At 26.6% G+C, this 65,163-nt stretch overlaps 1 protein-coding gene across 1 annotated transcript; it reads left to right on the forward strand.

The window, feature by feature from the left end:
• Positions 1-14,025: 14,025 nt before the first annotated feature.
• Positions 14,026-60,678, forward strand: LOC135922948 (periodic tryptophan protein 2 homolog). The gene is made up of 19 exons (XM_065457496.1): positions 14,026-14,108; positions 14,148-14,260; positions 14,303-14,397; positions 14,438-14,537; positions 14,579-14,725; positions 14,768-14,906; positions 15,616-15,799; positions 16,096-16,141; positions 19,513-19,674; positions 29,867-30,089; positions 30,399-30,547; positions 34,944-35,091; positions 50,662-50,812; positions 56,472-56,655; positions 58,578-58,807; positions 58,939-59,118; positions 59,545-59,775; positions 60,051-60,282; positions 60,515-60,678. The coding sequence occupies exons 1-19, from the start codon at positions 14,091-14,093 to the stop codon at positions 60,603-60,605; spliced, it is 2,823 nt and encodes a 940-aa protein (XP_065313568.1). The 5' UTR covers positions 14,026-14,090; the 3' UTR covers positions 60,606-60,678.
• The last annotated feature ends 4,485 nt before the right edge of the window (positions 60,679-65,163 follow it).

The raw sequence follows: 65,163 nt of genomic DNA on the forward strand, positions 1-65,163 counted from the left end.
GTGCCCAAAATTTCGGGATATGAAAATGTTATCCCGGGAACATTATAAAGATTTGTGTCAACATATCAACACGTTGATTAATGCAAAGAAAATCAACAGAGATGTGATTGAGCAAAAGTCTTTAAACAACTCAGCATCTAATTCGTGCTCAACCGATAGAGTAGTAAATAAAAGTTTATTAAATTAATAATAAAATTATTTATTAAAAAATAATAAAGTAAATATATATCTTAATATTATTAATGAATATTTTTTTCTAAAGAAACTACAAAGGTGGTAGATACGTTTTTGGACTTCTCTCTATGGGAGGCTGACAATGCATATTCTGGTGATAGCGCCGAAGTTGACGAGCTAAAAAAATATCTAGATCCGAAATTATGTATTGATGACGATAATATTTTAAAATGGTGGAAAACAAACCATTATGAGTTTCCAAATTTAAGTATTTTATAGCTCTTAAATTCCTGGCTATCCCTGCTTCGTCGGCTAGCAGTGAAAGGGCGTTTTCAGCTGCTGGTAGGGCCTTTGAGGAGAGAAGGACTCGTTTAAAGCCAGATAAACTGGACGCCTTTTTATTTATATATCATAATTATTCACTTTGTGATAATTTTGATAATGATATTGATGAGGTCAATATAATATAATATGTTCATTATATTTTTTATATATTTATTAACTTTTATATCATATCTATACTCGCATAAATGATGCTTATTGTATTATATAATCGTTATAATTTTTAAATTCGCTTGTATATTAATCGTTTTATAATATTTTATACAAATTTAATGAAATGCAACTTAATATATATCTTGAATAGATTATGGCCGTCAAATAAACTTTTATTTAAGGTGGCTGAACTGAATAAATACACATAAATTTTTTTTTGGTTATTATAATATTAAAACTTAAATTGCAAAATTTTATTCGGATCGGGCTCGGGTCGGGTCGGGTTGGACTAAAAAATGTGTGCTCGGACTTGGGTCGGGCTCAGACAAAAAATTTTTAAACTCGGGCTCGGGTTGCGAAAAAATTACTTTGCAGTTCTCTAATGCTTACTACCAAAGGAAATACCGAGCGAATCGTGATTTTATAATTTTTATTTGATACATACTACCAAATACCAAAATTTATTAAAATGTATTATTTAACATACTATCAGAATTTTCTACGTATGGATAAATAATAAATTTTACCTTCATTTGACAATGGATGACAGAATAATAGTCAAATGAGAGGAATAGATTATCCGTATTCATCCTTCCAAGATTTCTATAAATTTTTAGAGAAAAGGCCAAATATATTAAGAAAAATATGGAATAAAAATAATATGATTTGTGAGTTATGACATTTATCAATTCTTTTAAGAAATTTTCCACATCCAGACGTAATGGCATTTGCTCTCTCACTTAGTATAAAATCTACATTCTTCTCAAAGAGTCATTTAAATGCTTTTAAAACCTTCCTAAATACTCTTTTTAAAAAAACCTTCCATATTAGATCGAATCAATCATGGAGGCAAACCTGATTATCTCACAAACACTGTGGTGGTATCCACCCCATTGCAATGGATTATTTAGGAATTATTAGCAAAAATAATTGCCATGGGTCAAAACCCAGGGTCTTAACTTATTAAGTATACTTATCAATTAGGATTTGGTGTTAAGGGAGAGGGCATAGGTTCACATGTCATTTGTATTCCAAAGTCCTCCTACTAACATGGTTATTATCAAATTAGACTTTAATAATACTTTCAATATCAAATTTTGTAAACATTTCATAAATTGTTTTTATCCCAAATTTCCTGTTTATTCAAAATTCCTAGAGACATACTGTAACATTAAAACTTCTTTATTCCGCCCACATGTCATAGATTCTGACATAAGGATCCAGCAGGGTGGGGGGACGTCCTCATTTATTTTACCTGGTATTCATTATCACATCCATTATCTTAAATCTAAATTTGATTTGGATATAATTATTTGACATCTTGATAATGGAACAATCTGTGATGCTCTTCCTAAAATAATTGGTTTTAAATTTATTGAAGCCAATTTTAAAAGACTCATTCTTAATAAATCCAAATCCGAAATCTGTTTCCATGATAACAATATACAAAACCCTCATCTGGCAAAATTAAATTTTTCATTGAGTACATTAATAATAAAAATTAAAAAAAAATAAGGAAATTAATATAATTTAAAAAAAGTATACAAAGTTAGATTACGAAAAAAAATGCATTGCTGGGATTCGAACCCAAAGCCATCAGTTTCGTAAGCGACGCTCTTGCCGATTAGGCCACAGACGCTTTTCAAAGTTGATGATTTTTTAAATATATATTATAAATTGTGACACTCTGACATTGACATTGTGACTACGGCTTTTATATATATTATTATTATTAGATGTTATTTTGTTATTACATAATTTATAAGTTTAAGTAAAAAACATTAAAATAATACATAAAGAGCCAAATCAACCAATATAATAATTTTTATACATTGGACAGGCAAGTTAAACAAAATCTTTAAATAAATGAGCAGGCAGGTGCACCAAAACTTGCCCATTGCAGACCTCTAATCAGGATGACATCGGTACAGCAGATCATAATGGATTTTACCTCTGCCAAAGAATCCATTTATAAATGATATGCGTCTTCCAATTTTATTTTCCCGTGCATTTACCATTAGAGGTCTGCAAATGACAACATTTTCAGATCCAATGGGAATTTAGTTAACATCTCAAAGGATGGAACCACCAAGTTGGAAAAAAAATAGTCATTGCTGAGATTCGAACCTAAGTCCATCAGATTTGTAATCGATGCTCTTACCGATTAGCCATAGAAACTTTTCAAAATTCCATCCCATGAAATGGTTTTTCAGAAAAAAATCATAGCAGTAAAAAATATCAGTGTCACAATTTATAATATATATTATAGATATTTCAGTTAGTTCTAGTATATATATATATATGATGATGTATAAAATGGTAATGGTTTTATGAGATGAATAAATGTTTGATAAGATATGATTCTATGGTGATTTTTATTGGACGAATATTTTTTGAAAGAATATCAAAAATTTAAAAATATAAGAATACCTATTTAATAGTTTGAATTTTAAAGTAGCTACTAATTTTGAATTGTATCTATTTTATTAATTTTGCCAGATTAAGAAAGAAAAAAATATTTTTCCAGATTGAGAAAAAAAAAATCTTTGCTGGGATTCGAACCTAAGTCTATTAGTCTATTAGATTTGTAAGCGACGCTCTTGTCGATTGCGCCATAAGTCACTTATCAAAATTAACGATTTAAATATATATATTATAAATTGTGACTGTCACAGTGTGACAAGGCTTTTATATATATTACTAGCTGATAACCCGTCAAGAATGACGGGGAATCAGAATTTTTTTCTTTTCAATGATGAATGAATAATAAATTTTACCTTTATTGATGGATGAATCAGAAATTTTTCTATTTTATGATTATTCAATAATTAAGTTTTTACATGTAAAAAACGTTTCTTATTAACACCCCAAATACTAACATTATCCACCAGAGCTCCTGTTAGTCGTCAGTATTGCTGTTCACTTCCCACCGCGTGAAAGTAGGAGATGAATTTTAGGGGAGCAAAGAAATGGAAAAAAGAAGGAAGAAATAGAGAAAAAGAGAAAAAGATATGAATTATAAGATAATATAATAATTGTATATACCTCAAGGCTTGACGATTAGGGTTCCAACAAATAAGCATTTGTAACCATATTAAAAAATATAATATAGTAAATTTATTATAACAACAATTTTGCCAAAAAAGGAGATTTAAGATATTTTAAAAATTGAGAGGAATCTAATATTTTTAAGAATTAGTCTCGGGCATATCACCGTATGGCCTTTTATTTAAAAATGTTGTTTTCATGTTTTTGATGGTTTTGCTCGATGTGGTATCATTTTTGATGTTGATGTGATTTCTTTGCTCGTAGTTTGCCGTAAATAACCTGAAATAAAGCGTGTAAATTGAAAGTATAAAATAGAATTTACTGATGATGGTATCGTGTCTTTGATAGTTTTGCTCGATGTGGTATCGTTTTTGATGATGATGTGATTTCCTTGCTCGTAGTTTGCCGTAAATAACCTGAAATAAAGCGTGTAAATTGAAAGTATAAAATAGAATTTACTGATGATGATGGTATCGTGTCTTTGATGGTTTTGCTCGATGTGGTATTTTAATGATCCTTGCTCGTAGTTTGCCGTAAATAACCTGAAATAAAGCATGTAAATTGAAAGTATAAAGATGATGATGGTATCGTGTATTTGATGGTTTTGCTCGATGTGATATTTTGATGATGATGTGATTTCCTTGCTCGTAGTTTGCAGTAAATAACCTGAAATAAAGCGTGTAAATTGAAAGTATAAAATAAAATTTACTGATGATGATGGTCGTGTCTTTGATGGTTTTGCTCGAATATATTTAACGGATTTTATTGATGTACATATTTCAACATTTATGTGTGCATTAAACTTTAATAATAGATATTTGTTATAAGTGATTACGTATCGATTATCGACTGGCTTACCTCCGACATAAATAAAATTCTTATCTCTACCTTGATAAAATGGATATCCATTTGCATTGTGTTGCGATTCTTTTTGAAAATCTTTCGGAATTTTTTTTGTATATGAACCATTTTCCATGCATGGTGAGTGAGGATTTAATGTAACACAGGTTCCATGTATCATAAAGCAATTACAATATCATATAATCAGGGTTCTACATTTTTATCTGGGATTTCAGCTCGAACAAAATTATCTATACACTCAGCTGTTTCAATTTTAATATTTTCGCGCAATATAATGAGCATATGAGCATGAGGTAATCCTCTCTTTTAAAATTCTATGGTATAAACGTATGCTGAACATTTCCCAAATAAATTTTTTTTAATAATATCGTGTAATAATTTCGATAATTTTAAATGAAAAACTCTGGCTAATAAATCAGGCCTATCCGAAGGATTCTGGCCTTTATAAAGATTTTCTTTGATTTCTCTCCAATTGAGATTGCATGTAAATGTTATAAATAAATCTGGCTTACTAAACTTAGAAACAATTGCCATAGCGTCATGATATCGTTCACGCATGTTTCTTTCGGACCTCTGAAAAGATGAAAGCAAAATAACGGTTCTTCCTATAGGTAAATTATTATTATCATATGTTTTGAAATATGATCCACAAGCCATGAATAATCTTCTACACGTAATTTTGATTGGTTTAATTTTATATAATTCAAATTTTTAGCTTCTACTTGGAGATAAGAATCAGCAACATATTGGTGAAATAATCGCCCAGCATAAAAAATAGGATTAAAAATGTCAGCACGAATAGCTAATCTTGATATTTTAAATTGTAACATAGTTATATTTGATTTTGTTCCCTTGTTAAATGGCCCATTAAATTTCATATCAGTATGCCATCCATGATCAACATAAGGAAATAGTAAAGGATACACCATAGGATGTAAATTTGGGCTAAGAATATTTAAGATAACTAAATTTGAATTATCATTTCGTGAATAAACTTTAACATAACGTTGAAAAGGTGGTTCTCCATCATCGTTGTTAAAAATCATCGCTATTTCATCAATAGTAGGAATATTAAATCTTCTTCTATCATTGGCACGATCACGGCGAAAAATCATATTTACCTTTGATATAGGACGGCTTTCTAACTGAGCCTTCGTTTCTTCGGCCTTCTCAACCTCACCCAATGTTTTAAAGCTAATAGTATAAGGATTTATTTGACGAATTAAAATATTAAGTTTTTTTAACAAATGAATATCACAGGCTGAATTTTCTTTTAAAAGTAAACGATTTTCAATAGCCTGAGATGTTTCAAGAACATATAATTGTGCATATTTTGAGGAAACGCCATTAGGAGGATATAAATGTGAAGTTTGATGGTAAATTTGACCATGAACCCTAAAACAATATGGGCCTTTATTCAATAAATTATCATTTTTAGCCTTCATCGAAGCAAAAGCCAAGGAACTGTTGTATAAACAAATATTATGAGAGAAATTTTTATAATAAGGATTATCCAAATTTAAAAGCAAATCTTTTAAAAAATCTGGATATTGTAGAGAAGGCAATAAAACACGACCTTTGTGGCAGCAATTTTTAAAATTGTCCATCTATTAGTTTTTCATAAATAAAATTTAATGATTTACAATATGAGCATATAACATTTAATGACCCACAGTAGTGTTCGGTGGAACAATTTAATTGTTTATTTGCAGTATCCTTAAAATGGTTAGATGTTAAAGCAATAAGACTTTGCTCTTGCCTTTTCTTGCTTCGACAAAGTTTCTGTTTCCGTCTGGCTTTCTCCTGGGGTGGAAATGTTATTAAAATTTAAAAATATATACCTATTAAATAGTAAGAATATCTATAATATATCAGTTAGTTATAGTATATATATATATATATGATGATGTATAAGATGGTAATAATTTTACTGTTAAGGATGTTGAAGCAATAATATTGCTCTTGATTTTCAGTAGTACTACAATTTGATTGTTGATTTTCTTCAGTATCTTTTTGTTGAATGGTATCTTGTGTAGGAATCTAAAATATAATAAAATAGTAATTAAATTAAAAAAATTTAACTTCCATTGCCTATGAAATATTATAAAAATCCTTAAAAAAACTTATTTAATATATATTATATGTAAAATTGTATAGATGATGTATAAGTTGGTAATATTTTTAGGACCTTCATGTCATGGCAACAATTTTTAAATTTTCCATGAAATGGTTTTTCAGAAAAAAATTATTATGCATTTTAAAATATAATCAAAATAAGATAATAGGTCTTGGTTTTTATATCAGGACAGACTTGTAACCAGTTTATATAATAAAAAATAAAGAGATTATAAAATTTACTGTTAAGAATGTTGAAATATTACATTGATCTTGATTTTCAGTACTACTACACTTTGATATTGATGCAATAAGACTTTGCTCTTGTCTTTTCTTTCGACAAAGTTCCTGTTTCCGTCCGGCTTTCTCCTTATGCTGATATGTTATTAAAATTTAAAAATATATACCTATTAAATAGTTTGAATTTTAACTTATATACACTAAAAAGTTATGCATAACTCAAATTTGTAAATTATCACTTTTAACCCAAATAGAAGAAAAATCCAAGGAACTATTGTATGTTATAATAAAGATTGTCTATTCCATTGCTTTATTAGATATCCTCAAAAAAACTTAGTTAAATATGTATTAACTATATAAAATGTAGAGAAGGCAATAAAACAGGACCTTCATGGTAACAATTTTTAAATTTTCCATTAAATGGTTTTTCAGAAATGTAAAATAGCATTAAAAAATATATTGAAAATAATAAATTTATTTAGTTCTTGGTTTTTTTATCAGTAAAGACTTGTAACCAGTTTAAATAATAAAGAGATAATAAAATTTACTGTTAAGGATGTTGAAGCAATATTACATTGATCTTGATTTTCAGTACTACTACACTTTGATATTGATGCATGCTCTTGTCTTTTCTTGCTTCGACAAAGTTCCTGTCTCCGTCTGGCTTTCTCCTTATGCTGATATGTTATTAAAATTTAAAAATATATACATATTAAATAGTTTGAATTTTAACTTATATACACTAAAAAGTTATGCATAACTTATATTTGTAAATTATAATTTTTAGCCCCCGTAGAAAAAAAATCCTAGGAGTTGTATTTTATAATAATGATTGTCTAAATTATTTTATTCAAATATAGACAATCATTATTATAACATACAATAAGTTATGCATAATTCTTTAGTGTATATAAGTTAATATTCAAACTATTGAATAGTTATATATTTTTAATTCTAGATTTTTTAAAAGATTAACTTTCAAATTTAGACAATCTTAGATTTAACACTAAAAGTTTTGCACTTATTTTTGTAAATTATCATTTTAGCCCCCATAGAAGAAAATCCAAGGATTTATATGTAAAAATAAAAATTTACTGTTAAGGATGTTGAAGCAATAATATATTGCTCTTGACTTTCAGTACTACAATTTGATTGTTGATTTTCAGTATCTTTATGTTGAATGGTATATTGTGCAGGAATCTACAAATATAATATAATGTATCAGTTATCTCTAAATTTGAAACAAAAAATTACTGTTAAGGATCTTGAAACAATAATACATTGCTCTTGATTTTCAGTACTACAATTTGATTGTTGGTTTTCAGTATCTTTTTATTGAATGGTATCTTGTGCAGGAATCTAAAAATATAATAAAATAGTAATTAAATCAAAAAATTTACCATTGCCTTAGAGATAACCTAAAAATCCTTTCAAAAATATGATTTTATTTCGTGTCCCTACTAAAAAAAAAGGAAAATCAAAGGAGCGGTTAAAAACTATGTTTAAATTATGTATAAGATTGTGTAAGAATATCTATAATATATCAGTTCTAAAGAATGTAAAAAATATTTATCTTATATTTGATTAATTTTGCCAGATTAAGAAAAAAAAATAATTTTGCCAGATCAAGAAAATAAAACCTTTGCCGGAATTCGAATGTAAGCGACGTTCTTGCCGATTGGGCCACAGGCACTTTTCAAAATTAACGATTTTTTAAATATATATATTATAGATAAAAGTGTGACTGTGACAGCGTAACGGTAACAATGTGACAAGGCTTTTATATATAAATTATAGATGGATAGATATTATAAGGGAATCACGTGGTCGAGTCCGGCCTTCTATATATCATCCCCCAAGTACGGAACCACCAAGTTAGAATAAGAAAAAAATATGATCATTGCTGTGATTCGAATTCATCGGATTGGTAAGCAAGGCTCTTGCTGACTAGGCCAGAGAAGCTTTCCAAAATCACGATTCTTTAAATATATATTATGAATATATTTGGTAATGTAATCCAAATGAAAATTAAACAAAATACAAATTTGATAGGTAATACCTTAAGGTAGTAAGCATCATTAACCAAAATTAAACATCTTATTCATCCCACAATGGATGTAATAAATTAGATATCTTTTCTTCTCTTTTTTACGTGTTTTTAGGAAATCTATTTTTTTTTCTTCTTTGAAAACAGTTTTGAGTTAAATTTTTAATACGAGTATATTTTTGATATCTATATTATAATTTTCCGATGTCCTCATTACGTCATCGTGACGTCATGTCATCGCTACTTCATGTCATCGCTACGTCATGTCATCGCTACGTCATGTCATCGGTACGTATTTTTTTTTATTTTTTTTATTTGTTGATTTTATTTATTTATTTTATACAAATAGATGAATGGAATTTAGAGAATTGATGGTGTACACATACCTATCATGGATTGAGAGATTTGAAAAATCGTCTTTGAATTGATATAAACAATATTCCCTCAACTTTCTAAATATGAATGAAATAAATGATGTGATTTAAAAAGATTCAAGCTAATATTTCACTTAATCCTTTCTTTATTTTTTAGATTACCTTATCAATTTTCATCTCATATTATCAATTACACATTAATGAAATCTCTACAAGATACTCAACTTGTATATTTATTTTGAACATACTCACAATTTTTGTCAGTACTTACATTACAATTTTTTATACTCATATTTTTTTTTCATAACCAATAATTAAGAAGATAATCAAGTATATTTAAATATTCTTATCCTAACCTTTTTATAATCTCCAATCCTTATAAATAACTGTTTCTTTATTTTTTTCCCCTCCCTTAATAAATTTATTTATCACTAAATTTTATTATCTCATTCTTTTCTTTCTATCTCTATTATCTATTAACCACTATTTCTCAAAACCTTATCAATTCCTTTAATTTAATTTTTATCATTTTTATATTATAATAATTTATACCTTCTTTTTCCCCCCTTTTTTAATCTTATTTTTTAATTACCTTACAATTAATTAACCTTAATCTTAATAACATTAAATTAATCATGTTATTTTTTAACTTTTAGAATATCATAATAGGCTTGATAAGTCCCCCAAAAATTTATTTTGATGATAGCCCTCCAACTACTAGAAATATGCATCTAATATTGACCCATCTACCGGTTTTACATTATTTTAATGTTTGTTTAATTTCAACAATAGTTTATTTATATTTTTGCCTGATTTCTTTATTTGTCTAAGCTAACCCTAATCCCTCACATTGCTACAAAACATGATGAATCTATTATTAAAGATAAGCAAAAAAAATAATGACGATTAAACAAACGCCTTACCCGTTCTAGAGTTACTGGTAGACAAATAAAGAACTACGCTTGAAATAAACTCATCTGGAGGTTTATTTTATTTTTTTTTTATCTTATGTTTTATATTTATGTTTATTTTATTTTCACCCAGTTCTCCAAATGATATTTCTATCACCACTACCATAATCCCTATGCCACCTTCGCCTATTTTTTAACAAATATAAACATTTAATTCTGTACTATCATTCACTTCACTAGGAGTTAATATAAATATTACTTTATCCGATTCTCTGAGAAACTTTCATGAATATTTAGAGGGATTCAAACTTGAATGTACAGTACAGCCAATTTCATCAACTTTATTAATGGAAAAATATGCAGTAGTTCTGTCGTGGCCTTTATAACAATACTTAGGACCGTCTTATGGTTGAGTTAACATTGTCGTTCATGATTCTATTTTAGAAGGGGATACCAATGCTGACATTGACAGAAATATCGTTTTGCGTGTTCAAACTTGGATGTACAGTACAGCCAATTTCATCAACTTTATTAATGGAAAAATATGCAGTAGTTCTGTCGTGGCCTTTATAACAATATTTACGACCCTTTTATGGTTGAGTTAACATTGTCGTTCATGATTCTATTTTAGAGGGGGATACAAATGCTGACATTGACAGAAATATCGTTTGCGTTCTTCTTTTACCAGTATCCCAATGCATAGGCATATCATCTTTATCAGGACGCAATATGTTTTGTACACTGCTTTGTTAATCCATCATTACTTTCATCTACAACCCTAAATGATATAAAATTATACATTAATTATTTCCTCTCCAAACGACCGCCCAGATTTATTTTGTCACTTTTTCCATCAAAAATTAAAATGTCAACAAGAATTTGCTCTTAATTTTATCAAATACATAATAAATAATCCTCATTATTTTTAAAAAAATTATCCTAAATTTATATGTCAATAAAAAAAATATATAAATAATTTGCATATAAGTTTCATTAGTGTTTAATGGCATTTTTGTAATTTAAATAGACAGCATTTTTTTTACTTAACATAAAAAAATATATATCCCTTATCAAATTCTTTGACAAATAATTTCAGAAATGCAAGACATACATTAAATTTATCTGAAAAACAACAATAACCCTATATAATAAACAACATATTTTTTAGATATAATTTTAATTGATCATATTACAAAAAAGTATAATAGTCGGTTATTTTTATTTTATTTGTCATGATTCTCTAATAAGTAGTTGCCCAGGCCTTCCCAGTTTCCCTTAATACGGAATTTACATGTTTTTTTCCCATATTAGATTAATTGGTAAATCAGATATTTCCCGTTCATGTGATGATATTAAAAATTTAACTATCTCCCAGTCGGGAAAAAAATTTTCAAAATTATAATGGGTAGGACTGGGCTTGGAAACTTAAAATTAATATTAGCTTGCACCTGACTTGGGAATATCTTTTACAAATTATAAAGGGTTGAGTGGGCTTGATAAACATTTTTATAATTATAAGATCTTGGATGCTTCCTAATATTGTGAGCTTAAACCTGGCATGACATATATAGTAAAAAATGAATAAAAATCTCATTCCCCGTCATTTTTGACGGGCTTTCTATTAGTTAGATATAATATACCAACTAGAGGTGGTGCGACAATAAAATATAAAAACTTAATTGCTTTCACCATATCACTCTCATTCTTTTTTTATAGTTACAATATATTTCATTTCCAATATGGCATCCTTGATATGCAAATAACTCAAGGCTTCAATACATTTGCATAATTTCTTCTAATATTTTTAGTGTTTTTGTTTTATCAATGTATCTAATAATAGTAAATTCTGATATGAGTTAACATCGTGTGTGTCATGGCTATCACTGCAAATTAACCAGCATCTATTATTTGTGTGGCTATGTAATATAATATTATTACTATAGCTGTTATGAGCATATTTTAGATAAGCAATAATGGTCAACTGTGTAGTCGTTTATATATCATTAAAAATGGAAGATAATCTTTTAAAAATATAATATCTCATAATAATTTTCTCGATTACTCATCTAGCTTCCATCATGTCATCTAATAGGAAGCTCTAACCACCATATAGTTTTATGATTTAGATTGGTCGTTTATATTCTCTTCTTCAAGAATTGTTAATTTGGTTAGGCCTATAAATTTTTCCTTATTGATCCATTCTATAAAACATTGTGTAAAATACAAAAATGTCATTGGTAAAATGGTAACAGAGAGTTATATTAATTTAATCATCTTTTGTCAATGTAAGTTGCTAAGAATTATATTACCTTATGTGGTTTTAAAACCATTATCAATTGAGACATGTGTATGAATTAATTAACCTTTTTTATCACTTGTCATTTTTTAGACTCAAAATTTTTTTATATCAGCGAAAAAATTTATACTTTATTAAATAGATTTTATATTAAAATTTTATATTTAGAAATATCTTGTATTGTTTTAATTATTTATATGCTAGTTTATTTTGTATGCATAATATGATAAATGACAAAATATGAAATTCAGAATAATTGTTCCAAGTTAGTAAACTTAAAAATGTATTATATATTAATATAAAACCCCAATGACATAGGGAGTATGGGGGGAGGATACCCCATAAATTTTTTTTTAGTTGAGCCCCCTGAGAATGTAAAGGCTAGCGAGGCCCTTGATCATTATCTTTTTGTATATATCTCATGATTGCATTTTGACTGTGTATTATGAATATAAAAGTATTCAATGTAATATTTTATGAAATTGGTAACCAATTTCATACATTTTAAATATTGACAATAAGTTGATTTTATTATAAAATATTTCCCCTTAATAAAATCCTGTATAAACCTATGCTAATAATAATGAATTTGAGTTTAAAATTATACAAAGCGATATTTTACCTTTCCCAGAATAAAAAAAAATGTCTTGCACGTATTATTTAATATAACATATTTATCTTTATCTAAATTCTAACCTCCATTTGAAAGAGGGAAGGTTTAAAGATTTCTTAAATTGAGGACACATCGATTTACTTTTATTTTATTATTGATAATTTCTTTTTGCTTCTAAAAGTTATATGTTTTATTTAATAATGTTATAATTTTTGTGTAAGAAAATTTTAAAAAATGAGCGATTTTTGTGGGAGATTTAAATCGTAGATTTGTGCAAGAGAGATTTGTTATGGCTTTGGAAAAAATTGCCAGTATCCTGCTGATGATGAGTGAGATCCGACAACCCTGTCTATGATACAATTGTGATTAAAATGCGTAATAAAGTTAGCCTTCCATCAGGCATTTATGACTATAGAAAAATTAAATACTCGCTAAAGAGAGCATATCTTTATTTAAATTACGATCCAATATAATCATATATAATAAATAATACACTGAATCACTATTTTATCTATAATTTCTAAACATCGCTGATGAGTGAGATCTGCCCTGTCTATGATACAATTGAGATTAAAATGCCTAATAAAGTTAGGCTTTCATCAGGCATTTATGACTATAGAAAAATTAAATACTGTTAAAGAGAGCATATCTTTATTTAAATTTCGATCCAATATAATCGCATATAATAAATAATACACTGAATCACTATTTTATCTATAATTTTTAATTAAATGGGAATATGACTAAGATTCATTAAAAAATAATTAAATATTTTGTCATGCCATTGATTGTAAGATACATTTATAAAATAATTTGTTGCACCATTGATAAATGTTAAATGATGGCGTCATGTTAAATGTGACAAATGTCAATATTTTTCATACATAATTTGAATAAATAAAACCTTATTTGAATAATGAAACACAATTTCCAAGTTTATCCCATTTAAAATAATCTATGATATTTTTTTAAGTTTCAAAATTTATTAGGAACAGCATATCGTAAAGGTAATATATTGTTTACCTCAGAGGGGGATAATTTAATTAGCCCAGTTGGCAATCGTATAACATTTTTATTACTCAAAAAGTAATTAATTATAAATAGATATGATAAATTTAATTATTATAGAAGTAAATCAGAAACGCTCTCCTTAGAGAGCTCTTTAAATATTACAACAATAGCATTATCACCTGATAATTCCATAATTATTGCTATTAATGAGGGTACATTGGTATACACTAATTATATCATAAATTTTTATAGAGGGAGATGCATATTTTTACAGTCTCATAAGTTATTCACTTATTCAAACATATTCATTTCTCTCATCCATTAAACAGATTAAATTTTCTCCTGATGGCAAGTAATTGCAATTTTTAATAAAACATGTTATACTTTTTTAAGACACTTTGCAATTACAAAAGAAAATATTGTTCAAGTCTATCACCTTCCTAATTGTACTGAAAAACAATTTAATCCATTGTCCTTATTAAAGACATACAATAAATCATATGAAGAAATATCATGCATTGATTGGGCAGATAACAATGGGTTTAAATTTATTGATTAAATATTTATCATTATTCTATATAGTTTTCTTGTTTGTGGAGCCATGGATTCTGTTATTAGATTTTTTACAACTAAATACTACCTTAACTTTGGTGGCAGTTTATCACTTACTGGTCATACAACTCCTATAGTTGCAATATTTTTCTTTGCAAACTCACTTAATGTAACATTATTTTTAATTTATATATTGTGCATTTTTTAAGAAACAATTAATATTTTTATATGTAATCATACATTTTGCCTTTATAAATATTTAAATAAATAACACTTTATTTGCTACCAAAACATTTCCATTTATATCAAAAATTGCCCAATCTCTTTTTCGATAGATCAACAGAAACCCAATGCAAAAATATAATATATTATCAGAGACCTGGATTATAGTCCAACTCTAGGAAATTGCCATTACAACAGTTGATTTATATAAATTTCTATTAGTCTATTTATAACCATATGACCTGGCATATTTGATAAGTTGTTAATAAAAATGATGTAAAAATAATTTTTTTTTACCCATATTTCAAAAATTTATATTTAACCCTATCTCTTTAACTATCTTACTCCTTGCTTTAGATGTTTATTTAATATTAATATATTTTATCCAATTTAAAGATATCTTCAGTTGTATATTCCTTAAGTTGAGCTATTATCCAAAGACCTGCAAGCTTGGCCCAGAATATCTCAAAAAATATGTTTTTAAAATTTGGGCTTCGCTTAAATATTTAAAAAAAAAATTGGGCAAGGCTAATTTAAAAAAAAATCATTTTGATAAAATCAATCAATGAAACATCTTTGATTTCCACAATTACCAAATTTATTGCATACTCAGATGAAAGGATTCTTAAAATGTGTAATTTTTTAATTAACAAAAGGTAATGAGTATCAGTACAAATGCTGTGATATATGTATGGGAATGTGATACTGACATCAACAATTTGAAATTAAACAAAGAAAAAAAGAGCTTCTGGGATGAAAACAAAAGTGAGAAAGATGAATTAGAGGAGACCAACGAGAAGAGTGGTTATAATGATGCTATGGAAGTCATTGAAAATATGAGTAAATAATATATATTTTTTTCTTCTCCATAGGAATTGATACAAATTAATTACAATTTTAGAATTTGCTATTTTAAACTTAATAAGGCATTTCCGTTTTAATTAACATCTTATTTAAATATATTCAAATTTGTATTATATCCAAAACTTAAATTATTCAATATATTTTCTTTTATATAAATTTTAGAAACCCTAAGGCATTTTCGTTTTAATTAACATCTTATTTATATATATTCAAATTTGTAGTATATCCAAAACTTAAATTATTCAATATATTTTCTTTTATATAAATTTTAGAAACCCTAGAGACTGTTCCTTTGCTCTACTACAAAAAAAGCAAAAAGTTACCTCCATTAAATATACTTTTTTAAGATTTATTATTATTTTTATAAAATGATGACCTTAATGACCAAATCTATAGCTGTGAACCTGCATAAGTTGGATTTTGTTGAACCTGAATCCATATTTTTATTTAACTTGATCTGGCTATATTTAAGATAATAATAAATGTTTATGAAAATAATTTATTTATTATATAATATATATAACTACTTTAGAATAAATTTAATATTATTTTTATATTTATTAAATGTCCTTATTAATTAATTAGATTAGGTTGCTTCATTGCAATTGATGTATAACTGATGTTTTAGGACTATTAATTTCTCTTTGCCTTACATTTAACTGATTTTGCTATTTATTAAGATGCTGCATTCTTTCCTCATCTTAATATGTAGGCATGGTGTCTCGAGTCTTATTTGATTGAATGCTGGGCATATATTCTGTCTCAATTTTTCATTTTATCTAAAAAAATATTTATATATTTTTTTATCATTTCTTATCTTCTCCAAATTATTTTTTTATACCACATCTTCAAAATAAATCAAACTTCACATGATACTTAATTATATTAATTTTAATAAAATTAAAATTTAGAATGGCTTGTAAAGGTAAAAACTTCTAGAGAATTTTTTACATTTAAAAAACTTCCTTCTCAAGGTTTTTTTAAAAATTTTACCAGAAATTGAACTTTTTTACATTTAAAAATATTTTTTAAACTAGAATGTTAGAGGTTACAGAATGATATATAATTTATGATTCTAGCAAAAATTAAATTTGTCTTTAAAGCATGTATCGATCTTGTTGAGCTAGTGCTCTGAATTACAATTTATAACATAGATAACTATTATAAGTATCGTTCCTTTCCTTTTAATGAGAATCGTTTGAAAAACTCGCTTTTATTTGTCATGGAATAACCCATATAGCATCGCTTATTGGCATTTCTAAGATTGGAAAGGGGGGGGGTTAATTAAAAGGTTAGATTTCCAGTGGGTTTACCTTATTTAGCAATTGAAGTGCTTTGATAGTCCTACAGAAATTTTTATCATGTTGTATTCGATATCAGTTTAATATACAAACTAGAGGTTGATGTCACATGGCCTAAAAGTGCAAGCCTATCAAGACAAAAATATTTTAATGTTAGGTCATACAACTTTTGCAAAATGATGCTCATTATTGATAAATAAATGTCTCTTTCTTTCAAAAATTATTATGGGCACAGCCTGGCAAGACATTTTGTACTAAGCATAATTGTTTTATGGACCAACAAAAAAAAATTATGAGCTATGCCGCTTTTTTTATTATTAATTTCTATAGCCCGGTTAACCCATGAAGAATATAGTTGTTTTCCCCACCTCGATTCCATGACAAATTTGAAGAGTAATTTTTTTTTTATAATACGAAGTGTATTTTAGGGAATTTATGGAAAATTCAAAAAATAATTTTTTTTACAAGATATAAATAGAGACCTGCAATGCCTAATTACAAACATGGCCATCTTTGGTATTGTTAGAAATACATGATGGCTAACTACAGATTATAAAAACTTGCATTGTTCTTATATGTACAAAATTTCCACATTATATAATATTATTTTAGAATATAAATTTGAATATAAAATAAAATAAGTTAGTAAAAATCGCGATATATTTTTATAAAGATCATAAGTAGAAAACGCGATATATTTTATAAAGGGTCGTTAGAATATTATAATTATTATAAGATGTTTTTATTAATATTATAATTTTTTTAAATTAATTTTGTAATTAATATTTTAATTATAATGTTTTCTCGAACTTGGTAGATTCACAAAGATGTTTAGGACGACGATGAATCACTATATAAAATTTACGAAGACACGCAATGAAGTTTATTGGTAAAGTATTAATAAATAGTCATGATCAAAATGATGATCATTAGCAAAAGATTAGTTATGGCAGAATACCGCTACATCTTATTAATAAAATATCTGACCATCTATGAGACTAGAAACATACGATGAAAACATTGGCGAAAACGTCCATAAAAGAAAATTTAGAGTCCATTTTTATTATAATGATTTAGATGATATTATAATGGTACGTCAATTGGTGCAAGGCTTGGAATGCATGAACGCCGACGGTAAAATATTCACTATCAACGCTCGTCAATACAAAAGGATATAGTTATCGTTACATTATATTTTTTTTATATAACACACATTCCATATAAATTACAATCATTAAATAAAATAAATAAATGAAGATGAAACAATTGGTAAACAATGATAATATCATAAACATTGAATTTACGTTATATTCAGGTAATGGAGACTTATTTTTTAAGAAGATTTGAGGATATTTTTAAAAATACACAAATTACAAATATCGATAAGGCTGGATCGTTCACCATGAGACTACCGGATGAAATATATAAAGCTCAAATCGATATGCTCACCCACAAAATTCATCATTCTCATCATTGTGAATCTACCAAGCTCAAGAAAACATTATCAGCTACCACCATGTTAGAAACATATGATGGCTAGCTATAAATTAAGAAAACATTTTATTAAATTAAAATGAAGAATTACATTGTGTTCTTATATGTTCAAAATTTCTACTTTATATAATATTATTTTAGAATATAAATTTGATTATAAAATAAATAAGTTAGTAAAAATCACGATATATTTTTTAAAGGTCATTTGAATATTAAAATTATTATAAATAATTTTAATTAATATTAAAATATTATTTTATTTTAATTAATATTAAAATATTATTTTATTTTTTTTAACATCTATAACAGGTTTCAAAAAATTTGGCTGGTCCTGCTGATCTCTAGATTTGAATTATACTTTAGTTTACTGGACTAATTAATTGATACCTATTTACTTATTTTTTTCTCAAATTGAAAATTTTGAAGAGAATCTATCTTTATTTAATGCTTTAACAAGTTGCTCATTAGTTTTTAGCAACTTTTTAGAATAAACAAGATCATTGTATTTAATTTTTTTGCTTAACATTTTAAATTATTAGTGGATAATTTGGAAATAATAGAAACACTTATCCTAAATATCACTTATTAAATTAAGCAAATGATATTAAGATCTAGGCTTCCCTTAACACTGCTTTTATGTCAAAAAATAATGCTCATAATTGAATGGTCTCATAAAATAAACCTTTTTCTTTTAAAGTAACCAATTTATTCATCTTATATAATAGTCTATTTTATTTTCCCCTATTTAGTTATACATTTCTTATTGTATAATATAAGGATCAAATTTTTTAGACAGAAACAATTCACTCCAATTTATTATTGATCGATAAGAGAAATCTTTTTTACTTCAAATTTTATATATATTCTTTTATTCATGCATATTATATTTACAAGGTTTCACTTCGATAAGCCTGCCGTGAACCAAAATCAAAAGGGACTTTTTGCCATCACGTGTGCCGCTTACAACAAGAATAACCGGATTTTAGCGACCGCCACCAACCTAGGCTTTTTCTATATCCACGAAATGCCCTATTTTAATCACATCCAATCATTGAGGTTTTTATATAATTTAAAAAAAGTCAACATTCTTTAAACCATCCTTGGCTCTTTTGATGAAGCATATGGGTTTAATCCCACAAACCTACAATCATGCTCTTTCCTTTTATGTCACATTTATTTTTACCACCAGGCCCTGAACCGGTATTTTTCTTAGGAAAATCATATGTATATATTTATATTCACTGTCCAGCAATTTGGTTTGCTCTTTGGCACTGTTTACTGTATTGGATGGGTACAAAAAAATCATGTTTAGGTTATTTGAATTTGCGGATTGATGATTGAAGTTAGAGTCATCTTAAGGATAAAATACATTTTTTTCAAAATCTTATTTGCTTAAAAAGGTAGCAAGATATAATTAATTTTTGTTATATTTGCAATAAAAGGATTTTAAAATATTTTACGAATCACATTGCCCTAATATTGAAAAAAACACATGATTCGTGATAATGCACTCACTATCGCCTTATGAGAAAATAAATTTTTTCAAATTTAAATAGTTTAAAATTAGTTATTTTTTACATATAAAATTTTTTATTACACTATTTTAAAGATAGCTGTTAAATAGTATTCTAAATTTCAAATTGTTGGCTAAAATAAGAAAGTTTTATTACAATATCGATTTAATTGAATAAATCACGATTCTTTTGATTTGAACAAATTTTTATAACAAAAATCTTTTAAAATATGTCTGGAAAACAATTGCGGAGGCAAAAAAAATTAAGGCTATTAAATTTCTAAATCAAAGTGCTTAAAGATTTAGTATTTCCAAAGGAATTGTTTTCAACATTCATAAATTCAAAGGTGACATTATCAAACGTTCTGCAAATAAAACATTTGTACCAAATAAATAAATAAAAATAACATCTTATTTTATTTCATAAAAGTTTATGTATACATAACATAGTTTTAATCATAATTTTGATGAATCATTTTATTATTTTAATTTTAATAAAGAAACTCGATTTAAACATCATGGTGACAGAAACTATCACAGTGTTGAAGTAACATTAAAAAATATATTTTTATAGAATTTTTCTTATGATATAAATAGACATTTAATTAGTAAAGAGACCAAATCCGTTATAAAAGAAACATGACTCAAATTTTGGCGGTGCCAGAAGAGATGTTTACAAGACAAGATAACAAGTATACTTCTATTTTGATAGCATCGAGGAGATGATGGCAGTATACGCTCTAATTCATGGCAAAAGATGCAAGGATGCTAATGGAGAGTGGTTTACCATCGACGCAGAGAGATATGAGAGAAATTAAGTGTTGTTAGTAAGTAGAGTCACCTAAATCAGAGTCTGTAGTCGAATTAGTAGACTCGTCTTGTCATAAACTTGAGTCGGAGTCGACTAGAGGACGAATATTTCGAATTAGTATTGTAGAATCATTTAACACATTTGGTCGACTAGAGGACGAGTATTTCAAATTAGTTTATTCACGGCTCAAGTTGGAAGCAGAGACCTTCATGGGCCTCAATTTTTTGACCAAGCCTGGCCCGGCTTATATCTAAGTTAAAAAAAATTCCCAAGCCCATGATAAGTTTAAAAAAAATTTCCCAAGCCCATTAAATTATTTAAAATGCTGAAGTAATACTAATAGAAATATAACATTTTATTTAGTATATATAAATATTAATAAATGATATAAACAAAATTTTAATTTATATTCAAATTATCATTTAAAAATAATATATTATCAACAATTTCATTATTTAAATTCTTCTCTCTTCGATAACTCTTCCAATAGTGCTGAAATTTCGTTCACTCGAAGCATTTGATGCTGGAATTGCATGAATTTTTTTTTGCCAATCTTGCTAATTTTGGCAAAATTTTTTTATGCTTCTTCCACCAATAGGATATGATCATCATAATTGATATCATCCTCCTTAAGCTTAATATCCAAATATAAATTAACCTCATCCGCATCAGTCTCATTATTAAACATTCTATCATCCTCCCATGAAGACATATCCATTAATGAGGATGAAACTAAACATATTATATTGCTAAAAAAATTCATAAAGAATAAATTACTTGTAGCTCTGGCATTACTCTTTGAAGTAGGGGCCTGCACTTCATCCAGATCTGAAGATGCACCTAAAAATATTATATAGATTAAAACATTTATAAAAAATATGTTACTTGTAGCTTTGGTGGCATTCCTTAAAGAAAGTAGGGTCAACGTCAAGTACTTCATCCAAATCATATATAGGTATAGGTTGATACTCCGAATAATCTTTCATTATCTCTCTAACAGAATTTTTTACATCTATTGCTTCTTCCAAAGCAAGGATTCTTAATTGGCGGAATTTTGGACTTAAAAATGTTTTTGTAGAGAATATCTAATTGAAATTTAGATATTAAAAATTCTTTAGCTCTTAATTTCAATTATAATTTCATTGTTATTTTGATGTGCATCATATAAAATATTACTCACTGGTAAATTTGCCAATTTTTTATATATTAATAAAACTTTAAATAATATAGGCTTTGTATCCCCTCAAGTTCTTTGGTTGTCTGATTATAAGGAGTCAACATTTCTATTCATGATTTCAATGCGTTTTTATCAATAGCATTTAACTTGTTTTCCATATTTCTTTTCTGTAAAGAATCTAAAATAACCTCATATTGTTCATATATGCTTTTGAACATTTTTAATTTTGAATTCCATCTTGTTTCAACATCTAAGTGATTTTGATAGATTTTTGTTATATCCACTTTGTTTAAAATATCTAGTTAGTATTTGCATTGTAGAATGAGGTTATATAATAAGGGTGTAGATATTTGCATATATTTTAGAGAAAAGGTATTTCTTAGAATAGTGATAATGAGATGAGCAGAACAGTTTAATCGTTTATATGATTCTAAAGCCTTTATCAAGTTGCAACCTTGATCAGTGATGAATGTGATTTTATAAAATGCATCAGAAGCATATCCAAGTTTTGTAAAATTAGAAACAAGTTCTTTGTGAATGTTTTCACTTGTTTTTTTTATCTTCTAAAAATAGAGAAATATACAAAATTAATTTCCATTTAATTATGTAGTGAAGAGTTAATGTTATATATGTGTACTTTTTAAAGTCATCTGTGTATAAATCAGTTGTTGCATTACAAAAATATTAAAGCATTTTGTACTTCTGGGAATATATTTTTGTGCAAATTTTTAGACATATCATTCATATGCCTAGATATAGTTATAGGAATTGGCAAAATATTTTCAACATCAATCAAACCCCTCTTTGACCAACTTCAATAAAATATTGTGCTAAAAAAGCCTTTAACAGCTATACATTGAAATGGGCGAATATCTATGGCACAAAATTTTGCACATCTCTTGATAACTTCCTTTTTTTCACTTTTATGATGCTTTATCATTTTTAATTGGATAAAAAAGAAGATAATTTAATTTTAGGATTTGGTTTACATTTATGCCTTGATAAATGAGTTGATCCTACTTTTTGTGAATATGAAAGTCTTGGCATGTTTTACATTGGACATATCCAATTTTAATATTATGATTGTCTATTATTATGCTAAAAGAATCCCAGACTTTGCTCTGTTGTTTTCAAATAATTTATATTCTTGAGAATGAAATTTTTTCACTATTTCATTTTTATTCATTATATCTAAAAAAAAAATAGAAAATACTACAATTTATTACAGAGGAGAAAGTCATAAGTAAAGTTGTAGTGAAATAATAAAAGAAGCCAGAACTATCAAAAAAATTGCACAGAATGCAGATTTATTTGGTGAAAATTTATTGGCCAGAAAAAATATAATGAATTTTTGCAATATGATGATGATAAAAAATCAAATTTGTATATTCTAAATATAAGTTGTTCTCAGGGTTTCGAACCGTTTAGTATAACGGTTCGGTTCGTTCCGGTTTTTAGTTTATAATTTTATAAAGGTTTTGTTCCATTTCGGTTTTAAAAAAAAATCATTTCGGTTCGGTTTATAATGGTTCTTTTCGGTTTGTTCCTGTTTTTATAAATTTAATTTAAAAAAAATTAATCATTAACCATGTATATATTAATTTTAGAGAAAAATCTTTTTAGTTTATAATTTCTTATTTAATTTATCCATGATAATCTAATGGATGTTTTTATTAAATTTAGGAAATATAAATTAGACAAATTAGTTTTTTTTTATTTCATAAATAAATAAGATAAAAACAAACATGCGTAAATACAATAATGAATAAAATAATATGTATACTATACTATTTAGGTTTAAAAAGAGAATTCGAACGGATAACTAAAATATTTTCTAATATTTCAGGATTTAATTTAGTTCTCTGCGCATAGAGTATAAACTTAAGGCTTGAAAATGCTCTTACTATGGAGACCTTAGCTGGAACTGCTAGCACAGTTATAGCTAACTTATAAAGTTCTGGCATACTATTCTTTACATTTTCCCAATAATTCAAAAGATTAGTATCTTTTTCTAATCTCTCTATATTATCAAATGACCGAATTATATATTCTATTTCTATACATTTATTATAATTTTCGATGCCCTGAGAATTATTCTTATTAAGACTTTCATGCGACTTTAATAAATCTTCAAAATTATCATCTAAATTATCCTTCGAATACGAACACGTAGGCATAGTATTTAGAATTTCAATATTCTGATTATTTAGATTTTGTATCAAGTTCCAAGTTTTACAAAGATGTTTTCTGGCGATCTCTCTTTCTTCAAAAGTTAAAAATACATTATATCTAGGGTCGAGATAAATAGCAGAGCAAAAAACTTCATTTTTGAAATTTATTTCTCGTGCTTTCATCGTAGAAACTAAAAGTCTGGCAAATGGAGTGTCTACTTTACTCGTTTGCATGAGACATTTGATCCACGCAGCATAAAAATCGCCCATTGTCAATTGTTCAATTTGTAAATATTTTGTCAAAACATAAGCTGGATATAAAGCTTTTAATATGTCACTAATTATTTTCCATTCATTCTCTGATAAACATTTTTCGCGATAGCTTTGGAGCGATATTTCTTGGCAAAAGCTTTTTAACTTTAGTAATCTCTCCAACATTAAATAGATATAGTTCCATCTTGTGCAACAATCTATTAGTGGTTTTTTCAAATTTAATTTTGAGAGAATAGCCATTGTTGTCTGATTTCTTATTTTTTTGCAGATGTTTCTTGCTTTATTTATAATGATAATTTCATTTGAATTTTTAATGCAATCATTAATTGCTAATTGAAATGTATGTGAAGCACATCTAATACCTAATAATATGGAACTGGCATTTGATGCAAGATTAATATTTTCAATATTGAAAGGTTCTTTATTTTCATCATGAATTATATCATTATTATTTAAATCATCATTAATTAAATAATCGTTAAGGTCATCATCTTCTTCATCGTGTAGTATTAATAGCTTAATTAACTTAATCATATTTGCTGCATTATCGGTGGTTATTGTGTAAATCTGCTCAATTTTTATTTCATATTCTTTTAGAACATCTATAATAATTTTTTTAAGATATTCTGATGTGTGTCGTTCCTTAATCACTTTCATGCATAGAGTCCTTAATTTTATTTTTCCGTTATTTATAAATTGAATATTGATCCCCAATATGGACCTAACATATCTAGTTGTTATATCTAATTTTAACGAAATAAGTTTTTGATAAACTTCCTTTTTTATATTTTCCGAAAAATCTAACGCCATTTTTTTAATATTATTGCATATATTTTTCGAATTGATAGTTAAATTTCCACCCAATCCTATAATTATCGGTTCTATAATATTTCGAAATGCTTTGTCGTCAATTGATTTTATTGGCCTACCGTTAACTGTTATTAGCTCGGTGCAGGAGCGGATTAAAGTTTCTTTATTTATATTGATTTCTATTTTAGTAGGGTTGGACTTAAAAGCATCTTGGATTGTATTATACTGGTTTGCAGTTTTCGTTATTTGAATTTTTTTAATAGTCAAATTTTCTTTCTTTTTTCTTAATAATTTGAATTCCCTATTGTGGAATCTTTCTATATGTCGTTCAAGATTTGCAGCATGGTCCCCAGTTAAGACCTTACCACAATCTTCTATTTTACAAATAGATTGATTTTTTATGATATCTAATTTAAAATAGGAACGCACAGGATTTGACTTTTCCCGAACCATTTAATAGATAACTAAAAAGCTATATGATGATAGATGAAAATCTTTTATTATATAAATAGAATAAATAAAAAAGCTTAATAGAAACAATTTTACCTTCATTTTTATTTTTTTAAATAACTTGGATTATAGAATTTAAATGACAATAAATAAAATGGTCAGCAATAAATATTTTAATGATATAATAATTTTTTATTTATAAAAATCATATTTTTTTTAAATTCAGAATTCTAAAATTTATTATTAAAATAATATGTTAGTTAGCATTTACCATTATCATATATGCAAAATAAAAAAAAATATGATTAAAGAATGGCATTTGTAATAAATATTTTTCTAAATCTGTATTTTTAAATAATAAAACTATAAATCTTCAGTTTAAGTTAACTAACATTGCATTAAATTATTTTATACTTTTATTTATTTGTGTTTTATATTAAATAGACTTACATTTAAAAATAGGAATTATATTTTGATGTTAAACTAAATATAACTAGTATAGTTTAATTCAAATTACCCACTCTGATATATTCTATATAAACTAAGATAAACTTTTTTTGAATATATCAATTAATAAGAAATTATTGTAAAACAATATTATATAAAAATTGGTCAGTACTTTATTTCTATTAGATGTTAATATAATATGACAGAATAGGTAATTTAAGTTAAACTATAGTATTTATATTTAGTTTAACATCAAAATTTAATTACTATTTTTAATTCACTGTAAGTTTATTTAAATATAAAACACATTAATAAATAAATAAAAGTATAAAAATAATTTAATGCAATGTTAATTAACTTATTTAAACAGAAGATTTACAGTAAGATTTTTATTATTTAAAAATACAGATTTAGAAAAATATTCATTACAAATGCCATTCTTTAATCATATTTTTTTATTTTGCATATATGATAATGGTAAATGCTAACTAACATATTATAATAATAAATAATTTATAATATTAGAATTCTGAATTTAAAAAAAACAATGATTATAAATAAAAAATTATTATATCATTAAAATATTGCTGACTATTTTATTTATTGTCATTTAAATTCTATGATCCAAGTTTTTATAATGAGATGAAAAATAAACCATATAATATAAAAATGAATGTAAAAGGTACTTGATTTCTATTAGATGTTATTTATTAATAATAGAATTATATAATTTTTTCCTAATTATTAGCAGATATTATTCTAAAAGCTTATTAATATCTTATGTATAAATTTGTTAATTTAGCCAAGAATAATTATGTCTGATTTTAAGATATCTTATCTAATTAACAGATAAATTGTCTAATCTCTTATAAAATAAGTATTTAAAGAAAAAACAACAAACCTGGTATTATTTGATATATAATGTTGATAATATAAAAATATTTAATTTGATATATAATGTTGATAATATAGAAATATTTAATTTGAAAAGAAATCACCAATTTTAAAAATGCCCCCAAGGAAAAATTTTAAATTTAGGTTAATAATTTAAAATTAATTATTTTTAAAACCGTTTTGAACCGGTTTAAAATATTTATAACGGTTCGGTTCGCTCTTTTAATGTTTTCTTCATAACGGTTCGGCTAAGGTTACGGTTCAGAAAATCATAACGGTTCATTCCGGTTTTGTGGTTCGGTTCGGTTCGAACCCCTGGTTGTTTATTATATTAAAGGTCAAATCTGTTGATCATTCAAAATAAATCTATTCATTCATTATCATTACATAATACCCATATATATAGAAAACACACAAAAAATCAATTAGTTCAGAAAAAAGGGTGTTATGTTACATATTAACAGCTTTCTTAGCCTTCAATCTCATTAGTGTAATACACAAAGGAAATACATAGAGCCAACTGAATTTATAAATGATATAAAATCTTTATTTGAATTATTGTAAAGATCATTACCTTAATCATTTTAAGTATCATCTTTATAGCCATATATTTAATTTCTAATTAATATTGGATTTGTCACACTAAAGAAGTAACAGTGTGATCCAGTTTTATAAGAATGAAAAAAAGTGATTTTTAAATAAAAATATCATGGTATTTTATATAATTAAGTGTAGGAATTACCTATAATAATCTTACACTTTAAATCAGTTATTTCAGGAATAAGTATACCAATTTCCGATTTTAAAGAAAACAAAATTAAAACTCTCCCAAGGTGTCTAGGAAATGGAATAAATGATTAGTTATATTTTTCCAAATAAATATCCTTAATTCTAAATTTGGAAAAAAATTTTAGGCCCAAGCCTGGCCCAAGTAAATTTCCAAGGTCTCTGGTTTGAAGTCTAAAGTTAAAATGTTTGTTAATAATAATAATCAATTTAAAATACTCATCCCCTAGTCGACCAAATGTTGTTAGTTAAATGATTCTAAAATATTAATTTGAAATATTCATCCTCTAATCGACTCCCACTCAAGTTTATAGAAAACTTGTGTTCACGATTAGAGTCAACTTGACTTTTTAGCAATACTAAATTTCTCTCGTATCTCTATGCGTCGATGGTGAATCACTCTCTATTATGTTAACATCTCGTATGGCGCCGCTAAAATTTGAGTCATGTTCTTTTTTTCCGATTTGGTTGGGTACTTAACTATAATTAAACAACTATTTATTGAATGCAAAAAAATCTTTAAAAATTTAACATTTTGTTTGGTTACTTCATCACTTTGGTAGTTTCTGCCATCGAGTTTCTTTATTAAAAGTAATAATAAAAAAATACATGTTTTTATCCAAATGATTATCTTTTATATACAGTAAAATAAAACAATATTATATTTTAATAATAAAAATAAATATCAATAAATTATGGTAAAAAATAATAAAATATTTTTATAAGAAATTTAGATTAAATGATAAAATATCTTGAATAAAGTAAAAATATAAATCGCATTTTAAGTTAAGGAAAATATTAGAATATTAAAAATTTACCTAATAGAACATAATGTCATTTTTTGTTAAAACTATAAATATAACAGATGGTAAAATGTTTTTTAAGGTAAAAAGTCTTGAAATATAGTGTTCAAATTAGACAGATTTGACTTATCCAATTTTTATAATATTCACTCAAGATTTTTTTATAAAAAATATATAACTTTTATTGTAAATTTAAAAGAGAAAAAAACAATTTATTAGTTATATTTCAAACATAATAAGCTCTATCAGAGCGTTGGAGCTAATATAGTTAAAATATAACATGCCAAAAGTCGAGCATTGCTAAATATCTTTAAAATTTTTCAAGCATTTGCATATTAAGAATTTTATCGTCTACTAGTACTTGTATTAATTCCGAATAATTTTCATAATTTAAAAGTATATTTAAACTGTAATTTAATAAATTTTAATTTTTTTTATAATAACTACCAAATTCTCAAATATACCAAATTCTCAAATATACCAAATTCTCAAATATACCAAATTCTCAAATATACCAAATTCTCAAATATAATGATATGTTATAGCCCAATGACGAAGCGTGATGTTTACTACTAGAGGAGCAATTGACTACTTATTTATTACCAATTATAAATGAGCGAAATTCGCCTTTATTCTTGAGGAAAATGCTCATGAACTAAGATTGTTAGATTTTAAACTCTTTAATAATTTTTTTCAATTGAGATAGATTGGATGATCGATAAATTTTTTACTCTTTTTAAATATTAAAATCCCCACTCTGAACTTGCGGTTGTTGAAGCCAAAATTAGGTAGAAAAAAAATTGATTTCTTTTTCAAGTTTAGTAAAGTTGGTGTTAGTCTTTTTTCAAAAATCATAAAATAATTTTTTTTTATATGCTTCCCCAATATTATTTTTTTAACGTAATAATAAAAAATATATCGTGTGAGCATGATTTAAAATTATTATAAAAAAAATAAGAGATAAATTTATAGAAAATGAAACCCTTGCTATATAATTTATTATATATTCTTTTTCATAAATTTGTCTGAAATTATCTTATCGCAATACCAGTATTTTATATTAGGAAATGTTAATATTTTCTATAACAAAAACCCAAAATAATATTTAAAAAGCATATGTGATTACCCCATCTCGTCGATAACAATAAATTCCGGGGGTGATTGGGTTGCAGCGGCTAGTATACCTATGGGAGAACTGACCGTGTGGGAATGGCGCAGTCAGAATCGTGTAATCAAGCAAGCCAGTCACGTGGACGAGCTACGGTGCCTTGCTTACGTCCCCTCTTCCGACTGCGGTGGAGGAGCCCGTTTGGTTATGGGAAGTTTTGATGGAAAGGTTAGTAGAAAAATTAAAAGTTCAGGACAAGAAATGTAAGAAAATTTAATGAAAAAAGCACTAAAGTTAGTCAGCTTATACAAGGCCCAGTAACGGCTCGATTTGAGCCTATTTAAAAAAACGGCTAACTCAATATTGTATTCAGATAAATATTGCCCATATATGGTACAAAGGTCTGGGTATCTATTAGCGTAATTTCACTATGGTGGTAACAAATCCACCGTGTTGCCTCAAATTTTTATAATTGACATGACATAGCCTCATTTGTAATTTTAAATGTTTATTATAATTAAAATTAACTTCAATTAGATCAAAATTTGGGATACCGCGAGTGCCATGTGTCTAATGACCTTTAAGGAACACACCTCGGCCATTACCGATATCGTTTTTACTACCAAGGGCAACGCCTTCCTCTCTAGTTCTGAAGATGGGACCGTTCGGGCTTTCGACCTTGTCAGGTTTATTTAAAAATATATTATCTTTCTTTAAACATTAACTATTAAGAGGCTCGGGTTAATGTTAGAATTCTTTTCCCCTGTTTTTAGCTTGACTTAATTTTTGTTCTTAATTACCAATTCATTTTAGAAAATAGCATTGACACCATTTTTTATTAAATATAAATTTTGATTAGGCCATGATATCTTTAAAACATGTTTAAAATTGTACTTATTCCTATTTTTAAAATCTAAAAATCATTATCCAGGACAGCTATTTAGAATTTTTTTTTATAAAAAGGCGAGTTCAAGTTCAGCCTTGGCGTTTTTGGCCAAACATTATTTTTTAAAATGTGGTTTTAAAATATTCAAACATTTTTCGAAAAAAATGTAGAAATTTTATCAAAAAATGATGAGATTGAAAGGAACATGTCATGAGGAGTAGGGCGAATATGGACCTCCACTTCTGGTCAAACATAGTTTTGAGAGGGGAAAGATCCACTACGGAAAATATTAAAGTATCGGGCCAAGAGAAGCGGTTGTTTTTAGTATGTAGATAACGGATTCTAAAAAATAATAACTAACAATTCATATCCTAGTCAAAAGCATCATCGAACAATAAACAAAAATACTTTATTTAACCAAAAAATAAATGATAAAATATCAAAGGAGTTAAATCTCTTACGAAGACTATCGTAGGTCCTGGAGCCAGAGTTGTTCCCTTAATGTTTTAGAATTTGGATAATATTATATATTCATAAACAATCATCGCTTTTTTATTTTGCTCGAAGAATTGACTTGTATCTATTTTTGAGAGTAATCTGATTGCTAAAAAAATTGGATCAAGAGTTTAGTAGTCGGGCCAAAGGTTAGTGGCGGAATAATCAACACCTTCATCGTTCCTCATCAAATTTATAAAATCGAATAAATCTATAAATATTTGAGTTTGTTATATTTTGATTAAAATTGTCGAATTTCCCCACAAAATTGGAGTCAATTCAGAATAATGTAAGTGTAAGAAAAAAATTGAGACTATTTATCTCACTAAACTTTGGAAAGTAAACCTCATCAAGGTATCGGTGTTTCTTTAGGGATCTCACTCGCCCACAATTTAGCATCGTTATTCCTTGTGAAGCAATTTTAGCGCTATTCTTGAAATCGGAACCTTGAAAATGCTTTATATCATTCCAATATTATGGACTCGTTTTTCTCGAATATTTATGAATTCATTTGATTTTCAAATGTTATAAAAATTGGAGGAATGCTCCTATTTTAGTATAGAGGAACGAGGCAGGTGTTAATCTGTCTGGTATCACCTTTTCCTCCTGCACTCACCCCATATTATTAAATTTTCTGGTAATTACCACCCAGAAAGGTGCGATGCTTGCAAGATACAGGATTTCCCATTCAAAAAAGGAAAAGTCTCAATCATAAAAGGAATAGGCCCAAAAGAAAAGAAAATGGTCAATCATAAAAAAAGAAAAATTTCAAAGGATTAGGAAAAAGTCCGATCAAAAAAGGAAAATTTTCATTCAAAAAAGGATTATCGTTATTTTTTCTTGTCGATTCTTAAATTTTTATTATTCCTTCTTATTCTCTTTCTAACTTTTTGCGATTTCTTTAATTTATTCTTCTAACTATCTTTTCTCAATTTATTTTTCTTCTCATTTTTGATAATTTTTTTGTCTTTTAAAAAGTAATTTATAAATTTTCCCTGTTATTTTTCTTCACTTCTCCATTTTTTTAACAATTCTTTCCTTTTTTCATCATACATAACAATATTTTGACTTTTTTTGATTTTTTTTTCTTATATTGTTATCTTTTACATACATTCTAACTTTTCAATCTCTTTAAGTCATTTCTTTATTTTTCTCATCTTTTTTCAAATTTATTTAATTTTCACTTAATTTTTATTACTCAATGGCAGACAATTTTTTTATTGGAATTTTTTACATATCAAATTATTTAATTACAACAATTGCTAAATTAAATTAATCCTTTGGTTGTAATGTACCTTTTTAAAATTAAACAAGTTTGAACTGTTATACCAAACGATATGTAAATTAATAAAAAAAATATAATCATTTTTAAATTCTTATTTTTAAAATTATAACACTTATGCAAGAAGCATTCAATAATTTTGAGCAAGTAAATAATTTTTTTGTAATTATTTTTAAAACTATAATCTTTGATTTATGAATAATTAAATGTAAAATGAGATAAATGTTATAATCTAAAAGATTTTAGTTTTTTTGTCATTCCTTCCATTTGTTGAATATATATTTTAAAAGGAAATTTTTTTTTATTTTAAAAAATAAAATTGTGAAGATATGATAAAAACAATGGGAAAAAACATTAACAGTGAAACAAAAGCTCTAATAATTGAGGCGTTAAATAAGAATAGTATAAAAAATATTCATGTTTTAAGGAAGCTACAAAACAATGGCAAATATTAAATATACTCTCATCTCAAAAATGGAATAAAATATAGTTTGCTCAAAAGAGGTTCACGTGCACGCAAGAAATTAAATCAAGAACAGGAAGAATATATATTAAATATAAATTTGGATTGTACTTTATCCTTAAAAAGGTTATATGAAATGATAAAAGAAAGATATGTTTTGGAAATATCAAATATAGGGTATATACTCTCAGGATTTAGGTATAGCTTTAAATGAGTATCATTACGTTCAGTTAGAGAAAATGCACAATCAAATATCGAGATTCGCAAAGAATTCGCGAATTGGTTTGTAGATGTAGCCTATATAAAAAATAATTTATATTTATCAATGAGAGCAGGTTTTCAATATCAATGAGGCGGTTATATGAATATTCCTAAATATATAAAAAGGCTATTAAAAATGTTCAAGGCATAAAGATAATGAATTATAATATCATTGCTGCTCTCACAATTTCAGGACTATTCAGATTCTAAGTTATTGCTGGCCCCTGCAATGCTATATACTTTAGCAACTTTGTAAATGAAATATTAAATCATTTTGAAGAAGGTAACATGATGAATATGATTTTTGTGATGATGTTCCATTTCATCATATACAATTAGGGAATCTATAGAAAGAAGAAGGCATACATTGAAATATTTACTAGTGTTGTTAAACGGCTCAATTTGGGCCGATTTTTAAAAACGGCTAACTTAACATTATAGCCAGGAAAATATTGCCTAAGCGTCGAGATTTCGCCAATAGATGTTCAATCCTATGTGCCATCTATGAGTAAAAGCTTGCATAAAATTTTTCTGGATAAAATAATGAGTTAGCCGTTTAACAAACTAATATTTACCACCTTGAGGATTTTGTCAGAAATCAAAATCCCAGGAACGAGAAAGAATTAATTCGTTTCATAGTGCATGGCGAGAGAGGAATAACTGAGGAGAATGCAAAAAATTATTTTAGAAATATAGAGACTTATATTCTAAAATGTAGAAAAGGGAAAATTATTATTGATTAATATAAATTTTTGTTTCTTACTTTATTACATATATATCGCATGTAATATAATTTGATATATAAGAAATTTTAATAAAAAAATTGTATGCCATTGAGTTAGAAATTAAAAATAATTACAAATAAGAATTATCAAAATGAGAAGAAAAATAAATTGAGAAAAGATAGTAAGAAAAATAAAGTAAAGAAATCGCAAAAAGTTAGAAATAAAATAAATGAATAAAAATTTAACAAAAATTGAAAAGAAAAAGAATTTATATATAAAAAATAACGATTTTCCTTTACTTAATTGACACTTTTTTCCTTATGGGAATTTTTCTTTTTTGATTGACATTTTTCCTTTGTGTTTGGGAATATTATTTTTTGATTGACACTTTTCTTTTTTATTTGACACTTTTCCTTTTTTGTTTGACACTTTTCCTTTTCTGATTGAACCTTTTCCTTTTTTGATTGACACTTTTCCTTTTTTGATTGACAATTTTTCTTTTTTGATTGGATCTTTTCCTCTTTTGATTGAACCTTTTCCTTTTATGATTGATCCTTTTTTGATTGTGCCTTTTCCTTTTATGATTTTTTGATTGGGACTTTTCTTTTTTGAATGGGAAACCCTGTAAGATATTGATAATTGTAATCGAGCACTGAAGAGTAACCACGTTTTAACACAATTTTATCTTTTAATGGTTCGGAGAAAAACGCCTGGGCCTAGCAAACGATATTGTGGAGGAGGGCTATCTTCGACATTTCTAGTACATAAGGACAAGACTTCCCCTCTTTAACGTTTCTGTATTTGGCATCTTACCGTTTACAATTCTTTGTCCTATAAATTCTTTCTATTTGTTCCATCGAGTTGTCGATTATTTTATTTTCTATAATTCCCAATATGAACTATATTTCTTTCTAAAAAATTCCACTTGATTGATGTTTATAAACAAAATTTTTACTAATTCCACAATCAGGTATCGAAACTTTAGAACTTTTACTGCTCCCGAAGTGACGCAATTCGCCTGTCTAACGGTCGACACCTTGGGGGAATTCGTTTTTGCCGGCTCCTCGGCGTCTTTTGAAATATACTTGTGGTCCATGAAGACAGGAAAATTGCTGGAAGTTATTCTAGAATATTTATATATAAAATAAAAGAATTAATTAAGCCTTTTTTTATTAATTGGATGTAATGTAAAATAAATTTTTAAACTTGATTTTATATCTGCATTCTTTCCGTTTCGGTCTAGATTGTTCATATTCCTTCCCATTTAGTTTATTGATATATTCTTTTTCGTTATACTTATCCTTAACAGGGTGTCGAACCGAACCACGAAACCGTAATGGACCTTTATATTTTTCCGAGCCATAGCCATTATCTAACCATCAGAATTACTTTTGAACTGGTTCACAACAGTTTTTAAAATTTTATTTTTGTTATTTCTTATTCAATTTCTATAATAAAATAAAGAACTTCAACTTATTTTCTTTAATTTTTGTGGATTCTGAAAAATATAAATTGTCTCTTGAAAAAATAACAACTGTTTGTTTATTTAACTGCTACTAATATATATGGTGAATTCCATATCAAATCAACAAAAAAAAGTCGATTTTCAACCCGACTCCCTTCAATTTTTCTTAAATTTTGTATACTGGTAGTATATACTATAACTAAGAGAAAAAATGAAATTTTACCTTCCAACACACTGCTTTATATTTATACAAAATCCTAGACTGGGATGAACATGGGTTTAGGAGTTATCACTCTTTATATGGCTAAAATTGGACAAATTTATCATTAATATCATCATATTTTAATTTAATAAATAGTTATGAAATAATGTTAATTTAAAAATTATGTCTAAATGATAGGCCCTTACTTTTTTTTATCTTTATAAAAAAAATTGAGAGGTGGCTGGGATAATGAGCTGTTTAAAACTTTAGTTAAATTTTATCTCGAAATTAAAATTACTTGACAAAAATTTTAAATATTTTATTTAGCATAAAATAATCTACCTAAATTGAAATTCAACAATAATTTTCCCCCATATATTCAAAATTAAAAGAAAGGTTTAATATATTATTTGAAAATTCTATAGATTATAAAACATTCAAACAATGGATAGCAGTTGATTGAACTACCCTCGAAACACTGACAAAATCCGCTGACGAATTTGTAATTCCTCATTTGTTTATAGCTTCACGATAATCATTAATTCGAAACATTTTAAAATTCAATTTAAATGTTGGCGAATTCTTAGTTATTGCAGACTTTTTAGAAAACTATGCATTTGTAGTGCAGAACCATGCACAAGGATTTAATCAGACCAATAATCAAGCCACTATAAACTCTTTTATAATTTATTACCGTGAGATAGGGATCTGCATCGGGCCTAATTTTACAAGCCAGGCCCGGCCCGAAATTCTATTCAAAAAAATTTTGCCGGCCAGACCCGTACCCGAAATTTTTTTAAAAAGTTTTGCCGGCCCAAACCCGAAATTTATTTTAAAAAAATTTACCGGCCCGGCCTGAATTTATTTAAATATAGAAATTAATTTTTATAATTACTAAAAATAAAAGACATATGTTATATGGCGTTAAGTTTCAATATGTTATATGGCGTTTAGTTTCAATAAATTAAATCAAAATTTTTTATTTTACATAAAAAATTCAATATAAAATTGATAAATTTAGATATATTTAAAAAAATTTCCAAGGTCCGACCCGACCTGGCCCGAAATTTTTTTAAAAATATTAGGTCCGGCCCGAACCCGATTATTTTAAATAGAATTAGGCCCGGACCGTAGCCCGTTCGGGACGGGTACGGGCCGGGCCAAACTTTGCAGATCTCTACCGTGAGAACAACATAATAAAACATGTAAATTTAGTGGTTATATCAGATTGTTTAAAGCACAACTCATGTGCATTTAATTTATTTTTAAAATTTATCGTATTCTTGAAGGAAAGATTTAATAGAGTGGCTAAAATTTATTATTTTTCTGATGGAGCAGTAACCAATATAAAAATAAAAGATTTCATTAATCTCTATGAAAATATTTTGGGATAAAGGCTGAGTGACATTTTTTAAAACCGCGCAAGGTAAAAGCATGCGACATTTTGAGGGCCGTTATTAAACGGTTAGCAGCTCGAGCAAGCTTGCAACGTCCATATGAACATCACATATTGACAACAATACATTTATTTAACTATACAAGAAATAATATCTTTGGGGTAAATTATATATTTGTGAGCAATAATGAATATATGAACATAGAAAGTCATCTTGAAAGCAGATTTTTGAGAGCAAAGAGAATTTCTGGAACACAAAGTTCAAAGCTTTTATTCCCATAGACGAAAACAAAAGTCATAATTTATTAAAATTCCTTGGATGATTATAATATATGATATATTTTAATTATAAATTTTTGATTGTATTATATGTAATTCAATTTGAGGCAAATAAAGTTATAAAAATGTTTAGAATTATTTTGTCAAGTAACTTCTAGACAAAATTTAACTAAAGTGTTAAACAAAGCTCGTTATTCCAGCCACTTCTCAAATTTTTTTGTAAAGATAAAAAAAAGTAAGGGCCTATCATTTAGACATAATTTTTAAATTAACATTATTTCATAACTATTCATTAAATTAAAATATTATGATATTAATGTTAAATTTGTTCAATTTTAGCCATATAAAGAGTGATAACTCCTAAACCCATATTCATCCCAGTCTAGGATTTTGTATAAATATAAAGCAGTGTGATATCTATCTACAGAAAAAAAAATTTGAAAAAAAAATACCATTTTTTTCTATGGCCATTTTCGGTTTTACACATCCGGTTTTCGATATTAATGAAATAAGAACTTTTATTAAGCTACAAAATAAAATCTATATTATTTTTCTAACATAATTATTTCTCGAGATATTTGAAAATAAATGAGGTGCATTTTGTCAAAAATGTACCATTTTTCCGTGCTTTAAACGGCCATATCTTAGCGGGTAAACAGTGTTGGAAGGTAAAATTTCATTTTTTTCTTAGTTATAGTATATACTACCAGTATACAAAATTTAAGAAAAATTGAAGGGGGTCGGGTTGAAACCTTGGTTGATTTGATATGGAATTCACCATATATACATTTAAAATAAGCAATTAACAATTATTTTGATTAAAATAATAAATTAAACAATAATTTTTTACAAGCCATTTATATTTAAAAAACAAAACTTTTTGATATTTTTAAATACAATATCTTTCTACCCTTTAACTTTGATATCTCTAGGGTTTTTCTTATTCGAGAAGGATATCACTTTTTCAGGGGTTCTGTCTCCATCATCGTTGTCACATCAGTTAAAAGTTCTGGGGTGGGTGCTATGAGGGGTGCATTATGTTCCACTCCCTTTAGAGTTGTCTATAATCGGTTTTTAATTAATTTCTGCTTTACCTAATCTGCAGGTTTTGTCTCAGTTGAAGTATTCTTGTTGTTATTGACTGGTTTTTAAATGATTTGAATCTCTTCTCCATAATCCTTTTTCTCTTTTTACGAAATATGACATCGGACCAATCTGTTTACTTACTTGGGCTTGAATCGACCATGATCTCCCTAATAATCGACCCAGTATTTTTTTCTTATATCTTAAACCTTTTTGCATTTCCACATAATATTCTCCCTTCTCATTGTATTGTGGCTTAAATTTTTTTAAAGGCCTAGATTTTAGGATATGTGATGCAGGTGAAGATTTTATGGTATGCGAAGTAGGCTAATAGAAAAATATCTATTTATTCCCTTGAGTTATGCGTTTTTCTAAGAAAATTTATAAACGTTTATACAAATCTATCCGCTTCCTAATTCGATCTTGGGCGATATGGCTTTTATAATCGTGAATTTATACCTTTTCACATTCGCATGATATTATATTTTCGTATATGCATTATTTAGTAGAGATGTAAAGTAACGTCAATACTAACGGCGTTATCTTTTTTGAAGAGAAGAAACGCCATTCGTTACCTTCTTCTAGATGTAACGAACGATTAACACGAACGCGTTTCTTTTTTCTGAGTAACTGTAACGCAAAATGTTACTCGTTACTTTAAATTTTTTCTTAAAAAATATGATAAAAGCATATTTTATTGTATTATAAAATTATTTTTATTTATATTATAAATTTTATAAATAATTTAAGCCTAGTTTTTAAGTCAGATCAACCACCAAATTCTTTCATTTTTATTTTTAAATTTTCTTTCAATCAAGATTATTAATCTAATTAATATTGAATCAATCAAGATATCTTAATATATATTCTTATCCTCTAATATTATAATTTATTTATAAAGAATATTATGTAAATTCTATATATTTTTTCAAATGAAGATGATTTAACCGACCCTGGCCCCAATATGAAACATTTCTTACGCCAATAAAAAAAAATTAAAAACCGGTTACAAGATGGAACTTTTTTTATAAATCGGTGAAATTTATAATCTTATTAAGGAGAATGGCCATTTTGACAAATCTCATGATAAATCCGAATTTTAGAGATTTTCAAATAATGACAAGTCGTTCATAGATATATTGTATGTTATGCAGTGGCGTCGCTAGGGGGGGAGCGCACAGGGGCTCGAGCCCCCTGAAAAATTTTAATAGCCCCCTGAGGCAAAAATTTTTTTTTAATGACTCCTTAATATCCCTTTGAACTAAAAATGAATTTTTTTAATTGTTCCCTGAACAATTTCTTTTATAATTCTATTGAGTAGTATATAGATTTAATTTTATTATTTAAAAATTAATAAGACTATCTAAATTTTTATTAAATGAATACTATTTTAATTATTAGATTAGATTAATACATATAAATTATATTTTCACTATGTCAGCTTGCGATCAAATTCTGTGTTAAAAATATATCAATATCACTCAATAAATTTTAATTTAGCATTAAAAGTTGAATTTTAATTGACTTTTATTATTTAAAATATTATATAACCCTAATTAAATTAATATAATCATTTATTAATTGAAAATTAACAAATTTAATTGTAATTAGCCGAGTTTAACAACACTAATCAACTATATTGTTGATTTTTAAATTTAATTATCATGTCTCTTTCTAAAATTATTTTCAAGGTCCAAATCCAAATAAGTTTAAGAGATTTATTTATAAAAAGTAAGTAGACATATAGTTTATAATCCTCTATTATATATAATTATTTATAAAATATTAGGTTAAATGCCACTTTTGCAGACGTATTGACAGTTATATAATATATTACAGTTAATATTTTTAAAATTTTACTAATCAATGCTTTTGATAATAAATATAAATAACAATATGCATTCAACTATTTAACGCCATCTATTTATTTAAAATATTATTATAATAAAACATCTTATTCATCACACAATGGATGTAATAAATTATATATCTTTTCTATTTTTACGTGTTTTTAAGAAAGCTATTTTTTCTTCTCTGAAAAACAGTTTTGAGTTAAATTTTTAATACGAATATATTTTAGATATTATTACAAACTACTATATTTTAAGATATAATATACCAACTAAAGATGGTGCGACAATAATATATTAAATTTTAATTGCTTTCATGATATCACTCTGGTTCTTATTTTATAGTTACAAAAATGTTCATTTCTAATATGTCATCCTTGCTGTGTAAATAACTCAAGGCTTTCTTCTAAAGATTTTTAGTGTTTTTGTTTCATCAATTTATCTAACATAATAAATTCTGATATGGGTTACCATCGTGAGTGTCATGGCTATGACTGCAAATTAACCAGCATCTATTATTTGTGTGGCTATATAATTTAAGATTATTACTACAGCTGTTGAGAGCATATGATTGCATATTTTAGATATGCAATAATGGTCAACTGTGTAGTCGTTTATATATCATTAAAAATGGAAGATAATCTTTTAGAAATCTAATATCTCACAATAATTTTCTCAATTACTTATCTAGCTTCCATCATGTCATCTAAGAGGAAGCTCTAACCCATATAGTTTTATGATTTGGATTGGTCGTTTATATTCTATTCTTCAAGAATTGTTAATTTGGTAAGGCCTATAAATTTTTTCTTATTAGTCCATTCTATAAAACATTGTCTAAAATGGTAACAGAGAGTTATATTATGACCTTTGTAAATGTAAGTTGCTAAGAATTATATAGCCCTATGTGGTTTTTAAAAAACCATTATCAATTGAGGCATATTAATTAACCTTTTTTATCACTTGTAATTCTTTAGACGCAAATTTTTTTTATATCAACCATCGAAAATATTTTATACTGTAATAAATAGATTTTATATTTAAAAATATTATTTTTAGATATGTCTTGTATTGTTTTAATTATTTATATGTTAGTTTATTTTGTATGCAAAATATAATAAATGACAAAATATGAAATTCAGAATAATTGTTTAGAGTTAGCAAATTTTAAAAATGTAAAATATATTAATATAAAACCCGGCCGAAGACCCGCCCCCCATAAAAATTTTTTAGTTGAGCCCCATGAGATTGTATAGGCTAGCGACGCCCCAGATGTTATGGAACCTGTTGCTACGGCTCTTTCGATTTTAGAAGATATGGGATATCTCATTCCTACGATAACTATTATAATATAAAAACTTTAAAAAATTGCTTTAAATAATTTCAAGTTTTGTAAGCCACTTATAAATGCAATCCTGCAAGACATAGATAAAAGGTGTTGAAATATTATTTACAATTTATATTTATTTTCAATAGTTTCGAACACATCTATCAGGGTTGGGCAAATTTTCAGAAAATTGTATTCGGATACAGATACAGATACTTTATAAAATTTTGTATTTAAGATACTAGATACTTTAGAAAAATTTCAATAAGATATAAGATACAAGATACTTGTATTTTTTAAAAAAAAAAGTATCTAAGATACAAGATACTTTTTAAAAAAACTTTAAATAGTCAAAATCAAAATGTATAAAGTTTATTTTCTTATCTATAATATAAATTTATAAAAAAATATTTAAAATAAATTGTAGAAAATAACAAATTTATTATAAAAGATAATGCGATATTCCATTTAATAATTATATAATTAGTAAATAATCATAAATCAGCATTATTTTTTAATATTATTAATTTTTCGTTCAATCTTTGACGATTTGGTCTATTAACCATATTAGCAAAGCTAAATAATCTTTCAACGGGGGCTGAGGAGGGTAATATTGTGTTATATTTAATAAATATTTCTTTTATATATTTATAACTATTTAACATATTTATACTCCGCCTGTCATCTTTCATATAATTTAGGACCTCTATTTCAATATCATTTATTGAATTATTAGCATTGGATGTGGTACTTTTAAGGCAAAAGTAATCATCATCTTCATCAATTGAAGATTTTGTAGTATTAATTTCAATATTATTTTTAAAAACAATTAAAACTTCATGTAATAACACAAATCCTGAAGGTATTTTTTTTCTTTTTCACCATCAATCCAACGATTTTTAAAATAGGGATGAGAAATAGTTGCCAAAAATGCACTTTTAAAATTGTTAAATCTTTTATTTAAATAATTTTCTATGGCAACAACTAATGGTTTGCAAAATTGTAGATTGGTTTGAATTATTTTTTTTAACGACATTTAAAATTGGAGCTGATTCTCCATAATAGCAGTTGATTTCACTCTGTATTTTGTCAATCGCTATAGCCAATGGGGCCATTATATTGCAATATTCTTCTAAATATTGAATTTCAATATCTCTTAATTTAGGAAATTCTAATTTTTGACATAATTTAGGAAGTTCGCCTTTAAATTAATAAACTATGAAGACTATCATACAAACTATTCCATCTAGTGCAACAAGGTGTAACTAATTGTTTTCCTAAAACTGCTTTGATAAGTTCTGCAATTTTAGGCCTATTATTTGCATTCCATAGCTTAGTACATTTAGCATTGCAGGATGATGAATTTTAGAAATGTTAGGAGAATCCTTAATAGCTCTCTCGACATCTGTTGTGGCAATTAGACTTATCTTATGGCACAAACAACGAATGTGTTGAGACAATGTTATTGAGGCTTCTTTAGACCCTTAAATAAACAAATAAATAATTTTATTTGAATAAAATTTTTTACTAAATTTACAATATCGTAATAAATTTTAAAGAAGTATTAAATAATACTTTCAATGATTTCGAATTCTATACATTCATCATCATTGATGTCAAAGTCATTCTCTACAGCTTCCATAGAATATCCAAACTCCTTGAAAGCTTTCTTAAAGTTAGAGCCGTTATCTGTAACAGTTGCTATAACTTTTTCGTCAATACCAAAGTCACGATGAATTTCTTTATTATGATCATCTTGAAGTACTTCAAAAAATTTGCCATTAAGTATGCTTAGTTTAAATTTATTGTTATAATTTTCGGTTGAAGAAACATCTGAAGACGAAGATAAACATATTATTCTATTTTCTTCTTCCATAATTTTAAAATAGACAGATATAAAACAATTCAAATATGGTAGTTCTAATTGTTAGCAAATTGCTATATGACGACCAACGTCATATATCAAAAATTATCTTAAAAAATTTTGATTAAATTTTTCATTTAAATCTTAAAACAATATCATTTTAAATTTTAATACTATTTAAATTAACCAATATAAATTTTTTTAAAGTATCTGTATCTTTTTGAATACAAAGTTGGTTAAGATACAAATACTTTTAAATAATATGTATCTTAGATACTGGATACAAGATACTTTCCAAAATTTTAAGTATCTTGTATCTTAGATACAAATATCCGATATACTGCCCAACCCTGACATCTATAAATATGAATAAATACTATCAGCAATAATGCACCCTTTATTGAAATTATATTCGCCCTGAAATATAGGTCAACGAAGTAAGCTTGAACCTATTTTAAGGCTGAAAATATTTTGACAAAAAAAATCAGACTTTGATTTCTCTTAACACAACACACATACCAGATTATTTTCTGATAAAGAATTTTAAAAAAATTGACGAGGATCTGAATGAAGATTATTTTAAGATGATCTATTAAGCTTTTTTCAAAATAAGGATTATTCTTAATTTTTAATAAATTCCTACAATTAAAATTTTTATTTTTTACATATAATACAACCCTTCCATCCTTTGCGCCAGTTGAACCTCTGTTTAGTTCGGCGAAAGAAGATTGAGCACTCTCATGTTTATCTGATCAAAATTTTGAAAATCACAATGTTAAAAATAATAAAAGAGTTATTATAAAAATTAATAATATATTATTTTTGTATTATTTTATTTACATTTTATAATATATTATTTTTGTATATTTTTATTTATATTATATAAAAAAAATTTTGTACATAATATTAAATTTTTTAAGTAAATAGTAACGCGCTGCTTTATGAATAGCTAGTAACGTGCGTTCCTTTTTTCACAAGGTAACGAGTGACGGTAACGCGTTCCATTTTTTTATGTAACGAACTGTTTCTTTATTGAAGTTACATCACTACTATTTAGTCATTGGCGCAATTAGGAGAGTCATTAAGAGTCGCTCTCTTGTATTAGCATGTTATTTTTATCATTTTTAATTATATTATATGATCTATATTATTTGTGTTTGTATTGATATTTTCGAGTATAAAAAGTGGAAAGTTTGTAAATTTATATATAATCTCTTTTTCTGAATAAAAACTTGGGAACCAAATTGGAATGTGCCCGTATAAATTTGTTAAAAAATAGCTGAAACAGGCCTAACCCGTTTAAACAAATTAACGCTAAGAACCGTTTATGTAACTCGACACCCTTATCCACATTATTATATGACTATGACACTAGTTCCCTTCTCAACTATTTTCTTTTTTTTATGATTGCCTATATATTCTGAATTATACCCATATTTATATAATCGGTCGAATCTTAATCTTTATATTTTTCAAAATATCTTCTTGTTCGTGTTAAGATTGGATTTATTGATAATATATATATTGTAGTGTTTAAGGGGAAATTGTGGGGATTCCAGGAAAATTTGTAGAGATTAGTGGAAGTGTAAAGGTGATAATGTACTGTAGAAGTGATATCTAGAAATAGAAGAAAAATATAAATTAAATTAAATAATTAAATATTAGCTATTTAAAAATAATTTAATAAATTCTTAAAAACGCAAAAATTGACAACTTTATTAATAATTTCCAAGGCACGTAATTACCAATAAAAATAATTTTATTAATTTAAAAACGCAAAAATTGACAACTTAATTAATCATTTCAAACGCAATTTAAAATAATTTTATTAAGTTTTTTAAAACGCAAAATTTGACAACTTATTAATAATTTCCAAAACGCGCGTAATTACCAAATTTTATAATAATGTAATATTTTATAAATGTTTGGGTTTTTATATAATTTCTTTTTTTTACAATAAGAATTAATATTCAAAAACTAAAAAATTCGAAATTCATAACTTCATAACAATTTTATAATAATTTAATATTTAATATTAAACACTCAAATATAAAAAAAACTAAATATTCATAAATAAAATATACAAAAATAAACTAGATATTAAATCTAAAAATTCCCGTACACTAATAATCAAATATACAAATTTAAAAATCCAAGTTCAGTAAATATTCAAATTTGAGTTACATCACAACATCACCCCCCCCCCCCCTTAATTACTATCTTCCTACAGGGTTTTTAATCTGTTCTCCGTCTTCCTACACAGATAAAAACGCGTTATTACTTGAGGTTAGAACGTGGGACGAAACCTCATTTTATGCATCCCCCCCGCCACACAGGACCAATACGTTAATCTTCCTTTCTTGACCCAAACTTGATCAGTTCTTCGTTCGTAATGTTGTCTCTTTGGCCTTTCCTGGAGAAATTCACCGTATCGTTGTTGTGCTTCCATTCTTTTGATTCCATCGATCCATCTTCTTCTCTAATCTCAATCTTTATAATCTTATTCCCTATTCTGAAATAGGACTCATGATAGACATAATTATGAAATTCATAATTTCTGATAGAATAAAATTATGAGAGACATAATTGTGAAAATTATAATTTATAATGGAATAAATTTGATAATAGACATAATTATGAGATCATAATTTTTGACGGAATAAAATGGATGATAGACATAATTATGAGAATCACGATATCTGAATAAGATTGACAGACATAATTGTGAGAATCATAATATTTGAAGAAAAAAAATTGTATAATTATGAAAATCATAATCGATGGTGAGAAGCATAATTTAATGGGGTTAATGGATGAAAGATATAATTTATTTGGAAAAAGGAAGATCGTGGTGTTATAATTATAAAAAAGGGTCATGATTTTGAGTATAACAAGAGTGTTAAGAAATATATATATTGATATAGTAAATTTTTTGTAGATGGCTTCCTATTTCAAAATAGGGAATAAGATTATAAAGATTGAGATTAGAGAAGTAGATACATCGATGGAATCAAAGGAGTGGAAGCACAACAACGATACGGTGAATTTCTCCAGGTAAGGCCAAAGAGACAACATTACGAACGAAGAACTGATCAAGTTTGGGTCAAGAAAGGTAGATTAACGTGTTGGTCCTGTGGGGGGATGCATAAAATGAGGTTTTGTCTCACGGCTGTTCTAACCTCAAGTAATAACGCGTTTTTATCTGTGCAGGAAGACGGAGAACAGGTTAAAGACCCTGTAGGAAGATAGTAATTAAAGGAGGGTGGCGGTAATGTTGTGATGTAACTCAAATTTGAATATTTATTGTACTTGGTTTTTTAAATTTGTATATTTGATTATTTTTGTACGGGAATTTTTAGATTTAATATTTAGTTTTTTGTATATTTTATTTATGACTATTTTTTTATATTTGAATGTTTAATTGGCCACCAAATATACTCTCTAGCTTTTCTTCATTCTTTCTATGCCTTGATGTCCAGCATGTACCGCCTAAAATATCTTTTTTTAAAGAATCTGGTATCACTAATCGATATCCTCTCATTAGACAATTCTCTTTTATACTTAATTCGCTCTTAATGTTTTTAAATGCTATATCTTCTTTTTTCCACTCTATATCTCCCTTCTGACAGCTCTAATCCTCTTTAATTCTTCATCTTGTTCCAATGTTTTATCTACCAAATCTATTGTTAAAGGGGTTTCCTTTGTATCTATTCCTTTGGCTCTTATAACATTAATATTTAATTCCTTTTCTTCAATTATATATCTTAAACTATTAATCGTGGGCTCTATTTCTTTAGTACATAATCTCGATAATATATCTGGTAAACAATTTATTTACCTGTTTTAAACTTTATTTCAAAATCGAAATTTCCTACCAACAAACTTTTAGTCAAACCAAACTGCTAACGCTGATTTTTCTATTGTTGAGTAATTTTTTTCTGTTTTATTAAACTGTCTGGACAAAAATAAAATAGACTTCTCTATATTATCAACTATTTGTAACAAAGCTCCTCCTATACCTTCCTGAGATGCATCCACTGCTAAAATAATATCTAATGTCTCATTAAAACAATTCAAAATAGGTTTTTCTACCATTTTAATCTTTAATATTTCAAAACTTTCGTTCTGTATCATTCCCCATTCAAATTTTCTATTTTTCTTCAATTAATTATATAAATGTGTAGCTATTCCAGCGAAATTCGGTATAAAACGATGATAATAATTAGCCGCTCCTAAAAACGCTTGAAATTCCGTTTTATTATACGGTGCTCTCATGCTCACCATCTTATCTATATTCTTTGTGATCGGAGAAATTTCATTTCCTTGTATTACATATCCTAAATATGTTATTTCCCTTACTCCAAGAACACTTTTATTACATTAGTTTTTAACCCATTTTCTAGAATTATGTCTAACACCTTGCTTAATCTCATAATATGTTCCTGTTCTGTTCTACCTGAAATCAAAACATCATCTAAATAATACATTATTCCACTTAAACCTTTAGATAAAGCAGCCATGGTTCTTTGAAATATTGGAGCAGACACTTTCCCAAACGGTAATCGGTAGAATGCAAACAACGATGTGTTGTAATTGTCAAAATTTTACTTGTACTCTCGTTCACTTTAATTTGTAAATAAGCATTAGAAAAATCTATCTTCAAAAAAAAATCGCTCCTTTTAAATTAGCCAATAATTGCTCTATTCTTGGTAAAGGATATTTAATTGTCATAATCCTAGGGTTCACAGATATCCTATAGTCTATGCACAGTCTTACTGTTATCATATTTTCTTACAGGGACTAATGGTATAGCCCATACACTATGAACTATATCTTATTATACTTTCCTTTAACCATTTGTCAAGTTCTTTATCTATTTCTTCTATCCGTGAAAAGGGTAATCTTCTTATGCTACCAAATTTCGGCTGATAATTCTTTCTAACGTATATCTACTTCACAATTTTTTAGAGTCCCTAATTCCCCTTTAAAAACATCTTTGTATCTAATCAATATATTCATTATTTCCTTGCTGAACTTGTTCTCAACCACATTAGATTCTATGTTGCTTAGTTTCAACTGGCGTTACCTCTAATGAGTTTATATCTCTTAATAACTTATTCTCTTCTACATCATTTCTATATCTGATCAAAAATTCTGGAGTTCGATTTTTCAGTTCATCGAGAACTAACTCAGTATTATCCTTATTGCTTTGTCTTATATTTTGTTGTTCTCATAGACAGTTTCAAACAAGGACCACCAAGTATAATCAGAACATATTCTTAATGTCATTACAACCTAAAATAGGCTCTATTTTTAGTGTAGTAGTAATCCACCAACAATATTTTGCAATGAATCTTTCTTTCAGAAAACATTTATTAAATTCTTTTACACTCATTAAACTAATCTCGGCTTCTATCCAATAAAAAGCATATTTTAATTTCACCTATTTTTATCTTAATCCTAGGCATTTACTTTTCCTTATTATCTTTTCTAACTCAATTTTACGTACATTTTCTATTTCAACTTTTTTTTCAAAAAAATTTCTATCATCAAAATTATATTCATTCATATATTTTAAATCAATCCTATTTTTATCATTTATTCCTAAATTATTATTAAAATTATAAAAATCACACATACTATTAATTTTATCATCTATAACATTCATTTTTATATAGTCATTTATTACACGCTTCTTGTGCATGTCCTCTTTGACCACATTTTAGACATATTAAATTATTGTAAAAGAAACTTCTACAATTGGTAGTTATATGGCCCTTACCATATTTCGCGCAATTGAGATGTCTGGTTAACTCACATTGCCTCGAAATATGTCCATATTTTCCACAACTGCAACACTTAACTGACCTAACATTATCTAACTGACTTATCCTATTTTCTTTCTTATCACATTCCTAATTTTTTCTAGCTCTTTATTTTCTAATTTTATAAAAGATGTGTTTCTTCCTACTATCATTCCTAAAATAAAACTTAAATTTAGAAACAAGAGTACAATTATAAATTTATTTGTGTAATATACATTATAACGTAATCAAACACTAAATTACCACTATCTTAACTAATCTTAAAGAATTAATGGAATATAAATTATTAATAAAATATATAAATATATATTTATTTTTATTTTAGTTCCAAAATTTTATGGAATAGTATAATTATTAGACTAAACCTCCTAACGGGCTGGATTTTACAAATTTGGCACCACTGTTAAGATTGGGTTTATTGATAATATATATTGAAGTGTTTAAGGGGAAATGGTAGGGATTCCTGGAAAATTTGTAGATTAGTGGAAGTGTAAATATGATAATATACTGTAGAAGTGATATCTAGAAATAGAAGAAAAATATAAATTAAATTAAATAATTAAATATTGGCTAATTAAAAATAATTTTATTAAATTCTTTAAAAACGCAAAAATTTTATTAAATTTCCAAAATGCACGTAATTACCAAATTTTATAATAATGTAATATTTTATAAATGTTTGGGTTTTTATATTTTCTTTTATTACAATAAGAATTAATATTCAAAAATTCGAAATTCATAACTTCATAACAATTTTATAATAATTTAATATTTAATATTACATTAAACATTCAAATAAAAAAAACTAAATATTCAAATATATTCATAAATAAAATATACAAAAATAAACTAAATATTAAATCTAAAAATTCCCGTACAATAATAATCAAATATACAAATTTAATAATCCAAGTACAATAAATATTCAAATTTGAGTTACATCATAACAGTTCAATCATGTTCCTGTCTGATGTACTATTATATTAGCACTTTTATATTTTCTCACGTACCTTTCCACCTGCCTATTCTACCCTCGCTGCCAACAAAATAAAATTAATTTTATTGATATCACATGCCATACTCAGGTATTACAATTTCTGGTTTACTTCACTAACATAATTTCGTTTACGTGATTATCACCAATCCATTAGTATATACTGCAAATTGCTAGCTGCAACTATTTTAGATTTTCAGGTAATATTTCTTCTACCTTGTCCACTCCCCATAGAAAAATCTGGCTATACCACTATTTAACATTTATAACTGCTCCCATTTTTATCATGTTCATTTACAATGATCGTAAATTAGAAGGATGGGTATTATTTACTTTCCGAATTTAATGTCGCAATAAAATATGAAAAAAATTGTAATCATATTTTTTTATACAATCATATAACAAGGTTTTGTCAGGCCATACCGGTCCTGTGACCTCGGTCCAATTCGATTCCCTCAACAACACGTTAGTTAGTTGCTCCTGGGATGGAAACCTCAAAGTTTGGGATGTTTTTGGCACAAAAACCTGCAAAGAAAGTTTCCTTCTCGGTTCCGAGGGTATAATATATTATTTTTTTATGAATGGCTATCTATATATGTTGTAGTCTTGAAGAATATGGATATACTTTTTTTAATCAACCAATATTTTACTAATTTTTAGTAAAGAATTATGTATATTTTTCCCATCTGGACATGACTCTAAAAAATTTATATTATATGTATTTTATACCAAAAGATTTTAAAATTGTTGATATGGAGTATATTTTTGGAAATTTAAAAGCGCCCTACTTGACTAACAAGGCTTTTTAGGAATTTTTTCAACATTCCTATAATCCATTACGATCAAGCCCAACATTTTTAAAGAAATCGCATCTATTGAGATTCGAGTCCAGAAAATACTTAACCTTCAAGTTTACAGACATAGCTTAACATCAAACCACACTATCTTCTTATAAATTGGGATATACAACTTGTAAAAAACTCCGTTGATTACCTTATTTCGAGTCTTTCGCCTTTGGCTATGAACTTATCAAGGATTGGGTAAAATTTTTAGAAATCATTCCATCTAGGAATCTCAAACAACATTCCTTTCTCATTGCCAAATGGATTCAGCAAATGTTATACTGATGATGATAAAATATGGCGCTAGATCCTTTGCACTGTAATCGCAATCCCGATCGAGAAATCCGACACGAAGTCAACCAAATCCCTTGCACTGATATCAGCTGGTTTTTCTACCTCATTGGAACCCTCTTAATTTCTTTCCCGATAATAGACATCAAGATGCAATCACGCAAATTCTATGGTCACAATGTAAGTTTCTGATATGGGATTTTTCAAGCCTGGGCTTCCAATTTTAATTAGAAGATCACAATACACCACTGATTCGTCAAATTCTTACCAGTTATCAGCTCTACTTTAACAACATATGAGGATTTGGCTAAAAAATTCTTTGACGTCGACCTCCAAATCAAGATAAATTGTGAAGAGCCACATGAAGGCTTTTACTTAGGCAAAGGATCCGCAATAGCTATTCTTAAAGCTAATTGTTTGTTTTATTAATTTGATCTCTCTTAGTATTTTTCTTTCTAAAGAGGACTTTTATACGAAAAATTTCTTAAAATATTTGATATCAGATATTAGTTTTATAAATATAATTATACTGTCATATATTGCATTATATATATGTGTTGCTCACAATTGTCAATGGAAATTGTAAATATTATGTTATTAAGATCATAGGATTTATACTAGCTAGGGATTTTAAATAAGCTCTTTAAAAAATAACTATATAATTATCAAATACTTCTAATGCAATTTGATTAACTCGATATTATAATATTAAGTGTAGGAAGGTTATAATATTGTATTTACAAATATAATATTCTCATTATAACCTTTTAAAATATATAAGATATTAAGATATAACATAACTAACATATTATTTTTCTTTATACAAGCAAGGATTTTTAATTGGCTCGTATAAAAAATAACGATCAAACGATTTTATGCGAACTCAGGATTTTTTACAATCTCGCATAAATCTTTTATTTTTAAAAAATTGTTATATTTTTAAAAAATTGATATATTTTTAAAAAATTGATATATTTTTTAAAAATTGTTATATTTTTTAAAAATTGTTATATTTTTTAAAAATTGTTATATTTTTTAAAAATTGTTATATTTTTTAAAAATTGTTATATTTTTTAAAAATTGTTATATTTTTTAAAAATTGTTATATTTTTTAAAAATTGTTATATTTTTTAAAAATTGTTATATTTTTAAAAAATTGTTATATTTTTTTGTACTACCATTTGAGCATCATTTATACGAGCGTAGGTAGAACCAATGTAAACTATATATATAACCAGGGTTGGGCAGTATCGCGGATATTTGTATCTAAGATATTTTTTGGAAAGTTTCCTGTATCCAGTATCTAAGATACATATTATTTAAAAGTATTTGTATCTTAACCAACTTTGTATTCAAAAAGATACAGATACTTTAAAAAAAATTTATATTGGTTAATTTAAATAGTATTAAAATTTAAAATGATATTGTTTTAAGATTTAAATGAAAAATTTAATCAAAATTTAGATATTTTAAGTTAATTTTTGATATATGACGTTGGTCGTCATATAGCAATTTGCTAACAATTAGAACTACCATATTTGAATTGTTTTATATCTGTCTATTTTAAAATTATGGAAGAAGAAAATAGAATAATATGTTTATCTTCGTCTTCAGATGATTCTTCAACCGAAAATTATAAAAATAAATTTAAACTAAGCATACTTAATGGCAAATTTTTTGAAGTACTTCAAGATGATCATAATAAAGAAATTCATCGTGACTTTGGTATTGACGAAAAAGTTATAGCAACTGTTACAGATAACGGCTCTAACTTTAAGAAAACTTTCAAGGAGTTTGGATATTCTGAATGTATAGAATTCGAAATCATTGAAAGTATTTTTAATACTTCTTTAAAATTTATTACGATATTGTAAATTTAGTAAAAAATTTTATTCAAATAAAATTATTTATTTGTTTATTTAAGGGTCTAAAGAAGCCTCAATAACATTGCCTCAACACATTCGTTGTTTGTGCCATACGATAAGTCTAATTGCCACGACAGATGTCGAGAGAGCTATTAAGGATTCTCCTAACATTTCTAAAATTCATCATCCTGCAATAGCTAAATGTACTAAGCTATGGAATGCAAATAATAGGCCTAAAACTGCAGAACTTATCAAAGCAGTTTTAGGAAAACAATTAGTTACACCTTGTTGCACTAGGTGGAATAGTTTGTATGATAGTCTTCATAGTTTATTAAAATTTAAAGGCGAACTTCTTAAATTATGTCAAAAATTAGAATTTCCTAAATTAAGAGATATTGAAATTCAATATTTAGAAGAATATTGCAATATAATGGCCCCATTGGCTATAGCGATTGACAAATACAGAGTGAAATCAACTGCTATTATGGAGAATCAGCTCCAATTTTAAATGTTAAAAAAAAATAATTCAAACTAATCTACAATTTTGCAAACCATTAGCTGTTGCCATAGAAAATTATTTAAATAAAAGATTTAACAATTTTAAAAGTGCATTTTTGGCAACTATTTCTCATCCCTATTTTAAAAATCGTTAAATTGATGGTGAAAAAGAAAAAAATTACCTTCAGGATTTGTTATTACATGAAGTTTTAATTGTTTTTAAAAATAATATTGAAATTAATACTTCAACAAAATCTTAAATTGATGAAGATGATGATTACTTTTGCCTTAAAAGTACCACATCGAATTCTAATAATTCAATAAATGATATTGAAATAGAGGTCCTAAATTATATGAAAGATGACAGGCGGATATAAATATGTTAAATAGTTACAAATATATAAAAGAAATATTTATTAAATATAACACAATATTACCCTCCTCAGCCCTCGTTGAAAGATTATTTAGCTTTGCTAATATGGTTAATAGACCAAATCGTCAAAGATTGAACGAAAAATTAATAATATTAAAAAATAATGCTGATTTATTATTCGCATTATCTTTTATAATAAATTTGTTATTTTCTACAGTTTATTTTAAATATTTTTTTATAAATTTATATTATAGATAAGAAAATAAAGCTTTATACATTTTGATTTTGACTATTTAAAGTTTTTTAAAAAAGTATCTTGTATCTTAGATACTTTTTTTTTAAAAAAATACAAGTATCTTATATCTTATTGAAATTTTTCTATAGTATCTTGTATCTTAAATACAAAATTTTATAAAGTATCTGTATCCGAATATAAATTTTCTAAAAATTAGCCCAACCCTGTATATAACCACAATTATACCTAAATACTAACACATTTTTATTATAATATTATTTATACATGGTTTTATACAAAAGGTATTTAAATCATATATATTAAATTGAAATTTTAAATTACAATTATATGAGATTGAATATAGTAAATTGAAAGTTTTTATTAATTTTATTTATTATTTAAATTAATATAATATAAAATATCATGGTTGTAATTTATATATAAAAAACAAGTATAATTGTGTTAAAAAATTTCTAGTTGAAGTTTTTTTTAAGAAATATGGATTCGCGTTTTTCGTAAAATAAATATATAGACTGGGAAAAATGCCGTTAGTTTATATGACTATTGACTGAAATATAGTTATTTAATTTTGAATATTTATTAATTTTTTTATTTTCCCTGCAAGTAAGAGGGTTTGAATTAAATGATGAAGGAAAGGAGGAGACTTAGGTTGCGTCTCAAATAAAGGATTTCCCGTTGGACCAGGGGGTACAGGTTAAACCGTCGGGTCTGAGGCCGTCCTGTAATAAAAGGTTGGTTCGAGGAGGATGTTAGGTATTTTAGCCTTATTAAAAGCGTTATGGATGATTTTATTAATTGCTTTATGCCGGAGGTGGCGACCTTGGCTGCGTGTGCAGTTTAAGCCGTGTCAGGCTTTAGGTTGAACTGGTAAATTGCATTGGTTGCAAGAGTATGGCTGTGTAATCGAGCATCCAAGTCGAAATCTTATAGTAACTCTCAGTTGGTCATTAGTTAAGAGATTATATAAGGTTTGGTAAGGCTATTTTGTAGTTTCTTTATTAGGGGTTCGATAATAGATTTGTTGGAAATTTCGGTTGTAAATGTTAAACCATCTGGGGTAAGTTGATTCCATCGTTCGATTGCTGCTGTTAGTAGATCATCATTGGGAGCTATGAATGATGAGATAGCTGAATTGAGGGATAAGCGATTTGAGATTCCAAGGGAATCAAGTCTATACCACCTAGTTTAGCTGGTAATTGGGCAAGGTGCCAATTAAAGTCTGATAATGAAAGGTTGAGGATCCTTTCTATAATGGTTAGCGAATATTGTGTTGATTGAAAAATTTTGAGGCCAATTATACTTGTTTTCTATATACATATCATTATTAAATTAAGCTCTTTTTAGAGCCTTCGATACTTATATATTTATTTTTATTTAGTAATTTTATGCAATGAATTTAATTAATAATTCAATGTATTATATTTTTTTATAATTTATTTGGTCGCTCTTAGTTCTAACATTGTTAATATAGTTTAATTCGTTTAAAAAAAATAATATATTATTATTAGAAATTTTCATATATTCTTTTTGTGTTAATTTATTGAAATAAATTATAATAATTTTAATTAGCAACTCTTGACATAATATAATAGTGGTGCTAATATAGGATATTAATATCTTTAAAAAAAAGATAACGACCAAGTCATTCTTTATAAGAAAAATTAATTTTTTATAAAATACAGTGCATTCTTTATAGGGAAGTTATTTTTTTTATTAGATACAGGAACAAAGATCAGCTTGAATAGTGTAAAAGGTTTGAATAAAATTTGGCCAGTAAATGATTTCGTAGCAAGAAAAATAAGAGCTAATTAGATGGTAGTATTGTTAAAAATTTCTGGTTTTTATGTGATGAGATTGATTAAAAGACTTTAAAGGGATAATTTTGTGTCATTTTATTCGTGTTCGTATATTTCGAATGGAATATCGAATAGTTTTCAATAGGCATATTCGCAATCATTGATTATCCAAAATTGCTCTAAACGCTAACTTTTTACCTAAATCCCTTTTCAAAATTTTACACTTTTCAATCCCCCTTTTCTGTGTCCTAACTCTATTTCTCTTCTATCTCTCTTCTATCATGCTAATTAAAAGCACTCGCGTCATCCATTCACCCAGCCGGATCTGTTATTGCCGTTTCAACCTTGAACGGCCACATTACCTTCTGGGATACCAAAGAATGCTTGATATTATGCTCGATAGATGGCGGCAATTACGATTTACAAAGTGGAAGGGCCACCGAGGATCAGATTACGGCTAAGAATTCATTGAAAAACAAGTTATCTTTAAGAATTAAAAACAATTTTTTAAATTAAATTTTTTTTATTTAAGTTATAACACATTTTGGTAAACATTATGCTTATTGATACACTAGCTATTATATATATTTATGATAGTTAAGGTTACCAAAAATTAAAATCATTAATGAGATCTTGTCTCTAATCGTAGATCTCAGTATTTGCAAATTGATTTCAATTTTTTTTTTCATAACAAGCACTAAGGCCTCCATAAAATATTCGTATTCGATTCGTAAATTTTGAATCAAATAATTAATAATTCATTAAACTTAAATTTTTCAGATATTTATTTTAAAAATAGGCATATTTGATTCGTAAATAATTCAAAAATTAAACTGGATTCCAAAATTTATACTGAAATATGCGATTCAAAAATGTTAGGAATAATACAGAATAATTTAAATTTATTACTTTAAATTTTTTAAATTATTTTTTGATTTGAATTTTCATAGATTTCCAATCTTATTTGTAACACCCATGCAGGCGCGTAACCAATGGGACGTATAGGGGGAAATTCCCCCACCCTATCTCAAATTTGACTGTTTTCATAAATATCATTTTAAGCTAATAAAAATTGCCCACCTCCCCTTTCAGTCAAAATTTTGCAAATATTTGAATATCAATTTTCCAATATAAAACTTATTTTTAAAATTAAATTTTATTAAAATTTCCTTTCCTTGATTTTATTGATGATAAAAAAATTATACATCATAGGTGATATACAAATATAGAAATTTTTTTACAGTTATATGAGAGGGGAGGCCCTCGCCCTAACTATTTTGTTAAATTTAAAGAAATATTAGCTAAATATAAATTTAATGTGAGGACAAGGTTATAATGGTCAAAGCACATATTTTAAAAAAATTAGCAATATCCGCTTCACATGCTCTACCTTCTATACGCAAGGCCATGAGTATTTTAACTTATAAAATAAATATAATATATTTTTAGCCATTATATCCAAAATTTATGATTTTTTTAAATATCCGAAGCGGTCAGATGTTTATCGAATTATATTAATGAATGAACCAGAACCCCATCATCAAAAATTTTTAAAAATGTGCCCTATTCAGTTACGGCATTTATAGAACTGGAAGAGAATATCAGAATAAAACAGATAATTTAACCACATTATATTTATCATGAAGAGGTAATTTTCTAAAAATAATTTAATATTTTATAGGGATCAAAAAATAGGGAAATTGTTTTTCGGGAAATTATTTTCTGTGGGAATTTTTTTTCTGGAGAATTATCTTCCGGGAAATTTTTTTCCGGTGATTTTTTTTGAGGAATAAATTTCCAGAGATTTTTTTCTGGGATTTTTCCGGGGAACTATTTTCCTAGATTTGATAAGAAGTTATAAAAACTTGTTTTTTAAATTATTTTATACACACTACAATTAGTATTTTCAATAAAAAAATTTATTCTACCTATATTTTATAAGAATTTAGGCTGAGCCTAGTTTTTAAATTTTATCGAATAGTTCAAACATATGACCCTGCCGAATGGGAAAGAGCTGGCCGAAGGCCAGTTAAGGGGGATTGTGGGCGTAGCCTTACATAATTTTCCCACCTATAGGAAAATCCTAAATACGTCACTGCAACCATGCCTTTCATTCGATAACAATCATTTTATAATTTTTAAAATTAACTAACTGTGAAAACAAATATTTGACGCCACGTTATCTATGCTCACACAAAATTTAATCATAATAAGTTACTATTATAATATCCAGTGCTATTATTCGCTTTATTGCCCTAACACTGTTTATTACTGAATCCTTTACGATTTTATCTCTTTGAATAAATTATTCAAGCTCCCTAGATTTTAGTTAAGAACAGGATCAATTTATTGACCTTAATCTCATAATAATGAATTTTTATTCTTAAAAAATGGCTTCTAGAACTTTTACCACTCTCTCCTTCAGTCCCGACGGTGAGACACTTCTCGCCGCCGGCGATTCCAAATATGTCTGCCTCTACTCCTACCTTTATTCTCGTTCGCCAAATTTAAAAAGTAATAGTACTTCGACGGGTGCGGCTCTCTTGAAGAGGTTCGAAATAACTCAAAACAAATCGTTTGACCGAACGCGGGACGACGCTACCCTGAATAGACGCAAAATGACGGAATTCGGTATATTCATTTACTAAATCAATTCATGCAAGAGATACGAATTCATATATTTAAATGATAAAAACATAAAGTAAGAATCGTATCGGCAACTAGGTGAAAAAAATTATAATTCATTTTAAACCATTATCCAGGCAACTTAGATTCCGAAAACTTTTTGCGCGATACCACCGCTCTCCACGATGCCGAACGTGGGGGCTCTTTAACAAACGCTGCTCTCAATTTGCCTGGGGTAAAAAAGCATGGGGTTGACCGATCTTCTCGGTTTTTTAGGCCTGAAATACGCGTTGCTTGCGCTCGATTTTCGCCCTCAGGTTTGTATTGTTTAAAAAAAATCCAAAACAAATGATATGTGACTCATTACTAAATCCACGGAGGAGGCATTTAAATGCCCCAAATATGTATGGCAAAGGCATATTGTTTACTAGGATTAGTTTATTGTGATCACTAGGGTTAGATTAATATATGAACCCATTTTATAATCATTATAATAATAATTCTGACGTGCCACTTATTTTGGTTAGTTAATGTAAAATATAAAAATACGTCTTGGACAACGAATGACTTATTTTTAATTACTACTTACATATTTTTTTTATAATAATCAATTAACAATTAATTATAATCTGAACGGTAAAAAATAAAATAATAATATAAACAATTAATTTTATTAAAACAATTTATATTTAAAAAACAGTATTTTTAACATAACGGTAACAATCAAATTATTATATGTAAAGGTCGGTCATTTTCCTTGGCCTCTACTGAGGGTTCTCTTATTTACTCCTTAGATTCCTGGAGGAATCCCATATTTGATCCACTTAGCCTCGATTTAGATCTGACACCTGACAAAGTTAAAGAATTAATGACGCAAGATCCACCGCTTTACACAAACGCCTTGGTCGGATGTCTCAGGCTAAATTCCCAAGAACTCATCAGGGAAGTTTTAGGGGGCGTCCCTCTCGATAAAAGTTTTTTATTTATCTTTCTCTACTATTTTTTATTTAGAACCAACATCCTTACAAGATGCCCAAAAATTTAACCATTCCTTAAATCGCAATCAAATAGTTATATTAAAGTATCTACATTTATATGATTTTTAATATCAAAGTGCACTGAACTCGATTTCAGTTCTCGTTCAGAAAAATTCCAAATCGGCCACAACCTTGGTCCATACAAACATATTTACGATATATACCTTATTCTCAATCCTTATTTTAGACTTAAATATTTTATTTTTTACTAGTTGATTACCTAACATCTACAATACCTCTCCTTTATATCTTACCCTTGGTAACATTTGTGGCTAAAGAATCAGAAGACTCAAAGAATGTAGAATTTTACCTACGATGGTCCTACCAACTCTTGTTACAGCACGGAGCTTTAATGGCATGTGGTCCCGATAAGCTCAAATTCTTACCTCTATTTAATTTACTTCAACGATCCATTAGCCATAAATATGAGTCCTTGAAACGAATGTAAGCTAATAATTTTAAATTCATTTATGCTGACTGTGAAAAAAATTTTACTGAAATACCATTGGTTTACCTAGCTTGAAATTTTTATTTTTATACCAATATTATATAAAGTTTTTTTAATACAAATTATGGATATTTTAAAATTGCTCTAATACCCTTTCCTTCAGTCTAACTTATATTCAATCATTTTAATTTTATTAATTTAATAAATGTTTATTTTTACATTTTTTAGATGTAATAGCAACAAGTTTTATTTGGATTACGCTAAAGTTTTGGGCAATTTCCCGCCAGCCTTCACATCCGATCTTGCAATGCAAAAATAATATTCTTTAAATTAACCATAATATTGTTGAATAAATTGTTAAACTCTTTCATTCCTTGATTTGTATGATATAAGATAGTTATATTTGAAAATAAAACATGGATAAAAATATTTTGAAATTTTTTTAATTAAAATTAACATATTTATATACCAGTCAATCTATTTAAAATATAATATGGGCTGATTAGCAAGCATATGTATTGCTGTTAAATGGCTAAATTTGAGGCGATTTTTAAAAACAGCTAACTCAATATTTTGACCTGAAATAAGTCTCGAAATTTCGTTAATAGATAACCAAAACTTTTTACCATCTATGAGCAAATTCTTCAGGCTTGCGTAATAATTATCTGGATAAAATATTGTGTCCGTCGTTTTTAAAAATCGGCTCAGCCGTTTAACAATACTACATATATGTATGTTTTAGTAATGTAAATGTAAATATTGACACATTTGAACGCTTAAGGATAAGGGCCAAAACTACTATTATAAATAGTGTTCTAAACTAACGTCAAAGAGTAACGTCGCTACTGACGGCGTTACCTTGAAGAAAAGGAACTCCATTCGTTACATTCTTCTAGTAATAACGGTAACACAGTTTCTTTTTGAATAACGGTAACGCAAAATGTTACTCGTTACTTCAAATTTTTCTTAAAAAAATTTGGGAAAACAAATTTTATTGTATCATAAATTACTTTTATTTAGTTTTAAATTTTATAAATAATTTAAGCCGAGCTTTTAATTCACATCAACCATCAAATTCCTTGTTTTTTATTTTAAATTTTCCTTATTCCTTGTTTTTTATTTTAAATTTTCCTTATTCCTTGTTTTTTATTTTAAATTTTCCTTGTTAAATTTTTAGTCAAGATTGTTAATCTAAATTAATATTGAATCAATAAATATATGTTATATTCCATATTAAATCAACCAAAAAAAGTCAATTCTCAACCGGACCCTCTTCAATTTTTTTTAAAAATTTGTATGTTGGTAGTATATACACTAACTAATAAAAATGTAAAATTTTACTTTTCAAATCGGCTTACTTCATGAGATATGGTCATCTTTAGAAACGCGAAAATTCCAAAATACAGTATATTTAATTTTAAATATCTCAAAAAGTAATTAAGCTGAAGGCATGATTTAAATTTTATTAAATAGCTCTAATATGATATAAAAATTATTTTATTAATAAAAAGTTTATTACCAAAAACCGGAAATAGAAAACCGAAAATAGCTATAAAATAAAAATTGCTCTTTTTTTTCTTTCAAATTTTTTTTACAAATAGATATTATACTTCTTAATATTTGTACAAAATTTTAGATTGGGACCATTACTGGGCCAATAGTTATTACGCTTTAAATATAAATAGTATGGCTTAAATCCTAAATTATACCAAATATATAGTAATTTAAGAAACAAATAAAAAGAAAATTCCTTTATGATCGAGCCGATTGTATTTTTTTTATAAATGTTTCGGGCTGTGAGTCCACTAGTAGACATTATGTCATATTTAACATAAGTTTAGCGATTTTATTTTAGAGAGAAAATAATTGTAAAAATATTTATAACTTTATTTAGCTAATTATTTATATTACATGAATATCAAATGGAAAATTAATATTGTTATAAACATATTAAATTAAATAATATCATACATTAAATTATCTAATGAATTAGAATAAACGTTTGACTTTCATTTTTCCTTCCATTGGAATAAATGAATGATATTTTTGTGTCCCGGGAATTAGTTTGGCCGTTAAAAATCTATTTTCGAGATTGGTTTTTTGTACTTGGTTCCTTTTTCCATTAACTTTCATTGATATAAAATTATTCATACGTGGCATAAGTCTGCTGTTTTCGTCAGAATTATAAAATTCTATTACTTTATTTGCAATGTCATCCGTAATTATTCTACTTGGTTTTATGATATTTGGGTTTGACAAAACACCCTTTTCTTCAGCTAATTGTTTAGCTGTCCGGGCCATAAAATTTGTGGTTGAAAATTCCTTTTCAATTTTATCAAGAGTCCAAGATTTGTAAAACTGTTAATATTTGTATTTTTTCATTGCAAGAACTTGTAGCAAATTTTCAGTTGATTTATGATTTCGGCTTCATCTTTTTTTGCTTGATCCTCTAGATTTATTTTAAAAACTTTTTTAAATTTTCCCTGAATTTTCAAAAATTTATTTACAGGATATTTTTTTTCTTTTTAATAGGTGTCTCCCCTAAAAATGGCAAAGTTTCATTTAAAGTTGAAATTGAAGTATTAAAATATGTATAAGAGATTGGATTATTGCATGGTTGATCAGGTTCAGAATCGCTAAATGTTTCATTAATAGTTGAGGTAGAAGGTAAGTTAAAAATAGAAGGTAATGTGATCGGGATCGTAGAAGTAAAAGGTAAGATCAGATTTGTTGAATATTTTTTTAATTTTTTCCGGCAAGAGCTACAAATTTTTTGATTAATTGATGAGCTAGAATTCACTTCTATCATCCATTGTAAAGCATTTCTAAGATCGTAACGTACTGAATGAGATTTTATTCTAAAGGGTTTACAGCACTTTACTGGAATAGAAATAACTTTTCTAGACATTTAAATTTTTTTGGTAAGGAATAAAAGATAGCTATTAATTTTATATAATTATTTTAAATTAAAAATAAATTGGATAATGAATACCGATAATTTAATTTTCTTAGAAAAATGGCTTTATAAAATTAATCAATAAAAATGACGGCTGTTGCTGTTGGAATTGAATTTGATTTTTATGATAATTATTTTATTTGATAATTAATTATAAGTAGAAAATAATCTTTATGAAAATATATTTCTGATGATCACAAAGATAATTTTTTATCCGGCAAAGAAAATAATCGACATAATTCACTCATAGCAAAAATCTCGAATTTAAGAAAAAATTTTTTTTGGGGGGGGGGCGAATATAAATCTTAAGATGGGGTTCGGATTTCAGTTTTAATACTATTATTCACAAATATTATCACTTTTGTTAAAAAAATAATTACTCATTTCGTATAATATAGAATTTAAGCCATACTATTTATATTTAAAGCGTAATAACTATTGGCCCAGTTATGGTCCCAATCTAGGATTTTGTACAAATATTAAGATATATAATGTCTATTTGTTAAAAAATTTTGAAAGAAAAAAAAAGGGCAATTTTTATTTTATAACCATTTCCGGTTTTCTATTTCCGGTTTTTGGTAATAAAATTATTTTCAATATAATAAATTTTATATCATATTAAAGGGCTATTCTAGAGTTATTTAATAAAGTTTAAATTATACCTATAGCTTAATTACTTTTTGAGATATTTAAAATTAAATATGGTGTATTTTGAACTTTTCGCGTTTCTAAAGATGGCCATATCTCACATGAAGTAAGCTGAGTTGAGAATTAAAATTTTATATTATTGCTAGTTAGTGTATATACTACCATCATGCAAATTTTTAAAAAAAATCGAAGAGGGTCGGGTTGAATCTTCAGTTGATTTGATATGGAATACAACATATGTAAAATTATATTCTCATTAATATTTATTTTATAAAGAACAATTGTACATTTTCTTCTGAATATGAGTAAAGCCTGCCTTACCTTTAATATGAAACCTTACACAAAGTTTACACTTTGTAAGTGTAAATTGTGTCCCAACTCATAATTTTAACCTCAATTGTGGAATAAACATGGCATCCTCCAAACTTATGCAGCCATTTTTAAGAAACTAAAACTCCGAAAAATTGGTATAGTGTTATTAAGGAGAATGATCACAATGTCGAATCTTGTGATAAATCCATATTACAGAGATTTTCAGATAATGACAAGTCGTTCATAGATAAATTTAGAATAGCTATATATATGATTTTATAAGTTATGGATCCTTTTCCTACGGCTCTTTCGATTTTAGAGAAGAAAAATCATTTGGATCTCACTCCTACTATAATTAAATGGCTTTGAATAATTTCATTTTGTAAGCCACTTATTAATGCAATTCTACAAGACAAAGATAATATAATATATACAGTTGAAGTGTTGTTCACAATTTATATTTTGATAATATTTTACTTCAATTGAATATATATTAGTAATAATTCACCCACTATGACTCTTGTAAAACTAGATGCCGCAAAGGAAGGAAGCTTGAACTTATTTTAGGTTTGAGAAAAGATCTTGACAAAGAAAAGGCAAACTTGGCTTTAGGAAATAACACACATACAGATTAATTTGTAATAAAGAATAAAAAGATTGGATGAGGATCTAATGAAGATTCTTTTGACGATGAACAAGCTTTTTTCAAATAAAATTATTCCTTAATTTTATATAAATTCTTATTTTTTACATAATTTTATTTATATTATATTTATAGGGAAAATTTGAATTTTTATATATTCTATTTTTTTAATAACGAGTAACCGTTACTTTTTTGAATAGTCAGTAACGCGCGTTCCTTTTTTCACAAGGTAACGAGTAACGCGTTCCCTTTTTCAGACATAACGAGTTTCTTTTTTGAAGTAACGTTTACAACACCTGTTATAAACATATATTGATT

Source organism: Gordionus sp. m RMFG-2023, chromosome 1 (assembly GCF_954871325.1).
Source record: "Gordionus sp. m RMFG-2023 chromosome 1, tfGorSpeb1-WG-v2, whole genome shotgun sequence".
Lineage (NCBI taxonomy): Eukaryota > Metazoa > Nematomorpha > Gordioida > Chordodea > Parachordodidae > Gordionus > Gordionus sp. m RMFG-2023.

Bases quoted from the DNA above. Each gene is read 5' to 3' on its own strand.
- LOC135922948 (XM_065457496.1), top strand. The intron at 14,538-14,578 runs GTAATTGCAATT...TACTTTTTTAAG, and splicing joins AAATTTTCTCCTGATGGCAA to ACACTTTGCAATTACAAAAG. The intron at 59,776-60,050 runs GTTTTTTATTTA...ATTTTTTACTAG, and splicing joins GGGCGTCCCTCTCGATAAAA to TTGATTACCTAACATCTACA.